Consider the following 72,089-nt stretch of genomic DNA (forward strand, 5'->3'; position numbering starts at 1 on the left):
ATAACTTTGATATCCTTTGAACCGTTCGTATAACTCGGAACTCGAGGAGCGTCGGTCTCGTCTTCTCACGTCCCTGGCCAGCTAGCACGCGGCGGATAGCGTACTATGTAACTCAGTACGCACTGTCCAAGCCCACCTGTGGGGTCCACCATGATTTGTATATTTTATCTACTCCATCCATCCATTTTAACAGATAAATTTATGATTTCATCCAAAAAATGAGATATATCCAAATCTCAAGTGGACCTCACCACGGGAAATAGTGTGAAATGAAATTCTACCATTGAAGTAAGCATTTCCCTATCGGGCGGCCCACTTGAGTTTTGAATTTGCTTTTATTTGTTTTCCACCTTCATTTATGTCGTAAGGCTGTACAAATGTATGACAAATCAAAATGGACTCATGCAGGTTTCACTAGAAGTCGGGGGCCATGGAACTTTGATCTCCTTTAACGTTCGTACAACTCGAGCTCGAGGAGCTCAGTGCTCTCTCACATGACACGTACCTCACAACAGCTCATATAGGTGGCATGTCATTGACGTCATGTGGAAAATACGTCCGGCAGTCCTGATCATTATGATATATGTGTTTCATCCAATCCGTTTATCCATTTTACACGATCATTTTAGGGCTTGACCTAAAAATGAAGAAGGATATAAATGTAAAGTAGACCACACCACGGAAAAGAATGGTGATTGGATATCCACACATTCAAATCCTCAAGGTCTCGTGGGCGTTTAATTTGTCATCAATCGTGATTAGGTCATACACACCGAGAAGAGGGGAAAACAGCTTGATTTAAAACTTTGTGGCCTTTAACAAGTTTTTAATGTTGTCGTTTATTCGACACCATTTCATGTAACGTTTTGGATCCATTTGAAATTTGGATATATCTCATTTCTTGGTCACGTATGATAAAATGATCTAGAAAAATACATATGTGGTGATGTATGTAAACATAATACATTATGGTGGGGCTCCAGTACCACCAACCATTGGCGTGGGACGGTGAGTAGTCATTATCTCCGCTGCTATGGTATTGGTGAACTGGTCCGTAGGGTAAAATGATCTTTGGCGAGTAAAAGTTCATTATTTGAATATATCACTCGTAAAATCGGATCTCTAATCGGATCGGATTTGAATCGTCGGTTCGAATAGACTATACATTCGACAATACATCACTGTTGGATGCGATGTATGCTTTCATCGATCCTTTGAACCGTTCGTGGAACTATCGGAGCTGTGAGGAGCGTCTGTGCTCGGTCTTCGTACTTACAGCAGCGATCAGCTGCTGTGAGGTATAAAATGCCCAGCTCTAGCTACTCCCCTTGACACCAACCAATGGCTTGTGGTAGGTGCTATGTGGGCCCTACCATGATGTATGTGTCTCATCCATGCCGTCCATCTATTTTTCCAGATCAGTTTACAGTATGAGACCAGAAATGAGGTATATCCCAATCTCAAGTGGACCACATTACAGGAAATAGTGTTGAATGAGTGTCGACCATTAAAAACATTTTGGGAGCCAGAAAAGTTTTGGATCAAGTTTTTTTTTCCCTTGATCTGGGCTTGTATGACCTAATAAACATATTGGATGTCAAATAAACAGTACAGTAAGCCTTAGGAGGATTTTAATGGTGGATATCCAATCACTATTGTTTTCATATGGTGTGGTCCACCTGATATTTATATCCCTCTCATTGTTGGTGTTAAGCCATAAAATGATCTATAAAAATGGATGAACGGAATAGATGAAACAAATACATCATGGTGGGTCCCACAAAGCACCGACCACTAGCCACGGGGCTGGTGTCGGGGGGAGTAGCCAATCCGTTTCCTGGATCACCCAGGTCGGTAATACGTGACACACCACGCAATCCGATTCCACTGATCCATATATCCCTCTCCCGTCTGGCAGCAGATCAGTTGTTCCACGGATAACACCTTGGTGGGTGTTATCCATATTTTATCAGGTCCAATTGATGAATGTATTGTATATCCACGCCTCCATCTGTATATTTATTTACAAGTTTATTTTAGGGCATTTGTAAATAATTTTTTTTTTTTTTTTTTTTTATAAAAAGGCAGATCTAGCCTCTAGGAAACAGTAGTGAATGAACGCCCATCGTTTTAAGCTTCTTGGGACCCACAAAAGTTTCAGATCAAGCTGGTATTTTTGTTTTCCTTTCATTCAGGTCCGTGTGAACTGATCAACAGGTTCGACGGAAAATAAGGAAGTCTTAGGAACTTTTTAACGGTGGGCGTTAGATCACCGTTGTTTCCAGTGGTATGGTCTACCTGGGATCGATCTGCCTCGTTTTTATACTAATAGCCTAAAATGAACGGGGAAAAGAGATTGGCGTGTGGATAGAACACATACATCAGGGTAAGTCTGCAGAGCTTTTCCGGCAGCGACCAGAGATTGGGGTACTTGGGGTTGCCCATGCAGTTGCACCCTATCTCTACCATGACGGACTCAATCCTGGTACGGGCTTTGTTGGGCCCACTGTCATGTATACGTTTTATCCATGTTGTCGATCCATTTTTCTAGGTTATTTTAGGGCATGAGCTAAAAAATGAGGTAGCTACAGGTTATTTTAAAGGCATGAGGCAAAAAATAAGATAGCTACGTGTTATTTTAGGGCATGAGCTAAAAAACAAGGCAACTCCACAGCTCAAGTGAGCCACACCATAAGAAGCATCGGGGATAATGACGCTCACTGTTGAGACCTTCCTTAGGCCTACTGTTGTTGTTTATTTTGAATCGAGCTTGTTGATATGGTCACTTTTATCTAGATGAAGGGACAACACAAATATTAGCTTGATCCAAAACTTCTATGGCGCCCAAGAAGCTTTTACTGGTAGGCATTCGATCCTCGATATGTGTTCCACTTTAGCCTTGGATCCTTCTAAATATTGGGCTTATTCCAAAGTGATTTAGAAAATGGCCGAATGGTGGACATAAAACACATATATGACAATAAGTGTTTACACCTGTTTTTAACACACGAATGACATATTGAAATTATGGGTTCGATACTGACGGAAATCATACTTGCACCTGAAAATATTGTTGGCTAATCTTATCTTTGATGATACACATTTCATTATTCATTCGATGACACGTGCCTTTATGCATGCATTTTGGGGAGTGAAGCATCGCGTGCCATATGGTCACAATTAGCAAGCTAATTAACGAGGCGGTGTGCCCGCCACATCAATAAAGACCCACGGAGGGAAATAATCTTATCATGGATTTAGTTATGATATACTCGGTAAGGTCATTTCTCATAAGCCTTTTAAAATGAGAAATCTTCCCAAAGATATTTAAAAGCTTTGTGATGATCATAAAGATTTTGAATATTCGAACAAATATAGTTAAAACTTAGACCCAAAATAGGAGAGGATGAACATGAATTAGATCGGATCCCTAGCCATACATCAATCAAAATTAAGAGAATGGGAAAGCTTGATAACAGATCTGACCCAACTGGGAACATGATCATAGGGGAGAGAAAGTTCAGACTCTTGCAGGGGGGTGATTTGATCGAGTTATTTGGATGCATGAATGGCCATGATTGATTTCAGGTCCAGGATGAGCAATAAAGGTTTCCCTGATTGATCCCAAATCTATATGCAGGATTCTGAAGGTTTCAATAAGGGCATCTAAGTAAAAGTGGAGACCTGAAACCCACGATTCTATGCTCTATAAAGACCTTCCTATTTGAAATGCATGTTGTAAAAAATGGAGGATTTCGTATCAGCAAGAAAACTTAGAAAGGTTTTAGCCGCCTCGACAACCTATAAAAGGAGCACGCGATAAAGAGCTCAATGCCCATGCCAAACAAAAATCTATCTATTTTACATTTATCTTTTTGTTTATCCTAATATAGTATAGCATATCATAGCATATTCTTAGTATCACGTTACCGCTACAGTACCATAAGATTATATTAAATGTCCACAACACTACGTTACTAGATCCTCATCAACTAAGTTCTTACTTGGATGATCACATCTCTCTAGTCACATTTTGTTAACCATTCACCTTGGTCATATATTCTTACAAACAGATTAAGTATTTATCTTTATTTATTTCTCTAATTTATTTTGATACTCTATTGATTGTAATGAAACACATTTAAATATTAATAAAAATTAGAATTTCTTAGACTTATTTTCATTTATTTATCCACCTTTATTTCTTTAAGAATATTAAATCTCAATTATTGGTGAAAGAAAAGTCTTGAAATAGTAAAAAAAAAAAAAAAAATCCATCAAAGAGTACTAATCCCTGCCCTTTTGTAAATAGCTTTATCGCTGATCCAACATATGGATGACTGGATGGCTGGATTTCAAAATCCGATACTATACATTTGTTTCAATGAGGTCATCAACATTCAATCAAACATTAAACTGAGTATAACTTTACCAAGCCCGCATATCACAATCACACAAAAAATTTTGAATACAGACCCTAGCACACAGGTACAGCCTTGTGTTTGATCAAACCGTGAGTGCCACATAGCTTCTGCATGGACCGAAACTGTGCAGGCAAGGGTAGGACGCAATCCACGTCCACCATATTCCCAATCCCCATCCTGAAAACTGGCTGAAAGGGAAACATTGATGTTGGCCCACATCCATTCCGGTAATGGATTGTTTTCTATGGTGTGGCCCACATGATTCGATTACCCTGATTTGTACCATTGCGACCGCACTGTCACCACGGTTCCAATGCCGCGTCACGCGCACTGATCCGATACCCTAGCAGGGAGATGTGGGCTGGTGTTTATTTCGAAGAAAACGCCGTGCGTTTGCAATCCCAAGAGAATCTCTACGACATGTCCCATCAATCAATCACTCAAATCAATCAATCAATCAATGCTTTCTTTCTCCTCAAGTCAAGCAACCCCAAAGTCAACTCATTCTCACCTTCTCTCTTACACACCCATGCAAGTCAAGTACACCATCACCTCACATCCATCAACCATCACTTCTCTTACAACAACCCTCTCTCTCTCTCTCATTTCTCGAACACAATTTTCAAGTAACAAAGAGAGCAAAAGAGTGGACATCCATGGCTTTCCCAAGTGAGAGAAAAGTGTGATGTATGTGGCCCACTCCCTATTCCAAAAATACTTCATCCTAGTCATTCAAACCTCATCATCTTCCGTCAAAGTGAAGCATAAGGAGATCGGCTTTCCATCGGACCAAGAAGATCAACCGGTGGGTGCTTATATAGGCTATATTTTTATGTTTTTATGATGGGCCAAGTGAGGCCTACCAATTGATGATATGGATCTCACTTTGGACCCTAGATATGGCCAATGGCCCACCTTGATTCTCATGATCATTCCATGATGGGGTCATTCTCCATGGACCCCATCATGATGTTTATTTTTCCTTGCATGAAGAGAGGTCATCTAGACCGTGCATTTTGGGTGGAGAAGGTTTGGTGGGCCCACATGTATTGGGACCCACTTGATGTATGATTGAATGCAAGGGAGGGCTTGTAGTGGTGGAGCCCTCCATCATCACGTGTCCCTCGATCTCTCTCTCTCTCTCTCTCTCTCTCTCTCTTTCTTTTTATGTGATGATATGGCCATGTGTCCCACTTGGATGGACCCCCCCCCTTGAAGCATATATTTTATCCAAGCCATTTGTAGGTGAGGCCCACTTCACATATGTGTTGTATCCACACCATCCATCATTTGGTGGCCCACTTGAGCAGGGCTCACCTTACATATATGTGTCATGCCAAGCCGTCCAGCGTTCAGAGACGCTTGATGTAAAACAAAAAAAAGAAGAGATTTCTTTTGGTTTTGGGGTGGACCGCTCCCACAGGCCCCACCTTGATGTATGTTTTTAATCCAAACAGTCCATTTCATTCCTTAGATCATTTTAGGCGTTGAGCCGAAAAATGAAGTAGATCCAAATTTCTGGTGGGCCATAGCATAGCAACTGTGATTTTTACCGTTGAAAAATCACCTGATGATTTTATATGCCAAAATGCCTCAAATATTGGGCTTCTTTGGCTTGTTTTGAGCCATGGGAGCCAATGGATGGGGTGGATTCCCTTGGTATGGGCCCTACCACAAAAAAACCTCAAGAAAACCAATTTTTCAATATATATATATATATATATATAGATATAGGTACCAGCACCTACTACCGCTGACAGAGCAGCAGGCGCTGCTGCGCTATGGACGGACGGGTAGGGACCACGAGTCCAAGCCGTGGGCCCCACCATGATGTGTGAGAACATCAGCACCGTGCATTTTGATGGATGCCCTTAGGGTAGTGGGCCCTTCAAAACTCAACCGTTTACACAGCTCGGGCAGCCCACATCACAGGAAATAGTGGGGTTTAAGGCCTGCCATTGAAATCCATTTTGGGTGTCCCAGAAGCTTTAGATCCATATGAAATTTGTTTTTCCTTTTCATTCAGGTCCGTGTGACCTTATCAATGGGTTGGATTGCAAACAAACGTTATGGTGGGCCCCACGTGAAACCCACCATTGATGTATGTGTTTTACTCACACTGTCCACAGCCGTGGACGGTGGAAACTACCATGCTATATGTGCTTTGTCCGCACCGTCCACAACATAGGACGGTGGGACCCACCCAATGATATACATGTTCTATCCATGCCGCCCATCCATTTTTAAAGCTCATTTTATGGCATGGGCTAAAGAATGAGTCGGATCCAAGTTCAATGGACCCCACCCTTAATGCATGTGTTGCATCCAAACCGTCCAACCATTTCGGCAGCTTGTCTTAACAAGCTTAAGACTAAAAAATAAGTTAGATTTAAAGTTCAAGTGAACCCTACCATTTAATGTAGTGGTCAATGACGTCCACCGTTCAAAATTTCTAAATGGTGGGAATCATTATCACCACTTTTATTTGGTTGTGGCCCATTTGATGTACATATGAGGCCAAATTGGTATGGCCCGTCTAGTATATACATAAGGCCCATTTGAGGAGGCCCACCTTGATGTATTGGTGGCCTGTTGTTGAGGCCCACCTTGATATTTATGAGGCCCATTTTGATGTATTAGGGCCCATGGGTTGAGGCCCATTGTGATGTATAAGGGCCCGTGGGTTAAGGCCCATTATGCTGTATTTGGAGCCCATGAGTTAAGGCCCATTGTGATGTATTAGGGCCCGTGAGTTAAGGCCCATGGGTCGAGGCTCAATGGGATGTATACAAAGTCTATTGCATTGTGTGATTCCACCATGGGTTATGTAATGACATTTATGGCGGGTCATGCCTTGAGAGCAATGTTGGTTTGACGTCCACATTATAAGAATAATTTTGGTTAAATGTCCGCATTATAACTCTCCTTAGAGCCCATTAATAGGCCCATACTTGTTGTGTGTAGGCCATCAAGGCCCATCTTCATTGTGAGGATAGTTCATCACCATATAAAATGCTTAGTATAACTCCATGATTCATGCCCATACGCATCATATGTATGCCTGATATGAGGAATGTTTGATCATAGCATACGCCATTAGGCAGACTATTTACGGGACTCCTTATGAGACGGAGTGCCCACATTATCGCGCCGTATGCGCAGGATTGCTGCATGACTGGATAGTGTGACTCATGCATCTCGCATATATGTGACTTGATCATTGTACGCCCTAGCGACATCAGGGCCGTGGCCTCCACAGACACATCGTGGATGGCCAAATGGGACACCGAAAATGCTTGGTTCTAGCACTGTGGGCACGTAGGATGTCCTTGGGTGAAAATTTCAGAACCTCCTTGGTACCAGGAGATGCTCCAACGTCTAGACCGAGTGGAATATGAGCGCCGGTGCCTATACCATGAGGTCGTGTCTCCCACTGTGTCGTGGTCGGTTGGAAGGGGGTGTGGCCTTATCCGCCCGAGTGAGGGGGCTATAAGCTAGGCTGAGTATGACCAGCTCGTAAATGGGTCCGCTATCGATGAGTCGGGTAGGTATTGGCAGACTACTGGTCAGGCGGATAGTGAGTTCTATTCCTCTCGCTGGGCTGTGTAGCTAGGGAGGATGCAGTCAGTGTCGAGTGTAATAAAACCCGTTGATTTTTTTCAGAGAGCCACCCTACTGATATGTGGATTTATTGAGCAGGAATTGCACATCCATTCATTAATTCATTCACTATCCACTCGGGCTGGTGGTGCGTAACTATTTGTTACGTGTACCATCGCATAGTCAGGATTTCGGTTGGGCGCGCGACTAACCTGAGATCAGGAGTTTACCACATTGAGTTGAATTATCTAAATTTAGGTATGGGACTGGTTTGGATAGAAGTCCCTTGTGGTGGACCTCGTAGCCTACGATACTACGTACTATCATCCCGACTTCACATTCCAACATGGTCATTTCATTCGCACCGCATATTACATTGCATCTGCAGTACTTAGCATTTTGGGTTACTATATTTTTTGTACTTATATGACCTAGATGAGGTTGATGGTATTCGTGACTCGTTACGATTTGCATATTGCATTGCATCCTCAGCATTTGTTATTGTCTCTTTCATGTCTTGCATTGCACAGTCATTGTACGGCTAATAGCACTCATGGACTTACCAATATATTTCTGCTTACTCTGATATCGTATGATTCATGATCTTGTCAGTATTTCTGCTTATTCCGATGATGTATGATTTATGGGCTTTATGGTATACTTGGCACTTATCTTGTGCACACACTTTCACCACCCTCTAAGCTTTTGTAAGCTTATGCACGATAGATGCGTGCAGGTGGCGTTAGGTTGCAGCAGCGCTGAGCTTGGAGCGTGCAGCTGTCCTCTGGAGCTTTGATTTTGACATATGTATTTCCTTTTTAGCATTGTAATCAAATGATTATATTAGTAGATATGTGGTAATGATGTTGCCTTTATGATTTAGGTATACTTGTGGTTATGCTTCTTATGAGACAAATGTACATTAAAAAATCCTCCTTATAGGATCCCAGGATCGGAATCTGGCATATGAGTGCCGGAATCCGAGAATGGGGCACTACGGAGGCTGTCGGCGCCGGATTCTGCATGGACCGAAACTGTGCAGGCAAGGGTAGGACGCAATCCACGTCCACCATATTCCCAATCCCCATCCTGAAAACTGGCTGAAAGGGAAACATTGATGTTGGCCCACATCCATTCCGGTAATGGATTGTTTTCTATGGTGTGGCCCACATGATTCGATTACCCTGATTTTTGGCAAGTGTTCTTATCGTTGAGGCCGACATTATGGACCGGTTAGATGTTCTGGATACTTGAGCTGTTGACATTTGGACTCTTGATTGCGTGGATGACCTGATCTTTAAATATTAAAATATGCTTTTATATTCTTTATTACGCTTAAGTGAAAAAGAATCATTCCAATCAATGGCCAATAATCGCGTGAGTTGCTTCGATGAAGGTCCTCTGCCTTCGGTAAAATAAAATAAAAAATGATATAAAAGCTCAGTAGTAATCCGGTGGCCCCACGGTTAGTGTAATGGACATCCACACTGTCCATTTCATAAGTCCCCTTTAGGTTTTAGGATGTACGAAAAAATCAGACATATCAGTAACTCAAGTGGACCACATAGTTTGATATTATGAAAAATCATACTTAAAATATCTAAAAGCACTTGGTGGGGCCTACCTGAGTTTTTTCAATGGTCTAAAATTTTGTTTAATTCCTCGTCTGAGTGGGACAATGAATAGGCTAGATGTCTAAACCACATCTCATTGGGCCTATATACAGTCAATAAGATTTCAATGAGCGGCCATTTATTCTCTACGTTTGTATGTGGTGTGCCCCTCTAATTCATGACTGGCCTGATTTTTAAGCATCTTACTCATCATGGAAGGGTGCATCTGATTAATGGGATGGATGTAGGTAATAATATTTACGGTGGGTCATACAAAGTGCAACATCATGGAGAGCTTCCCCTGAGATCAACCTCATAGTAACATTTCCCCACGCACGTACGTGTGAACCATAAAGTACAGTCCAGCCACCGGATAACATCTAACTTATTAAGTGCATGTGAAATCTAACAATTCCAATAGGTTGGTCCCACCATAAGGATCATCTAATGCAAAATTCATCCTTATCTACTAATCAGGTGGGCCATAGCATATGAAACAATTTTTAGGACTGATTTAAAATTAAAAAAAATAAAAAAATAAAAAATATATATATAATTTTCTTTGATGAGTAGTGTTATGGGGAATGAAGTCCAACCACTCTTAGGTCAGCTTGGCAATATTCCTACTCGAGGAAGTAATGTACAGTCGGCATCCGACTTGAGAAACAGTTCCGAGCAACACGTAATACCGAGCTCCTGCTCGGAGTCGCCCGTCAAAGGCCAAGTGGCTCATCAGAATTAAGAAGCCGAACGAGTAGGCCATATAGAGAGCTGCGCCCGAACCAAAGTTCCTACTAGTCTCATCTTGACCAAGTCAGGATGTGCCATCCTCAGCCAACCGACAAAGCTCGTCATGGATAAGCTCGGTTCGGATCATCCTCGGCAGCTTAATGAGGCCCAGTTCAGGCAAGCTCGGCTCAGATAATCCTCAGCCGACCAGCAAAGCTAAACCCACTCTAGTAACGCACGATGTGATTAACTACCTTGCGCACGATCACAGGGTAACTGACAACATCGCCGCCTGCATACTTCTCACCTAATGGCTGAGATCGTGCCTAGATTAACGGACCTTCACGTTCCATGGACACTATCAATAAGGAACCTGTCTACGTGGACAGGTATGCAAAATCCCTCACCCAGAACCGTTCTACACCACTATACCAAGATTTTGAGGCTGACTTTGGCATCAGAGGGTCCCCTGCTCTAGCCAGGGTTTCCTTTGTTCTTCTCCTGTGCAGGTGCTCGGAGCTCGGTGAGGGTGAACCAGATTTTTGCATCAACAAGTAGATATTTTTTATTTTTTTATAAGGTGATCCTCGTTATAAGGCCAATGAATTGAAGAGGTTAGATGTCACACACATATAAAAGATTGGAATTTACTGGCTAGGTGGACTATAACTTATTGTCCAACCGGTTGGACTTGAGACCTCTATATATAAATGGTGCTATGAGATCCACCACATGGGAGCATCCCATGATGTGGAGCTCTATGGGCTCAACCGTGATGTGTGATGGCTTTATGGGATGTCAAACATCAGTAGTACACCAACCTCCAGGGAGCTACACCATCTAAAATCATGAAAAATCATACCCAAAGCATGTAAAAGTGCTTGGTGGAGCCCATTTGAGTTTTGGAATAGCCTAAAATTTAACGTGACCACTCATCCAAGTAAGAGACATAATGAATGGGTTAGATGTCTGAACCACATCTCATCGGGCCCTATATACAACTAGGAAGTTTTCAATGGGTGGGTATCCACTTTCAACTGTTGTATGTGGTGTGGCCCACCTAAGTCATAGATTGACTTGAATTTTGGGCCCATGGCTCACCATAGAAGGGTGCATCTGATTAATGAGATGGATATCCATCACACATCATGGTGGGACCCACAGAGCTCAACCACATGAGATGCTCATGCGAGGTCAACCTCATCTAAATGCACTTCAGAGGGCCCACTTAAGTTTTGGAATGGCCTAAAATTCAATGTGACCCTTATTCAAGCAGGACACAAACAATGTATGGGTTGGATGTTTGAACCACATTTCATGGGCCCTATAAGTAATAAGGAAGGTATCAATGGGTGGGCATCCACACTTAACAGTTGTCAATGGTGTGCCCCAGTTATGTCATGGATTAGCTTGACTTTTAGGCCCCAACACATATTATAGTCGAGCCCATAGAGCTCGACCTCATGGGAAGCTCTCATAAGGTTGACTTCATAGAACCTTTTCCCATATGTGTGTGGGTCTAATAATAATAATAATTGAATTCAGGTTGAATTTGGTCATGACAAAGGTATACCAACACAAAGCTAAATTATTAATTGGGTTCAAATTATTCAAGTCTGTACCTGTTGTACCTTATTTCTGGCCATTTTGGAAAAGACCAATATAGGAGGATAATGTGTGACATTGCATGAGAAATATGAGGTGGATGAAAGGATTGAACGCTTTTTGTGGAATCATAGCTGGTGTAAATTCAATTTTACATGTTAGTGGATGGTTGATGAAGTAATGTGGTTGAGTTATCTAAAAGTTTAATGAGTGAAGAGAGAAACATAGTTAAGCAGTTCAATATATAGAAGATAACCTAGAGATAGAGAATTTGGCCGATAAAAAAGGAACAGTCACAAAAGAGAACGTAACAAAAAGAATGATCTAGAGAAAGCCTTTATTTTTACTATTATAACCATTGGAGTAATGAAAGAAATATTTAGAAGAATAAGATGTGTAGCAGAAATCTATAAATAACAGAGGAATCCAACAGATCGAGTGAACCAATAACCAATCATCTACAAATCTATCAATTTATTTTATCTCAGTTTTTCCTATGAGTAATGATAATCAAGTGATGGTAATTCTTAGCGATAGTCTTTAGTTGTAATCCAAATCTAGACTCATATGTTGGATTTGTGCTTTATCCATTATTGCTTAGTTCTTTCAAGAGACGCATTCTTACCGTCATTCGTAGTGACCGATTGTGAGTTTTTCCTTTTGTTTGTTTGCACTGGTATTATGAAAAGTCATTTCTTGTGTAAGGCACAAAGCAACCTATCTTCAGAGGAAGGCTCTATCCTTCAATTATCACCTAATCATTATAAAATTTTGCAAGCAGCTGAGTAAGTGACTGATCTTCTCAGAATTCAGTTATATATGTTCATATCTAATGTATCTACTTGTTTAGCGCTTAGGGTTGAAGTTGATCAGTTTAGATTGAGTTGCTTTATTAATTCTAGCAAGCCACATACATTACACGTAAAAAAAAAACATACCAAGCACCAACAGTACCAATACTCATTTAGTTACATCCATGCTTCACCCAAGTCAGGCCGTCTTTGGGTGTTGTCATGTATACCATCCCATTTTGATCTGATTGTCTAGGTAACCCAAAGACTCAGATGAGTTGCATTGAATTGTCATAGCTTTAAAACCATGCTAATTAGACAACATTAGGGGTTGTTTAGATTGACAAAATTTGTAGGAAAGGAAAGAGGATTTCTAGCCCCTTAGATAACCAAAATAAAAGAAAATGGTGGTAAATTGTATTTCTAATGTGTGGCGCTCAGTTTGTTTCCTGTCACATGTAATGTGTGCGGGCATGCTAGAATATATAAAGCGGCTCAATCCAAACCGATCAACTTTGACCCTAAGCACCAAAGTAGATAGGTCGAATATGAATGTGAGTTTTTTTCCTTTTATTTGTTTGCACTGGTATTATGAAAAGTCTTTTCTTATGGAAGGCACGAAGCAACCTATCTTTGGAGGAAGAACCCCATCCTTCGATTATCACCTAATCATTATAAAATTTTGCAAGTAGTTGAGTTAGCAACCAATCTTCTCATAATTTAGTTATATACGTTCATATCGAATGTATCTGTTTATTTCGACCCTTGGGCTTGAAGTTGATTGGTTTGGATCGGGACACTTTATCGATTCTGGCAAGCCGCATACATTACCCGTGAAAGAAAACAAAACGAGCACCAACAATACTAATACTCATTTAGTTACATCCATGCCTCACCCATGTCGGACCGTCTTTGGGTGCTGTCATGCATACCCATCCCATTTTGATTCGATTGTCTAGATGACCTAAAGACTCAGATGAGTTACATTGAATTGTCCTAGCTTTAAAACCATGCTAGAATTTGTAGGAAAGGAAAGAGGATTTCTAGCCGCTTGGATAACCAAAATGATAGAAAATGGTGGGAAATTGTATTTCAAATGTGTTGGCACACAATTTGTTTCATGTCATGTGTAATGTGTGTGGGCGTGCCAGAATCGATAAAGCAGGACTTTTTAGAATATTAGTGTAATCAAACAAAGGCAAAAACTCACAATCGGTCACTAGGAGCGACTACAAGAATGCGTCTCTTGAAAGAACTATATGATATTCGATAGATACCAAATCTAGTGTATGATCATAGACTTAGATTACAACTAAAGACTATAGCTAATAATTATTGCTACTTAATTACCGCTACTCTTAAGATAAGCTAAGATAAAATTAAATTGACAAATTCATTTGGTTTGATTTGTAGATTATTGGTGACTAGTGCTCCATTTATTTCTTCAACTATTTACTGAGTTCTATTACAACTTGTTCTTCTAGATCCTTCTTCCATTAGAACAATGGTTACGGTAGTTGAAAAGTCTTTCTCTAGATCCTTCTTTTATTATGTTTTCTTCTTATGTTTGTTAGGTTCTATGTCTCTCGGTCGCCTCCTGTATCTTAGACTGCTTAATCGCTCGTTCTACTTTTAAACACCTCTCGGCCGCTCAGTCTTCTTTTGGACACCTCTTGACCACTCAATCTGCTTTTGGACACTTCTCCGTCGTACCTTTTAGATGCCTCTCGGCCACCTAGTTTACTTTTCAATACCTCTCGGCTACTTCATGTCTTATCATCCTGCCAAGTGTGATTCAATCAAAAGCACTCTATGTATCCATGAAGATTTTAGCATGTTATATTTTTTCTTTGTTATAATATGTGTCCTTTCTAATTGGGTTTCCCAAGAACAGTAAGAAATAGGGTACAACTTCCCCCCACGTCGCCTTTGGTAAAAATTGAATGCGATGTTGATTCATTTTTTAACACAATAAATGTGATTGCTCGACCATGTATGAACATCAATTTTGGCCATTTTAGTGAACCTGACCATCTTAAATGGAAAACATCAAATTTGGCCGACTAGGTCGAATTTGGCCCTCTTGGTCGAATTCAGCAGTCCTAATCGAATTCAGCATCCTGGTCGAAAAGCATCAAATTCAACCGTCTTAGTCAAACTCGACCATCTTGGTCGAAAAATAAAAAATTCGGTCATATTGGTCAAACTCGACCATCTTAATCGAAAAACAGTAAATTCGAATATCTTGGTCGAAGTCATCCATCTTGATCGAAAAATGACAAATTCACCCATCCTGTTTAAACTCGACCATCTTGATCAAGAGATGGCAAGTTCGATCGTCTTGGTTAAACTCGGCTATCTTGGTGGAGAGATAGCAAATCAGCCATCCTTGTCGAACTTGGTCATCATAATCAAAAAATGGAAAGTCAGCTGGCTGTGACAATGGAGATTGTCAATCAATCCATTCTGAATGGGGCTTATGGTTGACCGAGGTAGTAATATGGTCGAGAACTTAGCCTGCTACTTCCTAAAATATTTGAATAATTTGGTCACGATTCAAATTACAATATTTGGCTATTGGAGGTGGCTTAGGACCTACCTGGTTTTGTCTTTCATAATACGATAGATTCTAAAGGAATGGCTACCCCCTAGGCATACCTTGGTTTCCTTCTTCAAGAAGAACATTCCTGACCTTCCATTCTGATCGCCTAAACTTAATGAGTAGAAAAAGATTCTGCACTTCCTGTACTGGAAGAGGTGTATTCCACATGCGGAAGAGATACTCGTAGTGTCAACTGTGGTATTGACGTCATGGGTTGTACCGATGGTGCCAGTGCTATATTTCCAACAGAACTAGTATAGACTTGTTAATGAGGTGCCACAGGTGTTCTTTCAGAAAAGTAAGTCATCATCCAATTCATGTTTTTGACATTACTGTTGAAACTTAAGTTTCAACATGAACTCGTGACTATTCAGCGATATGCTGAATTCCTCTTTACATATTGAGCATTTTGGTCAACAAAATCTCAAGAGGTTTAACTTAAGATGAGGATGCCCTAACCGAGTTTAATGGAAAGAATACCAAATTTGGTAGCAAACCTAACTCTGCTCATGTGCTTAATAAATATGTCTTTGGCTCATGATTTCTCAAAACTAATACACCGGCAAGTATATATGCTTGTAATCAAAGTTCCACCAGGTCTACTTTTACACACCTCTCGGCTACTTGGTTTGCTTTTGAATACCTCCAAGCTGCTAATAACACATAAACATTACATATTTATCCTCTTAATTACATTAGTTTTCTTGGTATTTAAATGCTCAATTGATCTAATTATATATATTTATACATGCAGGGAGATTTTAGACCTAAAGAAGAATATACACTTAAAAGAATGGATTTAAGGCTCAAAAGAATCATCAATGAAGAATTAGAGATTTAGAAGTTATTAATGAATATTTCAAGTGTCAAAGATCCAAGAAAACCAAGTGTAAAAGAAAAAGAAAATGCTGGAAAAATCATATAGTCCAATAACAAAAATAATAAACTGTTTGATCCCACCTGAGGTTGGTTCGATCAGACAGAATGTGCACGGAACAGTCTAGCAAGAAATAGTAATTTTCAAAGATAATTCGCTCGATACTTAGGTCTGACCGAAGCTATGTTTTGTTTAACCGAAGGGAGGTTTACTGCGACCTAAGGGAGATAGAGACCTCAAACCTATATTGAAGAAATTTGACTGCAGTCGAAAGTATTTTCAGCTGGACTCAGTGCGACTGAAAGTTGTCATTGGTGCAACCGAAGTGTAACATAAGTGCGTAAAATTTAAGTTGATTCCAAGTCGGGGTAAACTTTTCTATATAAAGGGATGATTCAAGCCATCTTAAATATAAAATTAGAGTAGAGGAGAGAGTAAGGAGTTGTGGAGCTTTTATGAAGTCTTCCTTCTTCTTTAATCCTTCGGTTCTACTTTAGTTTTTATGTTTTTATTTTAGTTTAGTTCAATCATGTTTATGGTTGGCTAATTCTCTTAGTTAGAGTTAAGAGGTGAAGCTTGTATTGGTTTTTAATGTCTTAGTTTACTTTGACTCAAGTAATTATTTTAATTGTTAAATAATTCATTGATATTTAATTTGAATGAAGATTTATTTTTAGTTTATTTTGATCCATTGTCAACTCCAAGCACATTAGATGCTTAGGAAAGCTAAGAGTAATTGCTTATCTATTTTGTAAGGGATTGATCTATAAAATCCATTTATCTATTATAGACTAAGGGCACGATAGAAGCTTTGAATTCCCCACGATCAATTATTTAGTACTTTAAGTGGGAACCAATTAAATTAAAGTTTAAATCTATATTAGTTTGTGAATGATGATTTAACCACTCTATTATCTAGCTGGATTGGATATGAATTCGATTCTAATTTATTTATCTAATTGAATCAAGTGAATTAAAATTAAGAGTAACTATAACTTGATCCTTGGCACTCTAGTATTTTGCTCTATTGAATTCTTCTAAATTTCAATCATACTTATTCTTAAAATCCAATTCTAAGTTAGTCTTAGTTCTAGTTTTAGTTTCAAAATATTACAGAAAACACACAACTTTTAGTCCCTATGAATTCAACCTCGATCTCATAGAATAAAACTACATCACAGTCCTACACTTGAGGTTTGCATGAACAACTGCTCCTTGTTTTATCATCCTGCCAACTATGATTCGGGGGATTTCAAAATCCCTTGGTATGTTTGCACCATAAAGTAATTGGGGTTTTCAAATCCAGGGGTTTGAAATCCACGGTGAAAGCTTAGATTACATCCAAATCCTTCCAAGAGTTGCACATGTAACATGTGTGTCACTAAATTATTAATTTATTAGACACATGGCCCGCTAATGATATCCCAAAATAATTAGATTATCAATTGCATCATTATAACTACTTTAATACAATGATCTACATTGTCCAAACAATTTCCATGTAATTCAACAGTTAAAAATCATTGGTTAGTCACTCGAATGTGATCTTGTATTTGTGGCCCATCTAAGACTTGAAATTTCTTCATTTTCGTGCAAATTATATATTTCAATAGGCTTATTACAACCATTTTGGCAAACATTACATAGAACACTAATTAAAAATATTAAAGTTCATTTAGTATTTAAATTCAAAGTCCTGTAAATATACTATGCATAACTACTTTTGGATTACATGGGATTCTAAATCCAGGGTGCCAAACACAATAAGAGAATTTCAAATCTAGGGGGTTTCAAATTTAGGAGATTCCAAATCCAAGGGTTCTAAATACATGGTCCCAAAATGGCCCTAGCAAGTTATATCTCGATGTGGATTTCTTCTGTAAGCCATTGGGAGGAACTTCCTGCACAAGGATGCCGGGGTGGGACCCACTATGATGTGTGTGAGAAATTCAGCCCGTCCATCCATTTTGGGAGCTCATTTTAGGACATACGAACAAAAATGAGGTGGATCCAAAACTCAAGTGGTCCACATGAGAGAAGAAACAGTGGGGATTCAGTAAGCACCATTGAAACATTCTTATGGTCATAAAAGTTTTGTATTAGGCTCATTTTTTATGTTATCACTTCATTTCAGTGGGAATGACCTAATAAATGGTTTGGATGGCATATAAACATCAAGGTGAAGCCTAGGAAGGTTTCAACGATATGAATTTATTTCCCCAATTTTCTCTCTCATGTGACCTTCTTAGTTTTCGATCCACCTCATTTTTTATTTCATGTCTTAAAATGAGCTCACAAAAAGGATGGAAGAAGTGGATTTCTAACAAACATCATGGTGGGCCCCACCTGGCATTCTTGTGCATACTTTCTGCCAAGGCTTTTGCAGGAAATTGACATCCCCTGTATCTTTCCTTTACTATAGTTTTCAATTGGGTTTTCCAAGAACGGTCAAAAATATAGTACAATACTATGTAATAAAGTTAATACTAAAATCTCCAAAATATCTTCCCAGTCTCCCCTTATTTCTCATCCCCGGCTATACTCACATTGCTTTGAAGGATTAAGTTCGAGGCACTTGTGTTATATACATTAATCCAGAACATTGATCTGGTGGGCCCATCATAAGATGGGTCCAGCTACATGGCTCAGTGATAGACAGATGTTTTTTCAATACTAAGACCAACACTCGTGTTGTCTACACTGATCCAAAACATTGATATGGTGGGCCCATCATAAGATGGGTTCAGCTTCATGGCTCAATGGTACATAGATGTTGTTTCAACATTGAGACTAGAGACTGAGTGCCCATGTGTTGTGGGTGGGTGTGTGGGTGTGTGGGAGTGTGTAAAATAAAAAAAAAAAGACAGGTCATGCCAGAAAATCTTCCCCATTAGATATTTCCAACGGTACACATAATTACTTACAAATGAACTCTAATTAAATGTCTATAATTATATAAAAAAATGTCTATGATGATCATGATCATACTTGTAGCATGGACCATCAATGATGAGGACTACAAAATGAGCAATTTGTAGCTCCAAAAATTAGGCCATCTTATACTAATTTTGGTCCAAAATAGTTTAATGTGATTTCTAGACTATGACCCTTCCATAAGATGATTTTCGAATTTGAAGATCTTAGGATAGCAGGTGTAGTTATTCACACCAAACCCTAGAGCTCAATTTCATATATTCATTACTATAAATTGCATCAATTGGATAGCCCATACACATATAAAGCATATCCTCTGAACTATATTGTAAGACCTGTATCCTAGCCCATAATGTTCCTTAGACCTCCGCGGTCCTCCGGTCGAATTTCGGTGACCCGCGATCTGTTATCAGTGTTTGCGTGCGATCCTAAGTCATGTCCCGTATATCAGAGTCGGCTCGACTCGAAACTTGTATCCTTGTGACCGCGCCGTCACTGCGGTTCCGACGCCGCATCTCACGCACCAAGGTGATACCCGGGTTAGGAGATGTGGGCCCGCGTTCAGTTCGAGGAAAAACACCACGCGTTGCAAATCCCAAGAGAATGTCACATCAATCACATCTCATGTCAAGTACACATCACCTCACACCCCATCCCTAAGTACAACCACCCCTCTCCTAAAGTGAACTTTCTCTTACAACCAAGTACACCCATCCATCACTCACCATCCCTCTCTCCCATCACTTCTCTCCCATCATCTCTCTCTCATTCTCTCTCATTTTTCCTCCCAAGCAACCCACGTCCAAGCTCTCCATGAGAAGAGTTAGTGTGGCCCACCTTCCTACCACCCAATCCCACCCTCCAAGCTTTATCTCGACCGTTGAAATGCATTCCATGGAGCTCTAGATCGCATCGGTGGAAGGAGGAGTCTAAGATCTAACGGTGGGTGATTTTTTTTCAAGGGCTCACTCATTGTGGGACCCACTTGATGTATACATTGTATTAGGGAGGGCCCAATAGTGGCGGGGTCCCTCCCCTTCTCATTCTCTCTCTCTCTCTCTCTCTCTCTCTCTCTCTCTCTCTCTCTCTTATAGATGATGGTGTGTGTATGTGTGGCCCACCATAAAGTATGTATTTTATCTATGCCGTCCACCGAGTGGCCCATATGGCAGTCCGTTTGGACGGGCCCGAATGAAGGAAAACACAAGTATCAGTTTGATCTGGAGATGATGTGGGCTACACATGTGGACCCCACCATGATGTATGTTTCTATATTGATGTCAGCAGGGAGTGGGGACCACTCCACACGTACTGCACATGTGGAGATGGGCCTACAACGGTGCAAGCACCAACCATCCAACCGTTGATCCAGTGTCCAGAGAGTCTGGGCACTGGCACCTCTCACACCCTCCCACACACATATATATATGGTTGAGCCAAAAAATGAAGCCAATCTGAATCTCTGGTATGCCATAATATAGAAAATAGCGGTTTTGGGGGATTTACACGGTTAAGTTCCGCTGTGTTGTTTCTATACATCAAAAAAATACTATATATTGGACTCGTTAGATTTTTTATGAGCCGGGGGGACCAATGGTTGGCGTGGATTTTTACTGATGTGGGCCCCACCTATGAAATATTCCTAGTAATTAAAAAAAAGGGGAAAGCAAGACGCGGTTGCTGTCAACGTCTTGAAGAGCTGCAGCAAGCATTGTCCAGTGTCCCAGTAGAGTGAGACGGTGGGCCCCACCATAGGCCCCACCACGATGTATGTTGTACATCTACACTGTGCATTTAATGGGTCCCTTTTGGGAGCTGAGATTCCCCAAAAATCAGTCGTTCACAGCACTTAGGTGGCCCACACCATCTTAAATCATGTGAAGACATGCTTAACATATAAAAGCACTTGTTGTGAGCGCCACTATGATATTTGGGTCTTATCCACATCGTCCAGATGGCTGGACAGTGGGACCCACCATTGATGTATTTATTCTATATCCACGCTGTCTATCAGGTGGACCACTTTAGAAATCAGTGGAGATTAAACGTCCACCATTGAAACCCTTTTTGGGCCATAGAAGTTTTGGACCTATATGAAATTTATTTTTCCTCTTAGTCCAGGTCTCTGTGACCTTATGTACAGATGGGATGGAAAATAAACGTTATGGTGGGCCCCACATGGGACCCACTGATGAAAGTGTTTTACCCACACCGTCCCCCACATGTGGACCCACCTTGTAAAGTGGGACGGCTGGTGTACCTCACTCCAACTATATAGCTTCTATAGTGATGTCAACAAGTTCTGTGGGACCCACGCAGCTGGCAGCTGATGTGAGGTCAGCAAGTTCTGTGGGTCCCATTCCATGTCATCCATCTATTTTTCAGCTGGACTGTCCACCCATGTGGACCCTACCATGATGTATGTTTTGCATGCACACCGTCCAGCAGTGGATAGTGGTGCCCATTATGTATTGTTTCATATCCACACCGTCCAAACGGTGGGACACACCTTGCGTATGGGTTGTATATCTGGTCCGTCCATCCAATGGACGCCCCTTGGAACCACCATGATTTATGTGTTTTATCCCAACCGTCCATCCACTTGCTGGGACGTGGAACCCATCTATGTGGGACTCCCTGATGTATGTGTCTTTCCCATGCTGTACATGGGCTGGGACATGGGGCCCATATGATGTATATTCGTACCATCCATCCCCAATAAATGGGACCCACCTTAGTGTCTATATTCTATATCCACCGTTCGTCCAGTTTGCTGGACGATGGACTCCACTTTGATGTATGTGTTTTATACTATCTGTCCATCTGCCCCAGGATGGTGGTAACCCACCTCATGTATATTCACGACGTCCATCTGTTTTCTGGGATGGGACCCATCTTAATGTATGTATTGTATTTCAGCACCGTCCATCTGGACGTGCTGTGGGGCCAATTACGATGTATATGTTTGACCTGCACCATCCAGCTTGCTGGACTGTGGGCCCACCTACTGTGTATTCGTAGGGCCCACCATGTTGTACGTATTTCATTTATACCGTCCACTTATGCTGCCCACCTTGATGTGTGTATTGCAGGCACACTGTCCATTTGTTGGGGCCCATTTGATATGTGTTGTATATCTAAGTCGTCCAGTAGCTCATGCTGCTGTTGACGTTAGCAACTGTGGGCCAATCGTAGCGCATGTGTTTCTCCAAGCCGTCCACCTATTTTGCCATGTATTACGGCACATTGTGATGTACATGAGGTCCATTGGCACGGCCCATTGATGTGTCCCACTTAATGTATTTGAGTCCCATGTGCAGGGCCCACCTAATGTGTATTTATGGCCCATTTAGCGAGGCCCATTGTAATGTAATTTCGGCCCATATGTTATGGCCCATTATGATGTATTTTCGACCCATATGCCATAGCCCATTATGATGTGTTTCCGGCCCATATGACATGGCCCATTGTGATGTATTTTCGGCTTATATGATGAGGCTCAATGTGATGTATGCGTAGCCCATATAATGTGGCCCTCAAGTGAGGCCCATTACGATATACATTAGGCCATTGTGCGAGGCCATGGGCCCACTATACGTTTGGCTCTATGTAGGCCACTCCTTAGGAGCAATGTTGGTTAAATGGCTACATTAATGGGCAGTGATGGTTTAATGTCCACATTGTGACCTTCCCTTAGGCCTTGTTCTGTCGATCATCGAGGTCGATTCTGATTGTCGAGGCCGATTCCGATTGTTGAGGCCGATTACGATTGTCAAGGCTAATTTTGATTATCGAAGCCGATTCCGATTGTTGAGGCTGATTGTCGAGGCCGATTGTCGATTGTCAAGGCCGATTATTGAGGCTGACTTCGATTGTTGAGGCCGATTGCCGATTAGTGATCGAGGGCGTTATCATGACCGATTGCCGATTCCGATTGATGTGGCTGATTTGCCAATTTTGATTATCGATGCTAATTATCGATCGATTTTGATTGTCGTGGCCGATTGCCGAGGCCCATTGTGATGTATATGCGACCCGTATTTGAGGCCCATTCTAATGAGTATTCGGCCTCGGCTTGATGCATTTAAGTCCTATCTAATGTATGTGAGGCCTATGTGATGAGGCCCATTGTGGTGCATCTGAGGGCCAGATTATGAGTATGTTACAGCATAGCATCATGATACATGCCCATGCGCATCATCTATATGTTTGTTATGAGATGTGGTTGACCATTGCAATGTCATTGGACAGGTTATTGTGAGACTCCCTGATAGGTGAAGATTGTCTCACATGAGCGCATGGTATGCGCAGGATTGATGCATGACTGGATTGTATGACTCATGCATCTTACATTGTGTGTTGTGATTACTGTACGCCCTAGCAACATCAGGGTCGTAGCCTCCACAGGCATGTCTTGAATGGCTAGATGAGACACCAAAAATCTATTACTAGTATTGGGCTGTCATAAATGGCCCTGAGTGAAAATCTCTAAATCCTCTTGGTATCAGAAGACGCCCCAACGTCTAGACCGAGTGGATATATATGAGCACATGAGGGCCGTATACCAGTAGGTCGTGTCTCTCACTATGTTATAGTCGGTTAAGAGGGGGTGTGACCTTACCCGCCTAATTGAGGGGGCAATATCTAGGTTGAGTTTGACCAGCTTGAGGAATGGTTCCGCTATCGATGGATTAGACCGATATTGGTAGACAGATAGTGAGGTCTTTTCCACTTACTCAGTTGTGTGCTTGATGGGGCGGCAAGCTGGCATAGAATGTACTAGACCCCGGTGATGATCTCATAGATGTACGATACTGATATGTGGACTTGTTGAGCAGGAGTTGCATACTCAGCATTTTACTCATTCATGCACTTATTCACTATCCACTCGGGCTAGTGGTACGTAACTAATTTGTTGTGTGTACTTTCACAATGACCAGGATTTCAGTTGGGGGACGTGACCAACCTGAGATCAGGAGTTTACCACATTTAACCTAGCTATCCAAATTTAGGTATGAGACTGGTTTGGATAGAAGTCCTTGTGATGGACCCCATAGCGTGCGATACTACGTACTATTATCCCGACTTCACACTCCGGTTTGGTCATTTCTTTTGCACCGTATATTGCATTGCATCCTCAGCACATAGCATTTTGTTTACTATGCTTCTGTATTACTTAGCCTGAATGATGCATTGCATCCTCGACATCTGATATTTGGTTCTCTATAACTCTGCATTTGCATAGCCAATCTACATTGCATACTCTGATATTGTATGACTTATGGATTTTCTAGTATTTCTACTTTGATATTTATGTGCATGACACTTATCTTGCACACGCACTTACACCACCCTCTAAGTTTTCTATAAGCTTATACACGATCGTTGCGTGCAGATGACGTTAGGTTGTAGCAGTGTTGAGCTTGAAGCGTGCAGCTGTCTTCTGGAGATTTTTTTTTTTTTATGCATTTCCCTTTCAGCACTGTATTCAACTGTTTATATTAGTGGATATGTAGTGATGATGTTGCATTTGTGATTTGGGTAAACTTGTGATTATGCTTCTTACGAGATAAATGTACGTTGAAAATCCTTCTTGTAGGATCCCAGGATTGGAATCTGGCATATGCGCACCAGGAGCTGAGAATGGGGCACTACAAAGGTTGTCGACGTCGGATTCGGCGATCGGAGATTTTGTGAGCCCGGTTTCCGAGTTTAGGGCGTGATATCACGCCCCAAACCCGGAAACGGGGCTTACAAAATCCCCGATCGCCGAATCCGGCGCCAATAGCCTCCGCAGTACCCCATTCTCGGATCCCGGCACTCATATGCCAGATCCCGATCCTGAGATCCTATAAGGAGGATTTTCAGTATGAATTTTTTTCGTAATCGAGCATAACCACAAGCATAACCAAGTCACAAAACAACATCACCACATATCCACTATATTAAAAACTTTAAGTACAATACGAGAAGGGAAATACAGGATGATCAAAAGGCTCCAAAATAATCCAATACGCACTCTTGCCTCAGCACTGCTGCACTCCAACGACACCTGCACGCAACGGTCGTGTATAAGCTTACAAAAGCTTAGAGGGTGGTGTAAGTGTGTGCGTAAGGCAAGTGTCAAGTATACAATATTAGAGTAATACGGAAATATGTGGGTAAGTCCATGAATGCTATCAACTGTACTAAAGCTATGTCATGCAAGGCATAAATTCTATCAACCATACCAAGACCATGTGATGCGAGGCCTATGTAACCAAATGTCATTTGCGAGATTCAAAGTAAGCATGTCAGTCCTCATCAAGTACACATATCAGTACAGTTTCACTTTGGGATATCACCGGGGTCTAATACATTTCACACTAACTGTCGCCTCCCTAGCCGCACAGCCCAGCAAGTGGAAGAGACCACACTATCCGCCTGACCAGTAGTCTACGAATACCTACCCGGCTCGTCGATAGTGGATTCATTTACGAGCTGGTCAAACTCAGCCTAACTTACAACCCCCTCGCTCTGGCAGATAAGGCCACACCCCCTTCCAACCGACTATAACACAGTGGGAGACGCGGCTTACCAGTATTCGATACTCGGGCGCTCATGTATCCACTCCGTCTAAACGTTGGAGCATCTCCTAGTACCAAAAAGGTTCTGAGACTTTCACCTAAGGACATCCTAAGTGCCCACAGTACTGGAACCAAATATTTTCGGTATCTGATACGGCCATCCACGATGTACCAGTGGAGCCATGGCCTTGATGTCGCTAGGGCGTACAATGATTAAGTCACACATATGCAAGATGCATGAGTCACACTGTATAGTCATACAGCAATCCCGCATGTACCAGGCGCTCATGTAAGTAACTCCTATCAATGAGTCCCATAAATAATCTGCCCAATGGCCTATGCAATGATCAGTCACTACTCATATCATGCATACATATGATGTGTATGGGCATGAGTCATGGAGTTACACTAAGCATGTTATAAGGTGATGAACTATCCTCACAACGAAGATGTGCCTAGACAGCCTACACACAACAAGTATGGGCCTATCAATGGGCCCTAGGGAGAGTTATAATGCGGACATTTAACCAACATTACTCTTATAATGTGGGCGTCAAACCATCATTGCTCCCAAGGAATGGTTCGCCTTAAACATCATTATATACATATGGTGGAATCACACATTGCAATGGACTTGTGTACATCTCATTGGGCCTCAATCTATAGGCCTCAAATACATCCAATGGGCCGAATCGCATGGGCCTCATATATATCAAGGTGGGCCTCAACAACAGGCCTCATAAATCACATCAGGCCTTATCAAATGGGCCCCAAGTACATCACATCGGCCTTACCAAATGGGCCGAATCAATGGGTCTTATGTATATTGCAATGGGTCGTAACCCGTGTAGAGATCATTCTAGAGCATTTCCAAAAGAATGAATCATATCGAAAGATCATCTGGACTGCACTCCAAATAACAGTGGTGATAATGATTTCCACCATTAAAATTCCCAAGGCCCACCATAACATTTATTTTCCATCCAATCTGATCATAAGGTCACACAGACCTGGTTGGGAGGAAAAACATATATCAAGTTGATCCAAAACTGTTGTGGTCCAAAAGGACTTCAATGGTAAGCGTTCATCTCTCCACTGTTTTCTGTGGTGTGGTCCACCTAATAAATCTGCCTCATTTTTAGTCTTAAGCCTAAGATGGGCTTGCCAATTGGATGGACGGTTTGGATAAATACATACATCAAGGAGGGTCCCACACACGTCGCCAAGGTGGGCTCCACATAACCTGCCACATCACAGCCATATGGTTATTGTGTTGTACATGTGCCAATCCAATCCATTACAGGTGGGTCTCACGTGGGGTCCACCTTAACGTTCATCTGCCATCCAATCTATTAATGAGGTCACACAGACCTGGATAAAGAGGAAAAACAAATTACATAACGATCCAAAGCTTCTGTGAAAACCCAAATGGGTTTCAATGGCAGACGTTCAATCCAACACTGTTCCCTGTGACGTGGGCCACCTGAGTTATGTATACGGCTGATTTTGGGGGGTGCCCACCTGTTAAAGGGGACCCCATCAAATGCACGGTGTGATGTTCAACACACATCATGGTGGGGCCCACAACTGGGACCCATGTCCCTACCCATCCGCCATAGCGCAGCAGGATGTTGCTGCGCGTGCTTTGTCAACAGCAGCAGCGTCTGCTGCTATTTTGTTATGTTTTTTGAAAAACTGTAATTTTGTGGTTTTTCCTAGGTGGGGCCTGCATCAGCAAAATCCACCCCGTCCACTGGCTCCTATGGCTCAAGACAAGCCAAACAAGCCCAATATTTGGCATGTTTCGATGTGTAGAAAGATCAGAGTGCATTTTAATGGTGAAAACCACTGTTTTCTATGATATGACCCGCCAGAAAATCGGATTGGCCTCATACTTTGGCTCAACGCCTAAAATAAGTTGGGGAATGGAATGGACGGCGTGGATTAAACCCATACATTAAGGTGGGGCCTGTATGAGTGGCCCTCTCCAAAGCTTGCTAAACCAAGCTAATATTTTTGTTTCCAGTTCACGTCCAGCGTCCTTGGATGCTGGACAATTTAGGCACAACACATTTAAAGTGGGCCCCGCTCAGGTGGGCCACCAAATGGCTGGATGTTATAGATAAGACATATATCAAGGTGAGGTCCATCTGAGTGGGCCACACAACCACATTATCACACACAAAACAAATGAAAGAAAAGAGAAGGAGAGAGAGAAAGAAAGATGGACACGTGTGATGGAGGGACCCCGACACTATGGGCCCTCCTTTTTAAGCATTCAATCATACATCAAGTGGGTCCCAATACATGTGGGCCCACCAAATCAAAAATCAACGGTGGAGATTACTTCTCCACCAAAATAGAAGGTCTAGATGACCTCTTTAATCTTAGAAAAGTAAACATCATGATGGGGTCCATGGAGAATGGCCCCATCATGGAACGATCATGTGAATCAAGGTGGGCCATCGACCACATCTAGGGTCCAAAGTGAGATCCATACCATCAATCGGTAGGCTTCACTTGGCCCATCATCAAAATATGAAAATCTAGCCTATAAAGCACCCACCTTTCGATCTTCTTGCTCCGATGGGATGCCAAGCTCCTTGTACCTCTCTTTGATGGAAGATGATGAGAAATGAAGGGTTAGGATGAAGGATTTTGGGGTGGCAAGTGGGCCACACAAAACACACTTTTCTCTCACTTGGGATGCTTGGACGTCCACCACTTTTTCTTAAGATTTGGAAAGTGTGTTGAGAAAGAGAGAGAGGAGGATGGTTGTAAGAGAGAGGAGGATGGTTGTAAGAGAGAGGTGATGGATGTGAGTGATGGATGTGAGGTGATAGTGTACTTGACATGAGAGTTTACTTGGTGATTGTTTGACTTAGGGAGAAAGAAAGCATGAGTGTGTACTTTGAATGATCGATTGATTGATGAGATGGGTTGTAGAGATTCTCTTGAGATTTGCAACGCGCGATGTTTTCCTCGAACTAAACGCGAGCCCATATCTCCTGGCCTGGGTATCGAATCAATGTGCAAGATGCGGTGTCGGAACCGCGATGACGGTGCTGTAGCAACGGTACAAGTCTCAGATTAAGCTAACTCAAATCTATGGGATTTGACTTATGGTCGTGCGCAAACGTCGATTATATGGCACGAGTTACCAAAATTCAACGGAAAAGATCGCGGGAGTCAACAGAATAGTACGGACTAGGATACAGGTCTTACAACATATATGGTCTTCATGGTGCATGAGTGCAAGATATAAGTGATCCATTGTCTAGATTCAGTGTGGATGATGCCCTTATGAAAAATAAGCATGTTTGCTAATCATTTTGCCCCTGGTTTCATAAACAAATCGACGACATGGAAAAAATGAAGCCTATTTTCTTCCCCTTGTTTTATGAACTTTGACCCATTTAATTAGTACCCCACTTAAATTTTAAGACAGGGCATATCACGGCAGTATCCACTTAATGAACAGCTTGTATCACACCCCTTTGAGGTACTTGGGCACATGTCCTAATGTATGGAGTGGACATTATTTTAAATTAATAGAAATTGTGGAACTATGGAGTCCACATATGTACAAATATTCCACATATGCTTCCATTCATCTTCAATCCCTTGTATGCTTATGTGCATGTGTGTTGCCATCTAGCTTTAATGGACCCACATGCATAAGAAACTTTTTTACATAAAATTTTTCTTTACCAAATAACAAATTGGAAAAGAGGCTCATTTTTTAAAGAAAAATCAAGTAAAAAGAAGGGAAATGATATTTTCATTTTCCTAATATCTTGAAAATTAAGTTTATCAAGAAATATTATTTCCTTTCCCATACTTTCCACGAATCCAGATAGGTTCTTGGGGATCTTTGTTGAAATCGGATGCCATTAATTTATGCTGAACAGGAATTTTCGATAGGATCATTACTTTTTTATTTAATCGAGAAAATCAAAAAATACAAGTTTGCACTCTGGATGATTTTTGGCACTTTCGATTCAATTGAAAGTGTGGTTGATTCGATCGATGGCCCTCAATTGGAATCAATCCTGTTGACAGTTTACGCAACTTCTGTGTAAGTGCATGGTTTCGTTTCTAATTTTGAATTCAGGTTATATAAATGGGTATAATATGGGATTGGGGTAATTCTAAGGTGATTAGAAACTCGTTCTAGAGAGAGTTGGGGTTTTGGATGAAGGAGATTTACAGTTTGCATCACTGTACCCCTCAATCATAATAAGATATTCTATCATATCAAAGACCATAATTACATGTCTTATTCAAATATCTTAACTTTGGTTATAGCATCCAAATAATCTTGTCATTGATTACTAGTGTATCCACTCAACTTGCCAATTACATATGCAATATTAGATATAACGCAATTTATTAAATACATCAAGTGACCTACAACATTAGAGTATACAAGTTATGATACACTTTTTACTTCATTTTTAAATAATTTCACATGAGGAGCATATGAAGTACTAGCAAATACATAATCAAGAAGGTCATACTTTTTAAAACTTTATCAATATAATATGATTGCATTATTATAATTATATTACAATCCTTAATTATCTTGATTTATAAGATTATATATGTTTTTCTCAAGTTTTTCCATTTTTAAATAACTGAACATGAAGAGTATAGGGAGTATTAGCAGGTGCAAAATTAAGAAAGTTATACTTCTTTACAATTTTCTCAACACAATATAAATGTGTTACTATAATTCTATTAGAAACTTTATTTATATTAATTTCAAGGATTACATCTGCTTCTCTTGAGTCCTTCATGTTAAAGTGAGATGACAAGAATGATTTGATTTCATTTACTACATATATATATATATATATATAAACATATAATTACATATGCACTCTTAAAGAGTTTACTATATGAATATTTATGAGATTCATTAATTTAAAATTATCTAATAATAAACCTTAGTTTGATATATGTAATTTTTTTTCATTTAATTCACCTTTTAGGAATACAATTTTTACATCCATTTTATAAATTGCAAGTTTATGAATAAAAACAATTTCTATTAGGACGTGTTTGTATTAGAAATTATGCTAATATTTTAATATACAAGTGTCATCGTTACAATTTTACAACATTTGTTTAAATACATAATTCAGTCATCAAATGCAAATATAACAGGAAATAGGTATTAAAAAAAAAATTGCAATCATTACAATTTTATATTTTATTGCAATGAAAATCTCATATCCAAATACTTGAATTGGTATATTTTTCCTATTGATTTGTCAATTTAGTAATATAAAGTATCATAATTATTATTTTACCCGCCTATCCAAACAGAGAATTGTGGTCAAATTACATGATTTTATAAGAAATGAGTTTTGTAATTTATAATCATTATATTTTTACAATAAATTACTGATATTAAAAAAAAAAAAAAAAGTGAATGTCATCCTTTTAGTTGTACTTTTTGGCTACTAATTTAGCTTTTCATTTCTTAATTGATTCATTTGATATGAGTTTCTTCTTAAATACCAATTTACATCTTATAAATTTATTATTTAGTAGTAAATATACAAATTTCCAATGTAATTTAGTATTGAATCTCTTTCATTATTAACAACATCTCGTAGAAGGTTGTATCAACAAAGCTCATTATTCTACATAAATTGTAGGATCTTCATATATTAAGAAAGTATAAAAGTCAGGTTCAAAACCAATTACTACACGAGATCTTTTACTTTTTAAAAGTTTTGTGAGCTTATTTAATTAATTATTCACTACTTAAAGTCTCATAATTGGATTTTCTATTTCCTCAATTGTAGTAAATTTTTTAATGTAACGACATTCTTTAAAAAGTTAGCAACTAAAAATTTTATTATAATATTTACTAATATGTTGTTATTGGAGGATTTTAACACAAAAAAATTATATGCCTTAGTGTTTTGGGCATATTTGTCACACCCTTAATCCGACACCTGGGTATACTTGACCCTGATCTTGCACCTGAAGACATGACTTATGTAATAAACATTCTCAAATCATAATCCACATGCCATTATATAAATTCATTCCATGTACCATATAATTGCTAAAATAAATTAAAGAACTATTAACCAGAAAAATATAATTTATCTAAATCAACATCATTACAATTTAAAGTCTTAATCACTATTCTACTATAAGTATTTTTACAAAAATTCTAAAATCTCAAAATAAAATAAATCATAAACTAAATAGAAATAAAAATAGCTAGAACTTCACTTTCCATATTCTCTTACCAGGCTCTGCTTCTAAAATTCAATAATCACAATACAGAATGAGTTTGACGGCCAATTAAGTATATCTCATAGAAGTTTTTAAAATAAAAACACATACGATCCATATAAAACATATTTATAAAATATTATAAATTCCAATGCAATGCTTTGAAAATTAAAAACTAAATAACCAATGATTTCAATGTAATGAAATAGGTTTATCTTGCCTAATTTTAATATTTTGATGCTTTTAAATTCTATGTTTATGTATGTGTGTGTGTGTGTGTCTAGAGGAATACTCACCTGTTCAACAGTTCTCACGAGAACTCGTGAGAACTTTTTTAGAACTCTTCACACGTGATGTGGGCCTAAAATCTGAACCGTCCATGTGATGCAACACCCCATGAAACCCTCTGGGCCTGATTTTTACCCTTATCCAAAACTTTGGTAGGTCATGGAAAAAGAGAGACAAATTAAGGGAGGAAAATGTTTCCTTTTTCCATGGCCCACCAAAGTTTTGAATCAAAGTGAAAGTCGAGCCCTAGGGGTTTCTTGGGGTAATGCATCACATGAATGGTTCAGACTTTAAGCCCACATAACATGTGATGAGTTCTAAAAATGTTCTCACGAGTTCTCGTGAGAACTGGTGCGTAGGTGAGCATTCCTCTCTCTCTCTCTCTCTCTCTCTCTCTCTCTCTCTCTCTCTGCATACACAACTTTCCTGTTCTTTCCATCATGGCTAGAGATCTACTAATAGTTCCACTTTATACAGTTGCATCTGAATTAACATTTAGCGTAGGTAATCGCATGCTGGATGACTATAAGATCAAATTATCAACAGACATGGTGGAGTGTTTTGTGTGCTTGAGGGACTAGTTTAAATCGGAGAGTCTTACTGTACTTATTTATGCACCTTATTATTTAATCACGTGTGTATATGTCTTAGGGAGTCGGTTGAGCCCCTGAAAGCCGAAGACCAAAGACATATGAAGACTAGAGCATTAAGGAAGTGAAGAACAGGTATACAACATGCCTTAGTGACCTTAACCATGATCCAAAACAATTCTTGAACATCTATATGATCATAGCATACTCGGCTCGCCTCGACTCGTGTACAGCTCTAATTGGAACATTATAAATAAGGTTAGAAGAGGTGTTAAGCTGTTGTGAAATTGTATGCCCAAAACACCAGTTGTCGAGTGGTTCTCAATCCAATCGACAAGTTATCAATGGGACTTAATGGAATCGAAAATCCACTCGATCTGATGGAAGAATGAGTTTGGCAACCAAACATACAAAATTCTGAATTTTCTTAATAGGATCGATAAAGGATTCGATCCTATCGAAGGAACTTTAATCCCATCAAAAGCACTTTCGATCTTAACGATAGAATCGTTAACTAACCATTTTATAGCTATTATAAATTGGTTTCTTATAAAAGGGCATTCAATTCTTGGGTAATAATATGAGTTTTGGTGCAATAAAAGCCTAGGTGATTTTATGTTCATATCCCTTATCCTAAGCCTCTAAACTAATGAGTCCTAAGCCATTTTTCTTGAGATTAAACTCTAATGAGGATTACAACCTCCACCTTGAAGATAAGCTTAAACTCTACTATTTTCTAGAGATTGGACTCAACTTTATTGGTATATCATTTGACTAAATCCTCTAGAAGACCCATATAGGTATATCCCCTAGGAATTATAACATTCCATTAGTTATATAAGATATAACCATCCTCTCATCACCTTAGTCACCTCAAAGGAGCATAATATGCAAGGTGTTTGATCTTGAAGTTGAAGCATTAGCAATGCATTGGCCTCAATGATTAGGAAAGAAAAGGGGGAGCTAATTAAAGCATGGGATAGCAAAGGGTTTTTAAAGGATTCCATTCCTTTTGACTGTGGCCGTTAGATTTTAAAGCTGACACGCGGCAGGTGGTGGGGTGAATTTAGATCTGAATTTCTCAGATTAAAGCTGACTGGTACTCATTTTCTACTCGTACTCGCTAGTACTCGTTTTCTACTCGTACTCGCTCATACTCGGGTGAGTAGAGCACGAGCAGCGAATTCATGCTCGATGGCCGAGTAGAGTATAGTACGAGCAGGACACGGGCATTAAGAGCCGAATACGAGTAGGGCGATACTCGGCTCGCCTCGACTCGTGTACAGCTCTAATTGGAACATTATAAATAAGGTTAGAAGAGGTGTTAAGCTGTTGTGAAATTGTATGCCCAAAACACCAGTTTTTGAGTGGTTCTCAATCCAATCGACAAGTTATCAATGGGACTTGATGGAATCGAAAATTCACTCGATCTGATGGAAGAATGAGTTTGGCAACCAAACATACATAATTCTGGATTTTCTTAATAGGATCGATAAAGGATTCGATCCTATCGAAGGAACTTTAATCCCATCAAAAGCACTTTCGATCTTAACGATAGAATCGTTAACTAACCATTTTATAGCTATTACAAATTGGTTTCTTATAAAAGGGCATTCAATTCTTGGGTAATAATATGAGTTTTGGTGCAATAAAAGCCTAGGTGATTTTATGTTCATATCCCTTATCCTAAGCCTCTAAACTAACGAGTCCTAAGCCATTTTTCTTGAGATTAAACTCTAATGAGGATTACAACCTCCACCTTGAAGATAAGCTTAAACTCTACTATTTTCTAGAGATTAGACTCAAATTTATTGGTATATCATTTGACTAAATCCTCTAGAAGACCCATATAGGTATATCCCCTAGGAATTATAACATTCCATTAGTTATATGATATATAACCATCCTCTCATCACCTTAGTCACCTCAAAGGAGCATAATATGCAAGGTGTTTGATCTTGAAGTTGAAGCATTAGTAATGCATCGGCCTCAATGATTAGGGAAGAAAAGGGGGAGCTAATTAAAGCATGGGATAGCATCGATTAAGCAACCTGAGATAATGCATAGAAAGGGCTAAATTCAACAAGTGTCAATTAGGAAGGTCATACTCTTTTTTCTTGTGTAGGATTGAGGATGAGAATTTGTGACCCAAACTCGATAAGTTCTTGTGTAGGACATAAGATCTTTTACATGGCCAAATTCACTGGGCATGAGTGTGTACGTGTTGGTCTCCATGTGAGCCTCCAGTGGGAGTAAACATATATCCTTGGACTATGATTGAAGTTGTTGGTTAGCCATTAGAAAACCAACTCAAGTCTCTTACGGGAGCCTCTAGTGAGAGTGTACATTAGGTTCTTGTATAAGGCTATAAAAGTTTGAGGTGAATCTGATTTAAAACCTCCGATAGTGAAATCCGGTACACTTAGGAATATTATATCTGTCGTGAGTAGAGTAGAAAAATTGAACCACTATGCATGCTTGTATTTGTAATTATCTTTTGAGTACTTTTCTAATTATGTTTATGTGATTGTTTAATTAAATTATATGCATACATGATTAGATGAATGTTAGGAGTTGATAGATAGTACATCCCTCACACACATGTACACTATCATTTATAAACTAGTTACTCGAATGACATATCTATTGTAGTATATGTGATTGGACCCTTTATTGGTTTAGAAGCCTTAGAGTTATATTACCTTAGTTTAATTGGCATATTAGTTTAAGTAGGCAATTAGATTTAAAAAATAAAATTTTATTTGGTACTAATTAACCCCCCCCCCCCCCCCTTTCTAGGACATAGCCTTCATTCCTTAGCTCCATCAAGCTTCCTCATACAACCTATGGCCCATCACTCGCACAATTTCATTTGGTATCAGAACGGATAGTTCTTTAAGTGCTTAACCATCTTAAATTAATCCCAAAGAGCTTAAGAATGATGTCTACCAAAGAGGGGTGTACCGTCACATAATCACCGTATTTTGATGGGTCGAACTATGCCTATTAAAAGGATAAGATAATAGTTTTTCTAAGATCCATTGACCATATGGTTTGGGCAGTTGTCGAACACGCATGGACTATGCTTGTAGAATAAGTCGTAGTTAACTATAGAACCAATAGCGCTCCCAAAAATAAATCTAAATAGAGCACTAATGAGAGAGATTGGTATACTTATGATGCGAAAGCTTTCAATGCTATTTACTGGCAAGTTTTTTCAATAAATTTAATCATATTTTCCACATGTGAAATAGGTAAGGAAGCATAGGACATATTGCAAGTCACCCACGAGGGAGCTGGCAAAGTAAAGATGTAGAAGCTTCAACTCTTAATGACCCAATTTGAAAACATTAGAATGAAAGATTTTAAAACTTTTATTAAATTTTATTCTAAACTCAACGATATTTACAACTCTATATGGGGTTTAGAAGAGAAGATCCCGGATAATCGTATATGTTGGAAGATACTTATATCCCTTCCGGATAGATTCACTCCCAAGAAAACCTCGATAGAAAAGTATAGGAATATAAATGAGATGAATGTATAAGAACTCTTAAGTTCCATACAAACATATTAAGTACACTTTAAGGCCCCTTATAAAGCAAAGAAACTAACTAACCTTAAAACATCTCATAGGCATTCACATAAGAATAAAATTGTTAAATCTTATAGTATAGTGATGATAAGGATAATGATAAAGATTTCAAAAAAAAATTTATTAAATTGAATAGAGGAAAGAGTTATGATAAGATGGATAAGACGGTTGACAATCATGAATATTAATCTATTAAACAAACTAAGGAAGTCAAATGTTACAACTGTAAGGTTATGAACATATTGCCACTAATTTCCATAGTAAACTAAGATCTAAAGACAAGGTTGTGATAGCAACATGGGATGATATGGATGAGTCTGAATCTAATTCAGGAGATTCTTCTAGTGTTGAACACCTTAGTCACTTACGTGTCTTAATAACCTATACCACGGTATCCCTCCCTAGAGGCTTGGGAAACCATAACACCTCAAATATGTGACATTAAAAGGTCCCTTTGGCCTTAAGTAAATTAGAGAATTTAGCCTTATATTGTGCTTAATTAGTATATTCGAGGATTTATAATATCATTTGTCTTGATAGTTTAATTTTTAAAGTTGTTAAATTTTGGTATTATATATTTTTAATTTAGACTATCATTAGTCATTCCTAATTCGAGTAGTATATTTTTTAAATGACCATAATTACCATGCTCTATACTTTAATGTTTACATGCACCATATTCCCTTGTTAGTATATACTTATAGTAACATGTGTGATTTGTAGAGTTTTTCCAAATTATGATTTTATTGGTATATATATGAAACAAAATCTTTATTAAATATTGAAAAAAATGGAGAGAAAGATCAATTCCCCATAAAAACAAGTTAAATTATATTTTGTAGGATGTGTTTATTGTTGCAGGGAATTGATGAAGACAATGGGAGTATTACTAGTGTTACATGTCTTGTTTATATCAAATTGTAAATTAATTATATTTGACATTTAATATTTTAAGTTATTTTGGTATGCCATTGGTATGTACCATGACATTATCTAGGTTAGGTTTTTGTCATGTATTAGACGAAAGGGGTGATTGTTAGTACACTTATTTGTGAACCTTATTTGTCAATCACATGCGTCTTTATGTCAATGAGTCGGTTGAGCCCCTCGAAGCTGAAGACCAAAGATACATAAAGACTAGAGCATCAAGGAAGTGAAGAACATGTATATGAGGTGTCATAGTGACCTTAATCTTGACCCAAAACAACTCTTGAACCTCTAGATGATCACGGCTTAATACGTAAACATTTTTTTTTATCATTTCTTAGCCTTACGAGCTTAATTGGAATATAAGAAGTAAGGCCAGAAGAGGTGAAAAGCTATTGTGAAATTGTATGGCTAAAATAGCAGTTTTTGAGTAGTTCTCAATCTCATTGATAAGTTGTCGATAAGACTCGACGCAATCGAAGATTTACTCTATCTGATCGAAGAATGAGTCCAACAACCAAATAAATAAAATTTTGTATTTTTTCAATGGGATCAACAGATGGTTCGATCCTATTGAATGATCTTCGATCCTATCGAAGGCCCTTTCAAACTTATTGATGGAGCCGTTAACTAGAAATTTTTATCCATTGTTAATAGATTTCTTATAAAAGGACAATTGGTTCTTAGATAATAGGATGGGTTTTTGGTGCAATAGAATCATATTCATGTTCATATCCCTCATTTAAAGCCTCTAAACCAATTAGAAGTCATATTCCTTGAGATTAACACTCTAATGAGGATTCTAACTTTCACCTTGAAGATGAGCTTAAAATCTACTATTTTCTAGAGATTTGACATAACCTATTAGTATAACTTTTGTCTAAATCCTCTATAAGACTCATTTATGTGAATTCTATAGGAATTACAACATTTCATTAGTTGTAAGAGATTTCACCACTCTCTCATCACCTTGATCACCTCAAACGAGCATCGTATGCAAGGTATTTGATCATGGAACTAAAGCATTGGCAACGCATTTGTATCAATGATTGGTGGAGCAAAGGGGAGCTATTTGAAGCACGAGAGAGCATTGATCAAGCAACTTAATTTAACAAACAAGTGTCAATTAGTGAGTTCAAACTCTTTTTCCCTGTGTAAAATTGAGGGTAAGACTTTGTTACCCAAACTCGATAGGTTCTTGTGTAGGACCTAGGCTTTCATATAGGGCCAAATTCACCAGATATAGGTGTGCACGTGTTATTCTTCGTGGGAGCTTTTAGTGGGAGTAAATGTAGATCCTTGAACTAGGACAGAGGTTGTTGGTTAGCTAATAGAAAATTAGCTCAAGTCTCTTATAAGAGCCTCCGACAGGAGTGTACGCTGGGTCCTTATGTAGGGTTGTAAAGGTTAGAAGCGAACCTGATTTAACTTCTGATAGTGAAATCTAGTACACTCAGGAAGAGTGTGTCCGTTGAGAGTAGAGTAGGGAAACTGAACAACTGTACATACTTGTGTTTGGGATTGTCTTTTAAGCACTTTTATAATTATGCTTATATGAGTGTTTAGTTGAATTATATGCATATATGATTAGATGACTGTTAGAGTTGATAGTTAGCACACCCTCACACATATACACTATCATTTATAAACTAATTGCTTAAATGACATATCTATTATAGTCTATATGATTGGACCATCTATTGCTTTAAAAGCCTTAGAGTTACATTTCCTTAATTTAATTGGTATATTAGCTTAAGTAGCCAAATAGATTTAAAAGGTGAAATTTTCTTTTGTACTAATCATCCCTCTCCCTAGGACATACCCTTCATTCCTTAGCTCTAATAAACTTCAGCGCACAGCTTGTGTCCCACCACCACATGCAATTTCAGAGGGTAGAGAGCAAAGCTTAATTAATGAAGATGCTCTCGGAGATGAAATCAATAAAGTAGAAATTTAGTGGTTGGTTTAATTCAGTATTATATATAATATTTTCTTCTTAGTTATAGTTTTTTTTTTATTTCTTATAAAAACAAAAATATGAATTATTATCAAGTAATCTTTCTTTTCTTCCTGTCAATCAGCATAGGTGAATGGGTATCAACCTAGTTGTGTTATACTCAACCAATGATGAATTTTGTAATATTCTTTTCAACTTTTGATCCACATATTAAATAAAGGATAATTTATTAGTATATCAGTGTGTTTGCCTTCATTTTGAATAGATGGATAAGCACGATCCGTTAGGTACGGTCCGGCACTGCATGACCCATTAGGCATGGTAGGCATGTTAGTATGTTAGACATGCGGGCCATGCCGAGCGTCACTTTCGAAAAAAAATGATACGGCACAACACGTCATCCGGCATAGCATGGCATGGAATGAGGCACGGTCGGTCCCGAACTATTCAGGCTCGGTACAACATGAAACAACACATTTACACCCATAATACTAAGTTTTTTTCGAGATGTCCTCCTCTCGGACTCGAATTTGGTGGTAACCGGACCACAAGTCAATCTTCGAAAAGAACTGTGCACCCTACAGTTGATCAAACAAATCATTAATCCTCAGAAGCGGATACTTGTTCTTGATCGTGACCCGGTTGAGCTCGCGGTAATCCACGCAGAGCCTCAACGAGCCATCTTTCTTTCTGACAAATAGTACCTGCGCTCTCCACAGTAAACTGCTCGGACAGATGAAGCTCAACTCTCACAACTCGTTCAACTATTATTGCTGCTCTCGTAACTCCATCGGTGTCATACGATACGGGGCCTTCGAGTTAGGCGCGGTACCGGGCACAAGATCAATCTAGAACTCAATATGTCGGCGCGGCGGCAATCTCTGAATCTCCTAAAACACATCAGGCAAATCACAGACAATCAACAACTGATCATGCCAACAATAACGGGCTCCTCTATAGCACACGACATCAAATAAGACAACGACTCTCCTCTGGGCTCAGAAACGAACTAGAACTGAGACAAGCCAGGTATACAGAACGTGACCGTCCTCGCAGAGTAGTCCAAGATGGCGTGGTACTTGGCAAGCCAATCCATGCCCAAGATAACATTGAACTCCAACATCGGTAATACGAACAAATCAGGAGGCAAGTAGGTCTCCTCGACCAAGACCGGGCAAGACAAACAACATCGGCCTGACACTGTAGTCTTCCCCAAGGGCGTCGATATAGTCAATCCCTCACGGGCACACTCTGTCGACAATCCAGTCAAACGACAGAAATCTTCGGACATAAAAGAATGAGATGCACCAGAATCGAACAGAACTCGAGCAATGCATGTAGAGACAGGAAGGATACCCCAACGACTCCTCCAAAGGACTACTGGTCCTGATGAGCTGCATAAAATCTAGCCTAAGCTGTCTAGGGAGATGTTTGTCCCCTCTGAGGGTGCTGCTACTGCTGCTGACGCTGCAGCGGGCCATACTACTGTCTCGGCTATGGTTGGGGCCTCTGAGGCGGAGGTGGCCGCGGTCACTGCTGCTATGGAGGCTGATAAGGTGCTCTCGGCTGCTACTGCTGCTGAGGGTGGGTGCACTCCTGCATACGATGCCCTACTCCACCGCACCTAAAAGATGTCCCTACAAACGGCCTCTGGGGTGGTGCTGGAGGTGTCGTTAGTGCTTAGCGGGTCGTGTGCCTCTGCCGCTGTCGACGTCACTGCTGATGGGGGCCACCGGAGGGGGCCTTTTGGCAACGGATTAAATCTGTAGCAATTATGCTAAGGATTAAATCCATAGCTAAAACCCAATTGATCTATAGCTAAAGCCTACCCCTCACCATAATTTTATTAGATATTGATGGTGTTTAAGGGGACCCATGGGCCCTATTGGAATATATGTATTTGATCTAAGCCACCCATCAATTCTGATATATAATTTCAGTGGGTGAGCCCAAAAATTATGTAGATTAAAGGTCTATGTGAACCACACCATAAGAAATATTAAAAATTAAAATTTTATTATTAATATGTAGTGTAGTCTTCTTATAGCTTCGATCTGATTCATTTTTTGCATCAACCCTTAAAATAATACTTTAAAATTAATGGATGGAGTGGATAAATAAAATACATCACGGTGGGCCCCACGGTCCTAAAACCCAACTCATAAACGGTCGTCCGTCATGCGCCCCTGCTAAAATGAAACGCGCCCTCCTAAAAATGAAACGCGCCCCTCCCAAATCGTCTGCCATTTTCTCCTGCGCGCAGCAGGCCTCCAAAACCCTTCTCTCCATCTCTCTCTCGCACTCGGCCTCTCTCTTTCCCTCGCCCTCTCTCGATCTCCCGCTCTCCCTCACCCTCTCCCTGTCTCTTGGCCGCATTCCCCTCTCTCTGTTTCCCAACCTCTCTCTCTCTCTCTCTCTCTCTCTCTCTCTCTCTCTCTCTCTCTCGCTAAGGTTTTCCAAACCCCCTTTCACCACAAGAAGGAGAAGGAGGAGGAGAAGAAGAAGAATGGTTAGTCTCTCTCTCTCTCTCTCTGTTTCTGAAATTAGTGGAGTGGGTTCTTACCATTCATACACACCAATAATCCCAATGCATTTTTTTCCTTTTTCATAAGTCCTTGAAGGATTTTGTTGCGTTTGGATGCGCCATTGAATCGAATTGCAACTTCCCCAGCATTCATAATGATGAATTAGGTTTTGAATCGCAGTTGCTTTTTAATCGTAGTTCCCTCATTGTATTCACTGGATTTATATTAGATTAGTCTTTTACCATAGGGATTTTATGTCGAATAGCTAGCATTTGGTGATTAGCATCATTAATCGAATTTTTAGAATCATTAAAAACCAGAAATAGTTACTATTTTACAATTTTGCCTTTTGTTTTTTCTTTTTTTTCTTGTTTCTGAAAATTTGATGTGGGCAAAATCACATTAATGTATACCTTAGGTTAAAACAGCCAGCAACTGTTCGTTGAAAAGCTTGACAGAAAATGCATACCTTGTTCCTGTCTTTGACTTTGTCACAGTGGGATAGATTGGAAGAACAATTAACAGGGACATGGAAACACAAGAGGATCCAAAAACATTCATGAAGAATTTGCTGGGGACCTTGAGAATTTGCTGGATGCAGAAGAATGTGAAGATGGAGAGGAGGGTAAATATGAATCCCTACCTGTCTGATGAGCCCTACACGTGTGAGAATTTTCTGTTGATCAAATGGGCAATATGGATAGGACATGCCCCCAAAATGTAATCTTTGTCTATTTTTAAGACTATAAACTGTATACTGTTGCTGTATTTCCTTTCTTATCTAATTTAGGTCACCAACTATAAGGTCAATATTGTCTCATCTGTTGATTTTGGGACAGTCCATCCACTGTTAGGCCCATCAGATCAATAGTTCGGATAAGGACCCTATACAAACCAAGGACCCATGGTTGTTATGCATATGTTCAGCCAATGATGGTGATTGCACAGCTTCTCTTCGTAAATACCATATATGAATCATACAATTGCATCACTAATGGACTAGCATATGGTTTCGTGATTATTAATAGCTTAATATCTAATAAGAAATGAAGGATGATGTAGTGGGGTTGTCAGTAACATACTGAGACTAACTTCTTTCTTATAATCAGTCAAGATGCTCTATATGGCTCATTACTAATCATACTGCCATAGATTGTTATAAATTGGCTAATGTTAATTAAGGAATTGTGGAATATTATTGAGTACTCCTTTCTTTTTTAGCTTAATGGTAGACAAACTGCATTTCAACATTGAGGTCTCAGGGTCAAGCCCAGCTTACCTATCAAAGAAACAAAGATCTAGTCTTTGTATTTTATTAATCTTTCAAAAATACTTAAACAAATTTGTGGTTCTACCTATTTGATTTGATTTTTCAAAACATTGATTCCATCAGTTTTGACATGGGTTACATACTTTTCTTTCCTCCTTTCAGTAAATTGAGTTAAAGCTTTTAGAACTAGAACAATGCCAGCCATTTGAAATTTTAGTCAATAAACCATTCTTCTTTAATGGGATAGGTTTTTGGGACTTCATGAGCACGAAGAAATCCCTGCAGCCTGCCAGAGTGCATTTGACATTGCCTGTTTACGCATGGAAGAGAGACTAGCCTACTCCAGTTTTGAACAGGCAAATCAATTTAAATTCTACACTGCACTCTTGAATTTCATCTCCTCACGAAAGTACTTTGAAACAATCTCTTTCTTGGACAATAGATGAGGATTTTTATGCATTCATGCATATTAAGTATATGTATGCATGCATGTATATTATACATATGAGTACGTCAACATATATGAACCTGAGACACTCAAGGTTGTGACAGAAAGCACTGCCATTGAGCTAGGGCTCAATGCCCCTGGCCTAACTTTGGTGTAGTATTCCTGAAGAGTGGGTGCACACCTCCCTCCCCCCATCTGCAATTGGTGGGAGACATGTACACTAGCTTTTGGTGCATAATGTTTGATGGTGATCTTTTTCTGTATATGCATGTATGTCTATTTGTGTGTGCGTGTGTATGTATTTCTGTTTGTAGTTTTAGGTGAATGGAGGGTGACACATTGTATTTCTAAATATCCCCCTTTTATGCACTCACTTTGAAATAATATACCATCCTTTTTATGGTGTCCTGAGCTTCAAGTGATTGATCGCACTTCATGGCACAGGACATGGTGCTTTTGCATCACGAAGTGGAAGTAGAATTCCCAGATGGGGGGCCAACGGAGAATCACTGTGCCACTCTCTTGGAGTTTGGAAGAACGAAAGATAGGAAAACAACCATTGCCATGGGTCTCACAGTTGGCATTCCAGCAGCCATAGGAGCTTTGGTACTTTAACTCATTTTAACGCCCTTTTTTCAAATCATGACCTGATCAAACTCGAAACTGTCCGCATTAGTTTCTCAGTTGTGATTCAAACACTAATCGAGTCCCACCATGGATGGAGAAAGCCCAAAAATATTTTAGATTGAAATTCCCTATTAATCAATATTAAGACTTCAATTTTATTTTATTTTTTGGTTATTCTCCTCTAAATCAGGTATTTGGAGGCCATAAATCAAAGGTTTAATATTGTCTATATGTCTTGCAGGGTGAGTTTCAAACTGGAAACTCATACAAATCTCTTTGAGATTGCAAAGTGCAAGACATCTGTGTCTGCAATTGAGGTATATCATGTACAAATTTCTTGAATTTTACTCTTTTGTTTTATATAGGAATTTAAATTCACTGCTTCTCACATCCACTTCTGCTTCTACTTATTTGATCTGGCAAAGTGGAGAAGTGTGCCCCAATAAGTTTTATCTTCCAATTCCCAAATCCTGTAATTCTATAGCAAATTATGCAAACTGAAAACCTATACATGCCCTGCAAATTCTGCCTTAGCATTGTCAACTACCTCAATTTTTTAGTAAATGCATTGTATGGTTCCTGATTGCCTTTTTTGGTTAACTGATGTGTTTGGCAAACAGATCATTTAAACACCATCATTTCATTGTGGAATGGGAGTGGGACTTATGCAAATGAGGTGAAGGGGCCTAGTAGCAAACATGCCAATGGGGTACACTTATGGGAGACTGAGCAAGGCAGCTAGTGGTTAAACTAAAAATCAGGCCAGTCTACTTATTAGGTAGGTGAGAAGCATATGTTGAATGTGAATCAATAGTTATTTTCTTTGCAATCTTTCCAATTTTTTTTATTTATTTTTTTTTTTTAGAAAAGTAGCGTAACTGGTGAGCCTCATTGTGATGTGTATGTGAAACAGGACATGGAATATTAATTATGATATGCTAGATTGCAGGCTTAAATCACACCAATTCAGAAACAATCACGCAAATTCCACATCCCACATGAAAATCCAAACATTCAATTAAAGGGGAATCTATGTGGGTCCAAGCCGACACAGGCTAGGACTGGACCAATAAAAATTATAAACCAAACGATGTCAAAGGGAAATAAAATCAACTACTCATGCATAAAAATTAGTCCCTAATCCAAGGGATTCCCTAATTTCAATTCAAGGAACCCTAAGGTGATAGAAAGGGGCAAATCAATTAGGGATCATGTAATTTAGGGTTATGATTCATGAAAAACGGCTATGAGAGGATAAAAACCTGAGCCAAAAGATGATCCCGCGTGTGGACAACAACAATGGCCCAAACGGACGTGCGTGTGATCCCAGCCGCAAGTGTGTGGGGCCCACTATTCAGAAAAAGGCCACCTTGGCCCTGGTCGGCTAGGGATGGACTCCAAAAGCTCCAAATCTCAACTCGATCCGATGTACGATTTGTGCATAGTGCTCCGCCGAAGTTTCACCCTCCCATAGGGCTAGATAGTACATGCTGTAACGAAGAAATCTGATGCAACAAAAGGACAAATTCGAAGTATGGATGGTGGGGGAAGATGGAAAAAAAAAGATGATGGAAGATGGGGGTGAATTGGAATCGATGTGGCTTCGCACCACGGTAGTTAGCCCTTCGAAAAGGGAGGGCTTCGCACCCACTTTTGAATTCTTCCACAACTCACGAAGAGAGCAGAAAAATAAAGCAGGAATTTTTTATTAACTTCAATGAATGAAAAGAACTACAATGAGTGCCTATTTATAGGGAGAATCCTATACCCAAAAACTCGCACCATGTGCGACACCTATTACTTGGCAATGAAGTAAACTAAAATAAAAACCAAATAAGGAAATCTAAAGCGTTCACGATGTTCTAAATAATAACAATAAGTAAAATCTAAAATATAAAACCAATCTGACGAGTGGGCCACGATCATGAAATCACATGGTGGGCTTTTCTTGACTATCGGACCACTTTTCTGAACCAAAACTTAACTTCTAGATATGACTAGTTTTGAGAAATCTCAATTCTGCCATGTCTGGCTCAAATGTTTGACATACATCATGGTGAGCCTCACTGTGATGTGTATGTGAAATCTACTTGGACGATCAGATGTGTCAGTTCACATTAGGCCTTAGGCATTTTGATAATTCGACACCTCCAAAAGCACTGTTTGGTAATTTCCAATTGTAGAGATATTATTTGATAAAATCCAAATTTAGGAGTAATTCTTCCTTAAAAGTCCCAACAGAAAAAAAAAAAAAAAAACGTTGTTTCAAGAATTTGTTTCTGTTAACAAAAAATTGAAAAAAAAAAAAAAAAGTTTTAACATGCTTTTCCTTTATTTCAAATTTTCACTAACAAAAACAATGCTTCTACTCTGTTTTAATTTTTTCATCAACAAAAACAAAAAAGAAAAAAAAATCCGAAAATATCTAGTGTAAAAATATATTTCCTTCCTTTGTATTTTTCATCAACAGAAAATGCAGTCACACTAAAAAATCGAGAAATAATTCTAAAATATGTTTCCTTTTTTGTATTAAGAAAAATAATCCCTGGATAAAGAAATTTTTTTATTTTTTTTAAAAGGAAAAGTGGATTCTTACAAGAAAATTTCTTGTAAATCGCAAATTTTTCTGTTTATTTATTTATTTATTTTTTATATTTTTAATGCAGATTTGAATACAGAAAGATGAAGAAGACTCATTCATCGAGTTGAGCATCAAACTGTGGGAACACTAGGAATCAGAAGTGGATCCATTAGGGCCTGTTTGGGACATGGGATTAGGTGGTATGGAATTACACTTGTTCTGTGCAAATTCCATCCAGCATTTGTAAATGACCAAAGGATTGGATGAATACAAGTATTATATCATCCAGTCCCCACAATAGAAACTGTGGGATTTCTGGTGGAGATACACTACAGCTTTCGCAATTGGAATCCATTATTCCAATTGGCCTTGAGAACTCAACAATCAAACTACCATTCCACAATTTAGGTTTCTGATTTGTTGGGATTGTGTATTTGTTATTAGTGGTTGGTTTTTTATTTTTATATAACTCGAGATAGCTAGGAATTAGGATGAAAACTTAGAGTAGTATTTTAGGAGCTCACCATTCTCCAACTGCTAGAATAATGGCCAAAAATTCATAACTGACCATTCTCAAATTGCCAGTTGATTCATGGATCAGCCTGATTTGAAGGCCCTAGAGGTAACATGTGCTGAATATGATGGATGTTGGGTTTTATGCATGCATCACATGGGACCCATATCTTCCTGGAACCAAATCAAGGTACCACTTAAGGGTGCTCATATAGAGAAATAGTCCACTGCTCTTAAAGCACTACAATTATCGTGCTCCTAGTTTTATGGGAGCCATTAGATGGGCTAATTGGTCTGGGCTGTCCATTGGGTGCATCACAGGTTTCATCGGCTACCAAGAAAAAGTTACACCGATCAGGTTATCTGATTCATCAGTAATTTGGCCTATTTTATATAACCATCCATTTCGCAAGCTATGGATGAGAGTCATGTGATGCTTAGGGTGGTCTGATAGAAGTGAAATCTTTGAAACCATAAGCAATCATAATAAATCAAAGCAAATAGATGGTTCAGATCATTGGACCCACATTTCCTTAAGTGATCTTGACCATCAATTCTATTGACCATCATTCAGATGCTTAGATTTGTCTACTTCGTGTATTTTTAAAAAGTAGCCCATGAAATGCATGTTGCACCTAAAGTACAGTTCAGATAAAATGATTGGAGTGAACTGATGTCCACATGCTGTTAGGTGCACCATAACTTACAATGGTCTAAGAGCACTAAATCATTTCTGGCTGCTATATTATATAGATACAAAAATCTTAGCATGACCAAATTAACAATATAAAAGGTGTGGGTGTTATATTTTTTTTTTTTTTTTTTTTTTTTGGCAGAATTGGGGGTGTTATATTGGCACTTGAATCCAAAAGATTATGATAATGATGAGGAGCTGTTGAAAATCTGAGAGAGCAGGGGCTATAATTATATGGTGGGGTCCATCTCTTGCTTTCTTCCTCTTTCATAATTTTTATATTTTTAGATAAGAGGCCGGTTCCTATACAACTGTTGTAGATTACTCTTGTAATTGTCATTGTTTTGTGATTGCAGTTTTTTGCTCTATTTTGTAAGCCATCTTGGGAAAGGAGAAGGTTCACATTAACATTGTCGTCATTGGTCATGTCGACTCTGGCAAGTCGACCACAACTGGGCATCTTATCTACAAGCTTGGTGGAATTGATAAGTGAGAGTGATTGAGAGGTTCAAGAAGGAAGTTGCTAAGATGAAAAAGTGGTCATTCAAGTATGCATGGGTTCGTGATAAGCTCAAGGCTGAGCGGGAGCGTGGTATCACTATTGATATTGATATTGTAATTATTGTAATTGCAATTGTAATTGTAATTGAATGAATGAATGATTATGCAGGTGGTAATTGAATGAATGAATGATTATTAATTTTTTTAAATCTAGGCTATAGCTACGGATATTGACCGTAGCTGGTAATCTAACAACTGTAGCTGTTATTCAATTCGGAACATTGCTACGGATCTAGTAGTACTTTTAGCTACCAATACTATCCATAGCTGTAGGTACTTTTGGCTATAGAAATAATTGCTACGGATTATATCTGTAGCTATTGTAATCTATGGCTACGGATTAAATCCGTAGCCATAGATATAACCTCTGGGGTGGTGCTGGAGGTGTCGTTAGTGCTTAGCGGGTCGTGTGCCTCTGCCGCTGTCGACGTCACTGCTGATGGGGGCCACCGGAGGGGGCCTACCTCTTCCGGTCTCTCCTTGGATCGCGATCGCTCTGCATACCGGCCTAATCAGCCTCATAAACCTGAGCCCTTCGTACTACCTCCTCAAAGGTCAGGAGGTCGTGTCCAATAACACGGCCTCGGAGGCCGTAATGTAAGCTATTCTCGAAACGGCGGGCCTTCCACTCCTCATCATCAACCAAATACAACGCAAACCTGCCATGAAACGGGCCGCATACTAAGCCACAAACATGTATCCCTGCACCAGGGTCTCAAACTCTCATGCTCGCTGCCGACGAATGTGGTCGGGGAAGTACTATCGGTCGAATCAGTCAACAAAGTCCTCCCATGTCCAAATGAAGTCAGCTCCTGCTGCATGGGTGACGGAGGTCCACTAGTGCTCAGCCTCACCATTGAACAAATACGCGGCCAAAGGGACCCGCTGTCGGATCATGCACCTCATAATCTCAAACATCTTCTCCACTCATGAGCGTCATCTATCTGTTGCAGTCAGATCGGGCTCTCCCTGGAATTACGGGAGATCGGGCCGAAGGAACTCCCTGAACAAGGCGCTCGCGCACTCCTACTCTGTCTGCTTCGGAGTCTCCGCGGGGCAGCTGTCACAGCCTGAAGCATCTGCTGCAATTACTTTACACCAATTGGTATGGTAGGGGCTGTGCTGGTCTCGGGTGGAGGCATAGGATCTACAAGGGCCTCGAGCGTGGGAACAAGATGCTCTAGCAGGGGAATGGGAACTACAGGTGGCGGAATAAGAACCTCGGGTGGAGGAACGAGATCCTCGAGTGGTGGAACGGGAACCGCTCGGGCACCTCGTAGTAGACATGTGATGTTGCCCTGAGTTATTCCCAAGTTATGCTCTGATACCAACTCCTGTCAAACCCCAAACTCAGAAATTGGGCTCACAAAATTTCCGATCGTCAAATCTGGCGCCGACAGCCTCCATAGTACCCCATTCTCGACTCCTGGCACCCATACACCAGGTTCCGATCCTGGGATCCTACAAGGAGAATTTTTCAGCATAAATTTATTCCGTAACAAACGTAACCATAAGTATAACCCACGAACAATAACCAAGATACCATCACAAAATTCAATAAGATCAAAAACTTTAAGGTACAATACACATAAAGAGAAATATAATGATAATAATAACGAAAACTTCTGAAGCTCAATTGCATGCACCTGCTCCTGCTAAGCTACGGCTGCGTTCTGGCATCACCTGCACGCATCAATCGTGCATAAGCGTATAGAAAGCTTAGATGGTGGTGAGAGTGTGTGCGCAATATAAGTGTGCTCGGAATGCTATATCAGAGTAATGTGGAATACACTAGTAAGTCTATGAATGCAATCAGCCGCACCAAGGCTATGCGATGCAAGACATGAATGCTATCGGCCACATCAAGGTCATGCGATGTAAGGCATGAATGTTATCAGCCACATTAAGGCCCAGCGATGCAAGGCATGAATGTTATCGGTCACATTAAGGTCATGCGATGCAAGGCCTACATAGTTAATGTCATGAGTAAGATGCAGCTCAAGCATACCAATCCACATATCCATCCAACTCATCTCTGAAGCATCATATATCAGTACAGTTCTCTCTGGATAATCATCGGGGTCTAATACACTATACACCGCATTGTCGCCCTACGCTGGACGCACGACCATGTAAACGGAAGAGATCTCACTATCCGTATGGTCAATAGTCAACCAATATCTGTCTGGCACGTCGATAGCGGACTCATTTATGAGCTGGTCACACTTAGCCTAGCAATTACCCTCTGCCCTCGAGCGGGTAAGGCCATACCCCCTTCCAACCGACCACAGCATAGTGAGAGATACGGCCTCCTGATATTCGGCCCTTGTGCGCTCATGCATCCACTCGGTCTAAGCATTGGAGCATCTTCTGGTACCGTTAAGTTTAGGAACTTTCACCCAGGGACATCCTTCGCGCCCCATGTAAAGAGAAGATTTCTGGTGTCCAAATCTGTCATCCACGATATGCCTATGGAGGCTATGGCCCTAATGTCGCTAGGGCGTACGGCAATCACAACACATAATATAAGATGCATAAGTCACATAGTCCAAAATATCATCGATAATCAGCATCAATAATCGGCCTCTATGCAAGGCGGGGTCCATAAATGAACAGCAGATCTAAACCATAATATAAAGATCAGCCATCAACCGTAGATATACCAAATTCGATAGCACGGATCCATCCGTCTAGGGCGATGATGGACCATGCAACATCAATGGGGCCCAATGATTTGGGTTAACCTACTTAGAGAATGATGAGAATGGGCCGAACAAGGCCTAAAGGAAGGTCACAATGTAAACATTTAACCATCATTACCCATCAATGTGGATATTTAACCAACATTGCTCCCAAGGAGTGGCCCACATAGAGCTTAACATATAATGGGCCCATGGCCTCACACAAGGGCCTCATGCACAACATAAAGGGCCTAATGTACATCACAATAGGCCTCACACAAAGGCCTAATATACTTCTCAATGGCCCTTATCATATGGGCCCCATATACGTCACATTGGCCTCACTCTTGGGCCACATATACATTATAATGGGCCTCACCAAACGGGCCACAAATACATCACAATGGGCCTCACCAAATGGGCCACAAATATATCACAATGGGCCTCACCAAATGGGTCACATATACATCACAATGGGCCTCACCAAATGGGCCACAAATATATCACAATGGGCCTCACCAAATGGGTCACATATACATCACAATGGGCCTCACCAAATGGGCCACATATACATCATATTGGGCCTCACATAAGGGCCACACAGACATCATACTGGGCCTCACATAAAGGCCTCAAACACATCCTATTGGGCCTCACATATGGGCCTCATACACATCAGATTGGGCCTCACATTTGGGCCTCATAGACATCACTATGTGGGGTCCACAGGCTGGACTTGGACGGCGCTAATAAGACACGTACATCATGCAGGAGCCACATGGATGGGCGGTGTTTATACAACACATACATCATGCAGGGCCCACCGTCTAGCAAGTTGGACAGTGCAAATCAAACACATACATGAAAGGTGGGCCCCACCAGTAATGGACAACGTGGTTAAGGCCAATACATCACAATCGGCCCCCACATACAGATGGACGGCGTGTATAGAACACATACATCACGGCTGGTGTCCCACCGTCCCAATCCAGTGGACAGTGTGGATGTAAAATAAATACATCAAGGTGGGTCCCACCCCCACACGTGCCACACATGTGGGGTGGGCCCACGTCCTAAACAAATGGATAGTGTGGATATAAACCACATGCATCATGGTGGTGTGGGGTCCACGTCCTCAATGGACGAACAGTTTGGATATAACACAACCTTATGATCACACCCACCGTCCTGGACAGATGGACGGTGGGGATAGAATAAATACATCAACGTGGGTCCCACCCGCCCACACGTGTCACACATGTGGGGTGGGCCCACACCCCAAACAGGAGGATGGCATGGCTGAAACAAATACATTAGGGTGCATCCCACAGCACCGTCCATGTACGGACGGTGTGGATGCAAAACACATACACCAAGGTGGGTCCCACCCCCACACGTGCCACACGTGTGGGGTGGGCCCCACGGTCTATCAAATGGATGGACGGATGGCATGGATATACACATACCTCATGGTTGGCCCACAGAACTTGCTGACGTCAACTACAACAGCTATATTGCTGCGTGTGGTGCTCCAGCCAATCCACTTCTAGGTGGGTCCACACGTGTGGGACCCACCAGCTGCATTGAATTAAGCAGATATTTGTATTTTCTCTTCATCAAGGCCTGTCCAGACAGACAGGCCAGTGGGCCTACCGCTGGACGGTCCAGCAAGGTGGGCCCAACATATGGATGGCATGGATATAATACATACTTCATGGTGGGGTGCATCAGGGTGGGTCACACACATATCATCATCAACATAAGAAGAAGAAGAAGAAGAAGAAGAAGAAGAAGAAGAAGAAGAGAGAGAGAGAGAGAGAGAGAGAGAGAGAGAGAGGTGTGATGGAGGGGCCCCGCCACAACGGGCCCCTCTAGAATCTACAACATATATCAATGGGGCCCAAAATAGGTGGGTCATACATCAAAAAATCTAGTGGGGGAAATCCTATTCCCACCACATAAATCAAGCCTAGGTGGCCTTCATGCACTAGAAAATCAAATCAAACATCATGGTGGGGTTCATGGAGAATGGCCCCCCCATGGATTCATGTATGCAAGCTAAGGTGAGCCATTGGCCACACCTAGAGGTCAAGGTAGGATCCTCATCAATGATTGGTAGGTCCTAGTTGCCTCATACTAGAAAAATTAAAAAATCCATACAAGAAAACACAAATCCAATCCTAGAAAAGCACCCACCTTCACATCTTTTTGTCCTTCTTCTACCAATGGCTTCCAATGCTCCAAGGGATGAGATTGAAGGGTTGAGATTGATTTTTGAAGGTTGGATTTATGGGTGGAGAGTTTACAAAGGGCTGGAATTTTTAGGGAGCTTGGAATGGTTGGAGGTTGCTAATGGAGGAAAATGAAGTCAGCGGACGCGTTAGTGAGTTCATGACCCATGGCCCAAGGGATTCCAAACTATTGCTCTGATACCATCTTGTAACACCCTGAAAATCGGGGGTCGTGCATACGCTCGACTCCCGAGTTCCCGGGGTCACTTATAATCGGTTTTCATTAATATGCGATTAATCCAGGTTTAAAGGCGCAGCATGGAATTACTTGAAACATGAAGCACGATCACAACTAGTCTGCTGAAATGAAAATAGATCATTATATACATGTCCAAAAGGATATAAAAAGGGTCGCATCAGGCGTTGCCCAACAAAATCACAAAAGGAATATCATGTCCAAAAGAATAGGGCTGAGTCCACAACTCAGCGATCCAAATCCTGTCTACTAGGCCGACGGGGAACCATCCATCAGCTGAAAGTAAGAGAACTCGTCCTCCTCCTCGAGGCTCGCATCACCAGGCTCCACGAAATCTGTATCACCTGCATCTATGAACGGGTCTGGTTGGTGTTTTAAAACACCGTCCCAGAGTGGGAGTGAGTGATCAACTCAGTGGGTGCTATTAGTCTTAAGTTGTAACAAGCATCAATTATAATAAGAATTTAATGAAAAGCAATCAATCATAAACATCTATCTAGTCTTGTTAATGTGCATGCATGCAGGATGATATGATGTATGCCCTCGCCACAACACTCCCTCGTGCGACACCATCTAACGATCGCCAATGCCAACACTCCCTCAGTGCGACCTCGACTGCCGAGTCGCCAACCTAGCTAATGTCATGCAATGATGATGTTAACCGGGTTCTTAGTTAAGTCCATTCATCCAGCAGATTTGGGAATCTGATACACCCCACGTATCAAATGCCCTGAACTAGTTGCGAGGCCAAGACCCCCCAATGTGTGAGGCCGAGACCCCGCGATCCTTGACCCCGTCGGGTTTCTCCCATCCCCGACTTCAAGCACATGGGGGTGCTGAATGTGGGGTCGCTCGCGGTCACTACGGGGAGGCGCGTCACCCCAGCATAGGCCGACAGCTCGGACACAGTGTCCCATTCCACCATGCCCGGCTCACGAGACTGTGGATCAATATTTCATCCGGTATCGATGGGCTACAACGGTGGTAGGGTGTTCCAATTTTCATACATATGTGAGCAAACAAGGTTAACAAACTAAGTGGGTCAGCCAGTGGACTAAACCGCATGAGCCCAGGCAAGTATGTGGCGGAACGACATCGGGTACAAGCGACCCATGTAGCCTAACTACTGCCGCCCACACGTACTCGTCCAAACCCATGGGTTTAGCCTCAAGGTGGTCCTACCAACGGAACCACCTTCGCTCTCCTCATGTTCCTGACCAACCCAAGGGTAGGAATAGTGACTCATAGCATGCCAACTACCAATGTAACATCAAACATATTCAACACCATGTTCTCATGTTACTCAACATACAATTCAAATTTCTCTAGCAAGTAAACTATTAATATCATGAATAAAGTGTATGTGTGTGGTGTGGGTTGGTGAGGAAGTTAAGCACTTCCTACACCTCAAGGGATCAATTACACAAGAACAATAAATCAACACACTAAGAAGCAACACATATGAGAGAAAAGGAAATCAAACAAACGTGAGCATGTAATCATCCATACACTAGATCATGAGAGGCAAGATTTAACATCAAGGAGAACTAAACATGTCATTCCATACAATCCAACAACATACCATTTCTAGGTTCCTCTAGATTCTTCCATACAACATACCAAGCAAACAAAATCATTAAACTCCAACTATAATTGGTGCTAGGCCACCTAAGGATAATAGTCCGCACCTATGGATCGTTGAGATCTTGGAAACGACCTAGGAATGAGGGCTTTTGGGGTCGGACGGCCGGATTCCCTAAAACAACCATTTGCATGTTAGAAATTCATGAAATCCCTTCTCATCACAAGGGTTTTAAGGAAAAAGGGGTGATGGGTCTTACCTAGACGATCAACGGGATGAATGGGCGGTTGTAAAGGAGGGATTCTTCTTGGAGAAGAGATAGGGAGTTGTGGAGTTTGATTCTTTGGGCCCCACCTCAATATAGGGTCCACCTTCACTCCCTTCTTCACTCTCCCTCTCTCTTTCTCCTCCTTTCTTCTCTTTCTCTTCTCCCTTTTCTCTCTTCTCTCCTTCCTTCTCTAGGGCAAATTCGTATGGGGAGAGGGGTGCCCCAAATGAGGCCCTTTTATAATGCCAGATTTGGTGTAAATGGCCCCAAGTGCTAGGTTTTTACTATACTAGACCTATGAGAGGGTCTTTCTAAGCTCTAGGGCCCACTATGGGGTGTACAAGTCGATATACACCATAGGATAGTTAGCCTTAATGATGATTTACGTATGGATACAATCGGTCTGCCATTTGGATGCGCCGATTGACAGATATGATTAGAGGTCTATTCAACGGTCACCGATAGTCGATTGGGGTCGCGGCTATACGGATATGAGTAAGGAAATATCCTTACTCCATGGGTAAATTTTGGTCACAAACCGACTGTCTGAAATCCTCAACTTTGTATGAGAGTGGACGACCCAATTCACTTAAGTTTCAGCTTCTTCCTTTAGGGTATTTGCACTTCTCATGCACCCATCCTTTGGCTCAAGTTGACCGGTTCTGGGCAGTACCCAGGTCCAATTCCCGCGATGGACGTCAAGCCCAATGAGACGGATATTATTCTATAGTTTTGGAACTAGTGGTCCACCAACAAGCGGTTTAGAGCTTGTTTGGATAACCGGGGAAGTTCTGGTGGTCCTCTGGCCATGAAACTTATAGGATAGGTGCTCCATGGTCCGATGAAGGGCCATGCAAAATTTGAAAAATATCAGATATGGAGTTTGGTCGCACGGGTTTGATTCGCGATCAATGGTCACCGTGCCACGATCGGGATCCAGATTTTTGTGGACGGGTGTAGAAAAATACATTAGACTCTTATCGTAAATTATGAAGAAATCTGACGGCTGAAATGTCTTACATTTCAGTTTTATTTACACGTGCCAGATTCTAATTTTGGTATTGGTGGGGCGCATCTGGCAAGTGCCATATTCCACTTCTGGGTGTCCACTGGGCCCGTGGTCCGCGATGGTCCCCAAGCCCAGTGAGATCTATGCTCCCTTGAATTTTTATAATTTTCTGACCTTCCCATGTCGCGGTATAGCCCGCACGGGCTGTGGCTAAGTGTAAACGGTCATCTGGCTTGGAGGCCCGCACCAGGTTCTATCAAGGCTCGTCTGGTCTATTCAATTGGACTAATCTTGGTCTAATTTATTTGTGATACCTCACTACAGTAGCTTAAATGAACGGTTCTATGACAAATTCTATGTGGACACCCTAGGACACTATTCTGGTTGGGCGGGACGTTACACTACACCTGATGTTCAAGTGATCGGGCGGATTCATTGGCTTCCTATGGCTGATTAATCGGACTGGTGCGGCTCTTTACTGGTACCACTCCTGTATAAACTAACATTGAGTGCTAATGGTCATTAAGTAATATTTAGGTTAATTAAAAAAATAAAAAAAATAAAAATTGATGGATTTTTGGAAATCCAAAACAGTGAAAATCCAGGATGTTACAATAGGCCATCATGACTTGTAAGAGGCATGCTCATGGGGAAGAAGAAAAAAATAATCATTGCTTATAAGATGTAAGAGGCCATGGAGTAAGGTAGTAGGGTGGCTAGGTGTAGGGGTGATGTCATCCTCATAATGACCTAGAGAAATGTGTCATGGGTTAGGTGGGTCCCGCAATGTGCGGTCCATGGCCATGATCGTGCACGGTCTACATCTTACGATCTAAGCATCGGTCTTAGGTTGGATCGGCTTGGGTTTACATGATGGGACTCAGGGTCGTGCGCAAATGTAACTTATAGGTCTGGGTCGCCGGAATTTGACTAGGAGGACCGCAAGATCCTATGGAACAAAATGGTCACTAGGAAACAGGCCTGACACAAAATAACCTCAACTTCTATACGATCCATAACCCAATGGGTAAATCCTTTATTAATCATCCCTTAAGACATAAGAGCCTAAATTGACCATCCTTAGATTAACTTTAAAGCTCCAGTGTTGTTAAGAAAACTACACAATTTTAGCAACTTTCTGTCCCATCAAACACAACTTCGGTCTGACCAAAAATGGCTAAAACAGGACAGCGAGCTGAGGCAGAATTTTTGGTAATTTGATTGCAACTGAGTGTCACCTTCAGTCTCACCAAATACCACTTCTATTGCAACCGATAACCATCTTAGGTGTGATCAAAAGTGCTTAAATCTGTCCAGCATAATTTAGTTCAACCGAACTACAATTTGGTGCAACTGAACATTCACTCGGTTTGACCGAAGACTAACCATTATAAATCAGTTGGAGTATTTTTCCTATAAATCTAGAAACTAGATCTTTGTGCAAATGATGGATTTTAGCATTTTGGGGACCTAGTGAATCCCAAGCTCTACCAAACCTCCTAGAATTTATCTAAATGAGATGCATTCTATCTTCTCAATGATTCTTCACTCTAATGAGCATTCCAAGCTCTTTTTACAAGAAGATCATGATCTCAAGCCCTCTCTAGAGTTTAAACACTATTTCTCTATGCAAACCCAAGTATCTATTAACTTTTACAGTAACCATTAAGTAAAATCCTCTAGGCTTTACAACTTCTCATTACTTGTAAGAGATTCTACCTAACCTCCCATCACCTTAATTATCGCGTCAGAGGATCACATGCAAGGTGTTTGATCTTAGAGTTGAAGTCTTAGCAAAGCATTGGCATTATGATTAGAGGAGCAAAGGGAAACTGATCGAAGTATGGGAGAGCATCGATCAAGCAACCTAAGAAGGCGTTGCAAATTGGTCTCAATCTGATAAGTAAGGTGTCATGTGTAAGAGTCCATATACACTTTTTCCTTGTGTAGGATTGAGTATAAGAGTTTGAATTATCAAACTCGACTAAGTTCTTATGTAGGACCTTAGCTCTTATGTAGGGCTTAAATCAAAGTCCTTATGTATGCCACCGAACACGAGTGTGTACATGTTAGTCTCAGTGGGAGCATCCGGTGGGAGTAAATATAAGTCATTGGATTAGGACTAAAGTTTTTGGTTAGCTTATGGAAAACCAACTAAAGTCTCTTAAGGGAGCTTCCAACAGGAGTGTATGTTAGTAGGTTCTTGTGTATGACCAAGGTTCGTGACGAGCCTATAGAAAACCACGAGTCGTTCATGTGTAGGATTATTAAGGTTAGTGGTGAACCTAATTTAAAACCTCCAATAGTGAAATCTGGTACACTCATGGGTTGAATGCGTCTGCTGGGAGTGGAGTATGGAAACCGAACCACTATACATGCTTGTATTTGAGATTATTATTTGAGTACTTATTTAATTATACTTATGTAGTGAATGTTTAATTATACATACGCATGATTAGATAAATGCTAGAAGTTAATAGTTAGCACATCCCACACACACATGTACACTATTATGTTTATAGACTAGTTGCTTAATTGCCACATCATTTGTAATCTATATGATTATACCCTTTAATAGCTTAGAAGTCATAGAGTTGATTACCTTGCTTAGATTAATTTGCATATTAGTTTAAGTAAGCAGTTATGTTTAAAAGAAAAAAATTTATTTGGTCCTAATCACCCCCCTCTCCCCTCTCTAGGATATAACTATTATTCCTTAGCTCTGCTAAGCTTCTGCGCATAGCCCGTGGGCCTACCACGTACAATTTCACTCATAACTTTTAAGGATAAAATGTGGACCAGTAAGGAAATCTTGATGTGACCATTATCCTTCCCAGTCTATATAAATAGCATCCGATGAAGAACTTGAGGCAATTAACTGAGCCAACACACAAAATCTCTCTCACAGCACAACGCTATCTATCTTAGTTTTAACCTTAGGTTCTCCACTTATGTTGAGCCTTTGCTACAACAAGTTCAAGGTTTAACATAACTTAAATATGCTATTATTCATTGTCATCATTGTAGTAAGCCTTAGGAGTAGTGTAAATATCTATAACCACCATTATCGAATACCCGATCAATCGAGTCCATACTTGAAAGATAACACCGGTCACATCTTGTTGGCCATTCACCACAATTGTTTGTTTATACAAATAATCGTGGGTAATTATATGTTGTCTGTATTAGTGCATAAAACATGAAGTAGATTAAGCCAAAACTGCAAACATAATCCAGGGACCGGTAAAATATGCAAGCGGAAGACTAAAGGAATATATATATATATATATATATATATATATATATATATATATATATATATATATATATATATATATATATATATATATATCAATATAAGTCCCTGAGATATGTATGCTCTGCCAGGTCATAATTACAAGTGTTTGTCTCAAAATACAAGTATCAAAATGAAATAAACCATTACAAAATAAGCCCTGAATCCCCGTAGCTCAGGACGCGGCTCACATGAACCCGCCTGAGAACTGCATAAAGGAGAATACCCCCTTATCATCCTCAAACTCCTGCTCTGCCTCGTGGGTTGCATTATCATCTGCATCTAAGACAGAGTCTAGTTGGTGTTTAAACACTGTCCCAGAACGTGGGAGTGAGTGATCAACTCAGTGGAACTATACAGTAAAAGTTAACATGTTATCAATTCGATCAAGTAGTAATGATAAAGCATTACAATCAAACATGTCCTAATTACTCTTGTTAATGTAAGGATGTATGTAGAAGTGATGCATGCCCTCGCCTGCACTCCCTTAGCGTCTTCATCTTACGGTATGCATGACAACATCCCACAGTGCTCCACAACACCAAGGCACATGCAATGCGGTGCATGAACATGATTACCAAGTTGTTATTAGTCCTTTTCATACAGCAGGATTTGGGAAGCTAAGGTACCTTCCTTATATCGATTCCCAAACAGTGATCCATTCTAAGGTCGTCAGTCCTAGACAATCTCATACGATCATATGATTCTAGGGCGCTGCAAAGGGCTCGTCACCAATCAATGCATGCCTAATTATACCTTAGTTGCTACACCAAGGCTCGTCACCTCAATGCAGTATCACAGTATGCTCGAGGTCACTACAAAGGGCTCATCACCAATCATTGTAGGCTGACAACACGAATATAGTGTCCCATACCACCATAATCGGCTCACGAGTCTGGTTTGCTCATTGGTCACTACGGGGAGGCTCGTCACCCTAGCGTAGGCTGACAGCTCAACCACGGTGTCTCATACCACCATGCCCGGCTGATGAGTCTTAGCGGATCGAGGTACCATGGTTAACGGGATTTGCACTGGTAAGTTTGGTACCCTAGATTTAAACAGTAGCGTCCATACATAGTGAATATATATCGAGCCAATCGGGTTACTTGAAGAGCTCGACTAACACGAGCGCACGTTGAGTTGAACGACATGAAGTGCACAAACACTCCATGTGGCCAAACCACTGCCGACAACCTTAATACGACTCGGGTTCGTCAAACACGTCCTACGTGGCGAATGAATCTCAGCCACGATTTTAAAGCTGTTACCGATTGCCTGGACCATAACGTGGCCCCATATACATTTAACCATAATAGCAAACATATTATAAGATACAGGATAACGAGAATCCATACACATGCATTTCATAAGTAAAGCGGTAAAAGTAACAACTTGCATGGAGGAAATCATACACATAGTTAACATGGATAATTAGACTAAGCAATTCATGGAGGAAAAAGTATACATAAGTAAGGTAATTGGGATTTCATATCTCAACTGCCTCATGGCTCACACCTTACTAAATACGAACTCATTCAAACATTTTCACAAATGCTTAGACTACACTTGGCAACATACATCACATATGTCGGCCATAGTACATATTAGGGCAAATCCTTTTAACAAGGAGTTGTCGCATAAATAACAATCATATTCCTACGACAATTAATCATGGCAAGCACAACGCCAAATTTCAAATGCATACAAACATTTCAACAAACACATGAATCACACTACTTTCAACATAGACTATCGATATACGTAAAATGAAACAGATATCGCATTTGGCATATGAAATGGCACCCACGTCAGTAATAAATCATTAACTGACATTGAAAGCTTTGAAAACCATAACCTATACGAATATAGTCCGCACCTTAAACTAGAAAGTGCGTAACGGATCTGATTTGGACGATAAGTCTTCGTCAACGGCGACTAGATAACCTAAGGCATGAATTAAATTAGCTACATCAACACTTAGACTATCTTAAGCTCCAAAATAGGTTAGGGTTTGATTGACTTACCCAAAAATGAGATTAGAATCGCCGAAATAACGATTCAGATGCGATGGATTAAGTACGTAGGGTAACTGAAAAGAATTCCAAGATGATTCACCAACTTCTCTCTCACTTTCTCTCTCTTAGCTAGGGTTTGAAAAATTCGTATGGAATTTGAGAGTGAGGGTTTAAGGTCTTTATATAGGCCTAAAATTGATGGAATTAGCCCCAGGGCCAAGGTATACTTAGGTTATAACCAAATCGGGTCTATTTCGATCCAATGGAGCGTTTCTAGAGGTCTTTTTACTGAATGCGGTCGGACTTAAGCTTAATAAAGGATCTTAAGTAAGTTAAGTTTTCAGCCAAATCGGGTTTCCAGATCGTCCATGGCGGACCAATTTCAGTTCAACAGTCACCGAAACTCGATCAGGGCCACAAGCACTTTGACACGTGTGGGCCATCTTCCCTGATCCGAGGGTGAATTTGGGTCAGAATCCAACGGTCAGAATGTTTATAAATAGCGCGCAAGTGACACGACTCAGATTACTTAAATTCATCTTTATTTTCTAAATAAATTCACCTTTCTCACGCTCTTCACTTTGGACTCAAGCAAATCGTGTCAGGACATCATCTGGACTTGATTTTCAAGGTGATTGTCAAATCCAACTAGGTGGTCATAATTGTTTAAGTTCATCACTATCGGACTTTCGACGTGCGGTCCAGGTCCAATACGAAGTTTCAAAGTACTCCCGAGAGCAACTGGGTTTAGAGTTGAATCCTAGGTTTCTAGGTAACGTAGCATTAGCAGTCCTGCTCATTTTGGGTCTTGTATTTCATATTTAAAGTGGTTCAAGCTAATTCTACTGAGTATTCAGTTTAGTACTTAACTAAATTCTACCTTAATTATGGCAAAATACGATCCTAGGGCCATTCTATGCCCCCTTTGTGGCACTTCTAGTTATTATATTATTTTAATTATTTTTTTAATAGTTCATCATCAACTTTACCCCATCTCTATTAAATTTCATGAGATTTTGTGTTGTAGAAAAATTTTAAATATTCCAGAAGCAGCAGCTATCCAACATGTGATTTTCAGATAGTTGTCACAACAACCTACTTTAAACTATATTATATATTTTATTATATATTTTTTTACATATTTTTATATAAAATTAGACTCATTTATCTTTAGTTTGGTTTTTGAATCACATAAATCAGAGTTATAACGAGAGAGATATAATTTTTCAAAGTTGGATAAAATGTGTAGAAAACGGGCTGCCCAATCCGCTGTACGGACGAGGCCTACCCAAACCGGCGAGCCCCTCGCCGGTCACTGGATATATGGGTGAGGGCTCACCCCAAGGGCCCCGCCCTCCCCCCCGGGGTTGCCGGAAACATGTGGGACTCACCCCGGGCCCCCCCGAATTGAGTCGTTTGGGCCCATGAGTCCGTCGAGGCATTATCGGGTCTCATTTGCAAACGGGAATAAGTTACGCGACGTACAATATATGATTTTGAGGTAGGAGAAGTTAATCTATCCAATTAACCTATTTATATTATGAGATTCCAAAAGGTTAAGGGTCAAATACCCATTTTATCCAATTAGTTACTATTTATGGTAAGTTTTAGTTTCGGTATTGCTCTTCATCATTTATACCCTAAGATTGGTATATATTATGAATGTTCTTAGAAAAATTTAAAGGATAGGATAGTGAAAGGTGAGATTTCGAAGGAAAATGGTTAAAAAGGGACTTTACGCTTTGGGATTGAGTTTTGAGAGTGTTATAGTTGACCCATTGCCTAAGGACATCTAACTCTAGGTTGGCAAAAAAAATTCGGGGTATTACACGGTTATACATAACACCGGTCACATCTTGTTGGCCATTCACCACAATTGTTTGTTTATACAAATAATCGTGGGTAATTATCTTTTATTTTCTATATTTATTTTAGTTTATTGTAGCTTATTGTACTAATTTAATTCCAAATCAATAAAAAACAATGATTCTTCTTTTATTTTTAATTTTATTCATTTATTATTGCATTAAAACTTGGGACCGCCATCACCCTTAAAAGAAAAATTCTTAACTCAAGACAAAAAATAAATAAAATAAAATCACATTGAAGGGACAAACTCTTCCCTTCTAAATCATTTCAACGCTTGAACATCGGTGGCCGGATTTCATGGCAACCTTCATAGGTTTAATCCTACCACTAATTTAACTCATAGGATCATTTATATGGTATCGTGTCTGATGGAACAGCAACAGAATCCACTGCAAATAGATTGCATTCTCAGGATTAGATTGATTAGGAAATCACAAATTACCTCTAAATAATAGATATTATTTATTTGTTTAATTTAGACCATTTGCTTAGTTCTAACTTTTAAGGCCCCTTGGATGCCCTCCAATTGACTTAGCTCAATCAATGAATCAGGATGGCACTACCATTTTTAAGTTGTAAGAATTTAGTTGTAATCTATCACTCAAGGTCCACTTTCGAGCAGATTCGATGTACGGTCCATGCGTACAGTCCAGAGGCCCTGTCATTTTTTAGCACAGCTTTAAATGGCAATGAGGCTTCAATTGAAAACATGATATGATCGTATTAAGTATGGGAACCCAGGCCGACCTGGATTGGGTAGCGAAGCCTACTCTAACTGTGAAATAGCATGGCAACCCAGACCTGGATTGGGTAGCGAAGCCTACTCTAACAGTGAAATAGCATGGCAACCCACACCAACTGTGAATACCATGCCAACCCGGACCGATCCTAATTGGGTACTGAAGCCCACACCATCTGTGAAAAAGTATAGCAGCTCATGCCGACCCGCATTGGTAGTGAAGCTGAAGGTGTACACGAGTCAAACGTAGTTGAGCTTGGCACAACTCGACTCGACCCAGCTCGGCCATTCGCTGACCCCTGGTTAAACTTGGCTCGGCTTGGTCCTCGAGCTTGACTGGCCTGCTCGGCTCAGTTCGATCACTAGCTCGGGCCAATTCAAGCCAAGTTCGAGCCAATTCGTAAAAGTGAAGCATATCAAAATTTCAGATGACCACACCACAGGAAACATTGGACATTGAACGCTCACCATTAAAAATTCCTAGCATTGACCGTCATGTTTGTTGACATCCAACTTGTTGATAAGGTCGCACAGCCCAGCATGAATGGAAAAAACAAATCTCAGCTTGATCAAAAGATTTCGTGGCCCACAAAAGGTTTGTAAAGATCAGTAACCACTGTTTCCTGTGGTGTGTTTCACTCAAAATTTCTATCTGCTTCAGTTTTGGCAAAAATAGCGAAAATAACCTGGAAAAACAGATGAACGGACTGGATATACAATTTATAAATCTAGGTAGGCCCTAACGGTTAGGGTCTCACCCACGTGCGGGTCGCAGCGCGATGAACTCTCACATTAGCCTTTTCTTTTCCACAATCCTTGAGAAAATTACCACTATGAAGCCCACCTTTTATCTAGCGTCTTTTATGAAGAAACAAAAACTTACCAACTTAGACCTAGTACGTACGGACAGAGCATTTAAGGACGAAAATACCCCTGCTATGCCACCTCTAGCTACGGTTATAATTCGTAGCTACAGGTCCACTTAAACAAAAAATACTTTGACAAGCAGGGGTATTTTCGTCCTCAAATGCTGTCCTTAGGTGTAAAGTCCAAGTTGGGAAGGCAAGTTTTGCATTTTTCATAAAAGACGCTGGATAAAAGGTGGGGTCTACAGTGATAATTTTCTCTGGATCGTACCAACCTCCTGTTATGCATGTAAACTTGCAATATTAAATTTTGGCAACATATCCATCCTAAACACGGCATAATGCTAAGTCAATCTAGACCATCCAAAATGTAGGCCCACATTAGAGATGGCGCTTAGCCCAAAGATAGCACCGATTGGATAATTATAACCATCTGCATGGATGGTTAAAAAGGAAATGTTCATCCATCTACATTCAACAAGCAAATATCAGATTTTTTTTTTATTTTATTTTTTATTTTTTTGGTTTTTAACACACGCCCACACACTCACCCCATGGTGGAATTTCACCACACTCGAACCCTCGACCGTGCGTTGAACCTCGTAGGAGTCTACCACCGGAGCAAGTGTAAGGTCCCAATATCAGATAGTTAAGATCGTCCAATCACTCTAATATAAGATGGATGATCCATCTACATTGGGCCCACTTTGGATGGCCAGGATTCCGGAATGACAGATATGTGCGCCAGGGAATCGGGACGCGGATTAGATACTGACAGCTTGAGTAGCGAGACTCGCTACTGAAGTGACGTCACCAAGTTCTGTGGACCCCACTATGTTGTATGTATTGTATCCACAACGTCCATTCATTTGGAGATATTATTTTAAGGCATGACCCAGAGAACGATGCAGATCCAAAGCTTTAGTGGACCCCACCAAAGAAAACAGTGGGAAGATTGATGCCCACCGTTGAAACCTTCCTAAGGCTCACCATGATGTTTTTTCGAAATCCAACCTATTCAAAAGTTAAAAAAGGCATTAAAGAAGGGAAAAAACAAATATCAGCTTGATCAAAAACTTTTGTGGTCTTTAGAAGTTTTTAACGGTGGTGTCACTCTCCCCACTGTTTTCTGTGGTGGGGTCCACTTGAGCTTTGGATGTAACTCATTCTTTGGATATTACCATAAAATGATCTCTCCATGTGGATGGACGGCGTGGATACAAAACATACATCATGGTGGGGCCCAAAAAACTTAGTGACGTCACTTCAGTAGCAGTCTCGCTACTCAACCTGTCAGTAGCCAATACGCGCCCAGGGAATCGTTGATGAGTTGACACATTTAAAAAAAAAAAAAAAAAACACACACGCAAAGAACCTGCCTCATTTGAAATTTTAATTTGTATTAATTATTTATTGAGAAATGATCCAATGCTCTTAGACCGCAATAACTTATAGTGCTCCTAGTTGCACCAAGATACTTGGACTGTCCAATAGATCAATCTGGACCGCCCGTTAGGTGTCCCGCACGTTCCATGGTCCATCAAGCAATCATCGTACCGTTGGGGTTATCTGAGTCATCTATAAGTTGTCCCTATCTTTTGTAGTCGTTCACTCATGGGATGTTCAGGATGATATGATCGTAGCGATTCTTTAGAAGTATTAGCGATTAGTATTAAACCTCAACCAGCAGACGGTCCGAATTATTCAGAGGACCCACTCCGTTTATAGATGATCTTGACCATCCATATTATAGGCCATTGATCAGGTTTTTAAAATTGTCTGATAGTGTGATTTTTACAAGGTAGCCCATTGAATGTATGGCTCACATTATGGACCGTTCATATTGAACAGTTGGATTGTCTAAGTGTCCCAATCAAATTAGGTGCACTACAATTTACAGTGCTCTAGGATTCAGTTGATTTAAAGAAAAGATAGTTCTGTTTGTTTAATTCCTCGAACCATAACCACCCATGACGAACCCACCTAATGAACGGTCAATAAATTGTACCCATTTTCCATTAAAAAATATTAACCATCCATTCTATCCACCATTTATTTTATGGTTAGGACCGTTCTTTCCCTCTGATTTTTGCTCAGAGACCCATTAAGAAGTACTTGGAAACCAAATGCAAATTCCAGATCCATTGATTGGACTGTCCACGTGTCTCTATAAAACCACGAGCACGTTAACTTATGATACTCGAAGAGCACTGGTTCACATATTTCATTTAATTAATTAATTAATTAATTGGGAGTCAAAGTTCCTTACAACGACTGGTTCTACGGAATTCCGTGTGAAATGTTCTCTCCTTACACCATGCCTTGTCTACACTGCTTTTCCGCCCCTTGGAATTTTCAAAAGGTGTTAGAAAAAGGAGAAATGCACCAGTGCTCTCAGGAGCACTGTAATTTACAGTACTCCTAGCCTTATTAGGAAACTTAGATAGTTTGATCCATTGATCTAGACTGTTCATTATGTTTAAATTATATTTCATAGGCTACATACAAAAAATTGAACTAATATGACAAATATTAACAATTTGATTAGATGACTTAGAAATGGACGGTAAAGATCATTTATGTAAAAGAGCTCTACGCAACATCTTGTTCCATGTATTTGTTGGAACCATAACCATCACATCCATCACATCCATGCCTTGGAGAAAAGGACGGTTGCAAAAATAAGCCAAATCAACGATGGATTGGATCGTCTGATCAGTGCATTTTGTTCACTAGTATCTCATGTAATGTTACTGAACCGGGTCCTAGTGCTAAAAAAACGAAAAGGAAGAGTCCGGATGCGCTGTTATCTGGCCTCCCTGTTACCCTAATGGTTCGGCGTCCGGAGCTTTATTTAGTATTTTTCTTTTTTAGTGAGTGGTGACGTGGACCAACGAGCATTAGGGTAACAGAAATCCCTGGTGACCCGATGACAGGGGATCCCCACTTAAAAAATAAAACCCACGTATGGGAAACAGTGGGCCGCGTACAAATAAAAAATAATTAATTGCGCCGTCCCCCGAGTAGCGTGTGTTTGCCGCTAAGAGATACGGCCCCCACCGACTGTTCTCGTTTCCGTGTTCCAACCAAAACTACGAAAATGCCACTGGTTTGTAAAATTACTAAAATGCCCTTGCCCCTGTAAATCGTTAGGAATTTTATCGCGCGAAGTTCACCGAGAGCCGAATTTGTGGACGCGGATTGCATACTGACCCTGCGTGGGTGCTATGTGGGTCATCATGATTTATGTGCTTTATCCACACCGTCCATCCATTTTCCTCATACCATTTTAGTGCTTACTTCTAAAAATTAGGTAAATCCAAATCTCAGGTGGCCATCCCATAAGAAAAAGTGGTGATTGAATGTCCACTGTTAAAACTTCTGAGAGCCCACTGTAATGTTTATTTACCATCTAACGTGTTGGTTAGGTTACGCAAACATGGATGAAGGGAAACAACAAATATCAGCTTGCTCTAAAACTTTTATGGGCCTCAAAAAGTTTTTAATGGTAGGCCTTCAATTACCACTGTTTTCTATGGTGTGGTTAAATTAAGACTTTAATTTACTTTATTTTTTAAGCTTATAATCTAAAGTGATAGGAAAAAATGGACGGACAGCGTGGATAAAATAAATATATCATCGTAGGTCTCACATAGCAGCAACAAGTAGCCACTTGCTACGAGAGGGCTAGTGTGCAATCCGCGTCCTTACTCTTGCTCTGGTGGTAGACTCTCGAGTTGCAACTCCCGGTCAGGGTACCCATAGGTAGTGAAATTCCACCAGTGTGAGTGTGTGGGGTTGTGTGTGCGTGTGTTAAAAAAAAAAACAAATCCGCGTCCTGACCTTCTCAAAGCGGGGCTGGCGGCGTCTGTGACAGGCACATGGATTGCGTGGTGAGGACGCGGAATGCTTACCAAAGGCTTTCCAAGGGAGTGTGAAGGTTAGGTGCGCACTCACCGCAATGTTTGTGAACTTATTTTAAGCCCGATGCTAAAAACAGGCAGATCCGAAACATTAGTGGGCCGCGCTAGAGGAAACCGTGGAGATTAAATGACCACCATTAAAACATTCATATGTACGTAGAAGTTTTGTATCACGCTAAGATTGTTGTTTTTCCATTTCATCCACATGGGAATGATCTTATAAACGGTTTTGATGGCATATAAACATTAGAGTAGACTGGGAAGGCTTAGACTGTAGGCATTTCTTTCCCTGTTTTTCCGTCTCTCATGGCCTCCTTCAGTTTTGGATCTGCATTATTTTGGTCTAATGTGGCAAAATGAGCTGGCATAATGGATGGATGGATGGGAGGATTTATTGCAAATATCATGGTAGGCCGGCCTAAGTTCCCAACATGTGAAAGCCTTTCACTGGCAGTTTATGTCTGCGTGGTGAACCCAAAACCAGTAGCTATGCAAATGTGGATTAGGTACCCCCACGCCGGGATCTAGTTAGAGACGGACAGTCCTTGCGGGGGATTTGTATATGCATTTCATCTATGCCATCTATCCACTCTCACGTATTATTTTAGGGTGTAGTCCCAAAAAGTAGGTGGGTCGAAGGGTCAAGTTGACCGACCGGTACATCTATTTTTCCTCCAACTTGTTCTATACCTGATGAAGGAAAAACATATGTATTAGCTTAATCCAAAACTTTTGTAGCCTAAGAAGTTTTATGAATAGGCATTTAGTCTCCATTACTTCTTGTGGTGTTATTTGTGCAATTCAATCAAATACAAGATTACATGTGTTAGTGAGGGCATGATTTGGTTAATGTGTGTAATTGGAAAAGTGAGGACGTATTAGAGTTGTACTCAACTCAACTTTTATTAAATATTGGTACCCCCGTGCTGAGATAGACCGATTAAGACCAAACGTGTGAGATTCAGGCAATTTTAGAAGGATATTGGTTAATCTTTTTAAATGAATTCATTTTACCTTGCATTAATGACTTTTCTTTCACCAATGATAGCATGCTTTGTATTTTTCAATAGAACAACGATGGACTAAAAATTTAAAACTAAAGGTTATAAAATGTTAATTTTATTAATATAGATTTGAAGCTCAGTACAATCAATTGATGAACAACTAAGACACCAAGATTCATAGCTCAATTGGCAGACTGAGTGGAGATACCTCGTTTCAACACTTGAGGTCTTGGTATAGAGCGGGGGTGGCTAACATGGAGTGTGTGTACTAACAAAAAAAAATAAGAAAGAAAGAAGAAGAAGATAAACAACTAAGTAGATAAACAAATAATCAAGGTAGATTGGTCAGCAGGATGTGACTAAGGTTTGATCTTCCAAGTAAGCACTTGGTTGATCGGAGTTTCGATTATGTTAGGTCATGGATATTTATACTACTCCTAATCATACTCCAACGATAGTGATGGACAATAGTGATCTGGCTAACCTAAACTCCGGATGTTTTGCAGCGTTAATAGACATAAGTGGAGTAACTAGAAATTAAGATAAAAATAGTGTTGCGTTGTGTAGATTAATTGTGTTTGACATGAGCCTAAAGCTCTTCGATATGTGGCCCTTTTATAACTTCTGAGAGGCAATGATCATGGGTAAGGTTTTTTTTTATCGTGAGAGATTTGAATGACTGACTGGCCAAATACCATTGATTCTCCATATAACCATAGTATATCATGTACGACATGTATAAGAGATCGTATACACATCTTGTCGTTCTGATCTTGCAATGCACATTTGAAGCCTTGTTGGAATCTTGACGCCATTAGACTCTTACATAATTCACATATAAGAGAAATCCTTTTAGTAGGAAATTTAATGCTTGGATAGAAATTTATTTTATTAGGAATTTTATTTGCAAAAAGATGATTTTGATAGAACTTTAGGATTTAATACTATTGTGAATATGCACTTCTAGCTTCTCCTATTGAAGTTTATTTACACCACACAAGGCATGTCTATCACATGGCTTCTTCTGAACCATTTGATCTGGGCACATCAAATCAAGTGTAAACGAGTTTGATCCACTTGAGTCTTCAAATCTATTAAAATAAATGGATAGCATAGATAGCCCACATACATTATAATGAGCCCCACAGAGCCCTTTCCAAGCTTGTTCGTCTATAGCTAAGTCCTAGTGGGGGTAGTATCCAATCCGCTTCTTGGCTATGCAATGCAAGGACTCTATGGGGTCCACCATGATGTGTGTGTTTTATCTACGTTGGCCATTTTGTTTTGCCAGCTCATTGACATGGGGCGAACTGTGGTGTATATGTTAAATCTATCTTATTTATCTGTTTTGTCTGCTCATTTTAGGGCAAAAGCCTAATCCAAAGCATAAGTGAGCAAAACAACGAGGTTTTGAATGTAGTTGATATTTGTGTTTTCCCTCCATCCATGTTCCGTGATCTTATGAACAAGTTGGATGCGGCCCTTACAAAGGTTTCAACATTGGATGCCATTATCCCATTTGTTTTTTATAGTATGATCCACTTGAGCTTTGGATATGCTTTGATTTTGGCTGATGCCCTAAAATTAGTTGGCAAAATAGATGGATGACATGGATAAAACACATACATCATGTTGGGCTAGCTCTGCAAAGTATTATAAGTAGGTAACAATGTAGTGAGGTTCATCCTGCAATCCCCCCTTAAAATAAAATAAAATAAACCTACCATCATTATTATGGTAAGTTGATATATGGATTCCATATTGGTTTTAAAAACA

The 72,089-nt window shown here is 40.2% G+C and overlaps 1 protein-coding gene across 4 annotated transcripts; it reads left to right on the plus strand.

Annotated features, from left to right (window-relative positions):
- The first annotated feature begins 42,236 nt into the window (after positions 1-42,236).
- LOC131244441 (alpha-aminoadipic semialdehyde synthase-like) lies at positions 42,237-44,628 on the plus strand. 4 transcript variants are annotated; one of them, XM_058244042.1, is made up of 4 exons: positions 42,237-42,546; positions 43,399-43,507; positions 44,044-44,205; positions 44,468-44,628. In XM_058244042.1, exons 2-4 carry the CDS (start codon positions 43,472-43,474, stop codon positions 44,504-44,506), a joined length of 237 nt encoding a protein of 78 aa, XP_058100025.1. In that variant the 5' UTR covers positions 42,237-42,546; positions 43,399-43,471; the 3' UTR covers positions 44,507-44,628. The 4 variants fall into 4 exon arrangements, 3 of the variants coding, with proteins under 3 accessions (XP_058100025.1, XP_058100026.1, XP_058100023.1); XM_058244043.1 differs by having other exon boundaries at positions 42,237-42,506; XM_058244040.1 differs by lacking the exon at positions 43,399-43,507 and having other exon boundaries at positions 42,237-42,506; positions 44,468-44,625.
- The last annotated feature ends 27,461 nt before the right edge of the window (positions 44,629-72,089 follow it).

This window comes from Magnolia sinica, chromosome 4 (genome assembly GCF_029962835.1).
Source record: "Magnolia sinica isolate HGM2019 chromosome 4, MsV1, whole genome shotgun sequence".
NCBI classification, from domain to species: domain Eukaryota; kingdom Viridiplantae; phylum Streptophyta; class Magnoliopsida; order Magnoliales; family Magnoliaceae; genus Magnolia; species Magnolia sinica.

Bases quoted from the DNA above. Each gene is read 5' to 3' on its own strand.
- LOC131244441 (XM_058244040.1), top strand. From the start codon at position 42,411: ATGGAAACACAAGAGGATCCAAAAACATTCATGAAGAATTTGCTGGGG. The intron at 42,507-44,043 runs GTAAATATGAAT...TTCATGGCACAG, and splicing joins ATGTGAAGATGGAGAGGAGG to GACATGGTGCTTTTGCATCA. The intron at 44,206-44,467 runs GTACTTTAACTC...TATGTCTTGCAG, and splicing joins CAGCAGCCATAGGAGCTTTG to GGTGAGTTTCAAACTGGAAA.